General features: G+C 42.3%; 2 protein-coding genes and 1 long non-coding RNA gene across 8 annotated transcripts in view; all 3 read right to left on the reverse strand.

Annotated features, from left to right (window-relative positions):
• Nucleotides 1-4,854: 4,854 nt before the first annotated feature.
• On the reverse strand, nucleotides 4,855-38,732 carry POPDC1 (popeye domain cAMP effector 1). Of its 2 annotated transcripts, none has more exons than XM_084890568.1 (8): nucleotides 38,512-38,732; nucleotides 34,211-34,447; nucleotides 31,581-31,705; nucleotides 28,867-29,054; nucleotides 27,800-27,908; nucleotides 22,687-22,854; nucleotides 21,632-21,773; nucleotides 4,855-7,937 (listed from the first exon to the last, which is right to left on the reverse strand). In XM_084890568.1, the coding sequence occupies exons 2-8, from the start codon at nucleotides 34,434-34,436 to the stop codon at nucleotides 7,813-7,815; spliced, it is 1,083 nt and encodes a 360-aa protein (XP_084746694.1). In that variant the 5' UTR covers nucleotides 34,437-34,447; nucleotides 38,512-38,732; the 3' UTR covers nucleotides 4,855-7,812. The 2 variants fall into 2 exon arrangements, with proteins under 2 accessions (XP_084746694.1, XP_084746693.1); XM_084890567.1 differs by lacking the exon at nucleotides 38,512-38,732 and adding an exon at nucleotides 37,978-38,487.
• Nucleotides 38,733-54,832: 16,100 nt separating this feature from the next.
• The window catches only part of POPDC3 (popeye domain cAMP effector 3), a 26,025-nt gene continuing 8,768 nt past the window's right edge, over nucleotides 54,833-72,089 (reverse strand). For all 4 annotated transcript variants that reach the window (XM_084889561.1, XM_084889558.1, XM_084889559.1 and 1 more), the window contains exons 2-4: nucleotides 63,069-63,791; nucleotides 58,231-58,339; nucleotides 54,833-56,098 (exon numbers count right to left, since the gene is read on the reverse strand). In XM_084889561.1, coding sequence (XP_084745687.1) covers nucleotides 55,817-56,098; nucleotides 58,231-58,339; nucleotides 63,069-63,553 — 876 coding nt within the window. In that variant the 5' untranslated portion in view covers nucleotides 63,554-63,791 and the 3' untranslated portion in view covers nucleotides 54,833-55,816. The remainder of the gene's footprint in view (nucleotides 56,099-58,230; nucleotides 58,340-63,068; nucleotides 63,792-72,089) is intronic.
• The window catches only part of LOC311626008, an 8,547-nt gene continuing 6,524 nt past the window's right edge, over nucleotides 70,067-72,089 (reverse strand). The window contains exon 4 of one of the 2 annotated variants that reach the window (XR_014795609.1): nucleotides 70,067-70,285. This is a non-coding gene — a long non-coding RNA (uncharacterized lncRNA). Of the gene's footprint in view, nucleotides 70,286-71,509 lie in introns of those variants that run through there. The other variant, XR_014795610.1, reaches the window with a different exon arrangement.

Below are 72,089 nucleotides of genomic sequence, written 5' to 3' on the forward strand. Positions count from 1 at the left end.
CCAGAACCTGCTGGAGGAGATTTGACAAGTTCCATTAGAACCCCATCCCAACCAATGTCTACATGTTACAGCGCAAGCCCCACCTCCACCCCCTAACAAAACAAAACAAATCAGCAGTGAAAAGAATTGGGAGCCAAGATCAGATTATTTAAGCGATCCCATTTGGAAGGGCCATAGTCACAACCCACAGTGATTCTTTTTAAATAAAAATTATTTCTTAATGGGACACTGTCCCAATTAAAATTTTTCCTAAGATAGCCTATATAGCATAACAACCTAAACAGCATGTCCTAATGTGGTGCATTGTACAAATGGGTCTTTGGAAGTGTGAAAACTCCTTTTGGTGAAGATGAAAATACACTGCATTTCAGTTGTTATGCAACACCACCAGAGGGCGCTCTCCACTCACTCTCTGAAAAGAATACTTCTCACCGCCTCGGCTACTATTTGAAATGCAGAATATTTCATGTTTGATAAACTTACCTAGGAGATTCTCTGTCTGGAAAAAAATGTGTAATTCTAAGAAATGACTCTATGGGCTCTGATGCAGAAGACAGAGGATGTCAACGTGGAGTTCGTGGTGCCGAAGGCATATCGATATTGGTAACGTGTCTAGGACAAAGTATTTTATCTGAGTATTTCTAGGTCTTCTTGTAATAAGAAACTTCAAACCTGTAAGCACCCTTAGTGCATTAAATACTCATATTGTATTATTATTCCATAAGTTTCTCATTCAGATTTCAAGCTATAAGTAACTCAAGACTCCTAAAATTTTCATGTGAGATTTTATTACTCAAACCTTTGAGGTTGTTCTTCTCACTTAGACAACCCCACACTAACACTGCTCCTGCTGTCTTATGTTTCCCAAAACAGGAAGCAAGGTCAGGAAAGCATTCCTGTACCAGCCGGCAACTATACCCAGATCAGATGGGGTGCCTGCTCAAGTGCAAGTTTCTGACCTTCCTCCAGACTAGGGAGTCTCGGATTTAACACACCTGAATCATCTGGGAGCTTTTAAGAATCCGGGAGCCAAATGAATTGCTGGCTCCAATGTGCTGTGAATCACTGTTACAGGTGTACTGAGTTCCTGGAGCCAGATTTTAACTAGTTCCCAATGTGACTCTTTTATTGAAAACTAGAGGCCTGCATTGAGCATCTGCCCCCTGGTGGTCAGTGTGTGTCCGGGCTGGTCCGTGCACAACCTATAGGTCATTCTATCATTTGGTCGATTTCCATATTAGCCTTTTATTACCAGTATATAGGATCTGAGAACTATGGGCCTAGGGCCAAAAAATAAAGTAAAATAAAATAAAATAAAATAAAATAAAATAAAATAAAATAAACAATTCCTTTTAATTGAAAGGCATTGGACTGTGAATGAGAATATGTGGGTTCTAGTTTTCCTTGTGTTTAATTTTCCCAGCCATAGTCTCCTCATCTGCTAAATAAGGGACAGAGTCAACACGATCTGGGAACTTAGAAATCCAGCCTTTGAGCCTTTCCCCAGCTGTACTGAATCCAACTCAGGGGTGAGGCCCAGTTAGCTGGGTTTTAACGGCCTTCTGGTCATCCCCTGATTGCCACTCAGTTGGGTGAACTCTTGAACTAAACTTTGCCTGCTCTGCTCTGAAATTATACAGGTCTGTCCCTCCAAAATCTCAACCGACGCCATTTCGGAAGGGCTAGAAGGGCTTTTTCAGCAAGCTGGCTGCTCTGAGAAGAACTTTTTGAGAAACCCTTTAAATTGTATAAAAAGAACTACTGAATACTTGGTGATCAAAGGACCTAAAGTAGTTCTGGTATGAACAATGACGATGGTAACATGACTTCAAGCCAACATAGCACTTGTGAAGGACAGCGCACGGATGGGACTGTCCTGGTGGGAAAGACAGACAGAGGGGTCCAACTGGTGAGTCATGGCCTAACCCTCCAAATCATCCTCAACCTCCCACCTCCCTGTTCCCCCCAAAAAAATCATGACTCAGGTGGACACAAAGAGCAGAGATACCACATCAGCCTTTAAGAAGGATGCACAGCCGAAACCAGTTTGGCTTAGTGGATAGAGCGTCAGCCTATGGACCAAAAGGTCCCAGGTTCGATTCTGGTCAAGGGCATGTACCTTGGTTGCGGGCACATCCCCAGTAAGGAATGTGCAAGAGGCAGCTGATCGATGATTCTCTCTCATCGATGTTTCTAACTCTCTATCCCTCTCCCTTCCTCTCTGTAAAGATCAATAAAAAAATATATTTAAAAAAAGAAGGATGCACACTTGGAATTGTGGGCAGGGGAGCTGGGAGAGCCCTCACCTGCTCTCGCCTCATTTTGCAGATGAAACTGGGCCCAGGGAGGTGCTGTGACCTGCCCAAACCCCAGCATTCGTTAGCAATCAAACCACACGGAGAAGGCCAGTCTCTTGAATTTTGGAGAATGTCTCCCTTCCCACACTCCCTAGGTCTAGATGAACTTCCCTCCATCCTTCCTGTGGTCAAGACTGGCCCATCCTGTGTTCCATGCGTGTCCACCCCACCTGCCCAAAGCTACTGGGCAGCCACCATGGGGAGATAAGCAGGGGTATTAGTTGAAAATAAGGGTTGACCACACGTAACAAGCTCTTTCTTCTCTTCACCTTATTAAGATCATCATTTAACCGAACACCAGTGTTGTCCACCAGGAGCCACCTCACAGAGCTGCCCGCAGCCTCCTTCCAGCCTCGTGCTTCCCGGGGCCACCTCCCGACCTCGGGACGGGCTCCTCTGCCCCCTCCAACATGCAGACAGTGCAGCCTGTGGGCTCCCGTGCCTCCAGCCTCCTCTGCTGTGAGCACCAGGGCCCTGGCCACAGCCCTTGCCCAGCCTGTCTCTCAGGTCCTGGCACCGACTCTCTGGCTCTTTACAAGGACTGTGGTTGCCAAAGCCTTAAGGACCCAACTTGGCAGCCAAAGGAAAAGGGGCGAGAACTAACACTCAGCGAGCGCCAGCTGTGTGGGGAAAGGATCTAGAGTGCAGCTGGGGACACGAAGCCACGGGGGCAGGGGGCAGGATGGTTAACAACCTGCTCAAGATCCACGGGGAGAGAGTGTTCAGAAATGCATTTGTCTGACCTCAGAGCCACATGGGGGGGGGGTGGGGAAGCTCTGCCTTTCCCCCCAGGTCCTGCTTTAGGGCTGCTTTGAGCTAGGAGGGTGGTCGAGATGGACAACATAGATAAAAAATCTGTTGGGGGCAACATGTCATTAGCCGCCCTCCCCCCCCCACATCCTATATAATAAAACCCTAATATGCAAATCGACTGAAAGGCAGAACAGCCAGTCATTATGACATACAGTGACCACCAGGGGGCAGATGCTCAACACAGGAGCTGCCCCTTGGTGGTCAGTGCACTCCCACAGGAGGAGCACCACTGGGCCAGAAGCTGGGCTCACCACTGGCGAGCACTGCAACGGTGGCAAAGCCTCTCCCATCTCCACAGCAGCGCTAAGGACCCTTAGCAGAATGTCCGACTGCTGGCTTAGGGGAGCCGGCCTACGCCGGCAGTCGGACACCTCCATTGGGATCCTGACTGTGAGAAGGCATAGGCCAGGCTGAGGGACGCCCCCCCCCCTCCCCAGTGCATTTAGGACAGTCAATGGAAGAAAAGTGCATTCCTTCAAGCACAGAAAGGTGGGTCCCTCCTGCCCACCACAGAATAGCTCCAGGTTGGGGGCGGGGGGGGGGAGGTCCCCTTCCCCCTTCCTGTGACCCCCCCTGTGCTGTGGAATCTTATGAAACTGTATAAGTAAGAAGAATGAAAAGAACATACACATATTTTTTTTAAAGTAAGAAGTTTATTTGATTAAATGACAATATATGAAGATATTTTAAACGATAAGGCTTTATTCAGACAAAATGTAAATTTATTATAAATGTGACTATATAAAGCATTCATAAAATCCTCGCGTACTTTAAAACCAGGTTGCAAGTAAGCATAACAGTACCTGCAACTAGTACTTAAAAGCAAGTTTCTTAAGCGACACTTCCAATTTGTCATCCTGCACGCACAAGGCATCTGGGGCTCTGTGACAACCAAGGCGTGGCTGTCCTCAGTGAGACTGGGTCGTCCCTCGAGCAGAAGAGCAGAACTGAAGCCGAGATTCCACGGCGACCTCAGCTCCCTACACAGCATCCTAGCCTTTCAAACCCTTGGGGCTTGGGACGGAATAGGTGGGAACCGCTAGTCACTCTAGTTGAGGATAATCAGGAAAAGAAGCTGGGAAACCAGGATCGGACACAGGGAGGGGAGGGGACCCGAGGCATGGCTAGGCCAGAGGTTCCTACAGAGCAGGTTTAGAGACGACCGAGGAAATGAAGACAATAAAAACACACAGAACACAAAGCCAGTGGCTCCTCGGAGCTGCAGCCTGGGGTCTGCAGGGAGGAGGGCACCAGGACCCCGAAGGCCAGACCTGACCACGTTGTCCGCTGGGCCACCACACACACACCCGCAGGAGAATCTTCCCCGGAGGGCGGAGTCACGTCCTGAGCCCCAGGAACAGGGCGGGGTGTGCAGGTCACATCCCCCCGACCCCCAAGGTTTTCCCAGCATCCAAGTTACTCTGTTCTCGGGCCAAGACAGAGCCTGGGGATCAGCAGCTGCAAGTTATACAGCCGGAGACGCTTCACACCCGCGGCTGGAGAACCGCGGGAAGAAGGGGAGGTCTCCTGGTGCTGACGCTGCTGGTGGCGAAGGGACTCAGGTGGAACCGAACCGTAGGGGGGCATGGAGAGACCCGGGAAAGCAAAGGATGGCAACCACAAAACAATGAGATAGCACCCGTTATTACAGTTTAAGATACATAAACGTCATCGAGGATCTATCTAGTGTCTGTGCTATTATTTTATAAATACAAATACTTAGGAGGGCTCCAAAGTATTACAAAATGACACATACATTCTGGTGTGAATGTAACACTCCAGATTCATACAGCAGACTTGATGTTACACTTGAACATAGATGTGGGGTGACGTATAGAGTCATTTTTGCAGACCATTTTCTGAACCTTGGTCACACAAGGGAATACCGAAATCAGAGGAAGCATCTTATCAGGTGGCTTTGGCAACGAACGTGTTTTTGGCTCTGCATGTACGCCTCATCCAAAGACGCGCTGTTCGTTTGTATATTAGTGAGTGATTGAGTCCTCCAGAGAGCTTACACCAGAGCGCTTTCCTGTCTCCTTAGCTGCTGCCCGTCTCTGCGGGACGGCCCCTCAGTGGCCTGGCTCCTTCCCCCTCCCACCGCTCACCCCCGCTAGGCACGTGGTGTTCCTTATAGGGCTGTATTTAAAAAGTTTCATGTTTCCCTTTCAGACTAAGTGGCTCTTTAAAATCCCTAATCTTGAGGTCAGTCTTCTTATCCATGACAGGATGCATGTGCACACGCTTTCACAACACACATTTTAGTAAAAGCAGTTAATGACTCCCTGTCACCTGATGTCAGCAGTGTGCTTTTGAAAGGAACCTCCCAACTCGTCCGGGTTGAGCATGAGAGACCCTCCCTGTCCGAGGGGAGAACGTGAGACAAACCTCAAGGGGGCTGGGGTCCGGGATCCCGAGGCCAAGGCTCTGTGTGCCCACAGAACATGAAAGTGCGGCCTCAGTGGAACCTACAACTACTGTCTCCTCAGGGCGGACGTCACATCTAAGGGCTTTGTGGGCTGACCCTGTCACTACTCTTATGCACGTGGGACCTCAGGGGTCTCCTCGGCCTGACCCAACAGGCGAGGGGAACAGTGTTAACACCATCCCCTCACAGCCACACGCGGGAGCTCAGACACAGGCATGTGTAGTTCAACCCAATACATCATCACATCTTAAAGCCACGCTCGGCCGTTCCCCTCTGCTTCATTTCCCCAAAGCAGATCTCTAAGGTAAGGTGACCAGACATCCCGCTTTTGGCAGGACAGTCCTGATTTTTAACAACTTGTCCTGCAGTGTTTTTTTTTTTTTGTTTTGTTTTTGTTTTTTTGTTTTTTTTCCAAAATCGGGACTTTTTTAAAACGACTCGGGACAAATTGTTAAAAATCAGGACTGTTCCACCAAAAGCAGGACGTCTGGTCGCCTTAAGGCGCCGGAGAGAGGTGAGGGGAGCAGAGTGCAGTCAGCCTTTCTGCAGGGATGTGGCTGTGCAAACCCTGGAGGGAGCGGCTGGGAGCTGGAGTCCCAGTCTATGCACGTTCTCTCCGAGAGGACCCGGCATGTAAACATACTCGAGTGAAAGGACTAAAATAATTGGCTTTAATTTTTTTTTAAAAAAAGGACCTAGGAAAATGACAGGGCAGCTTATTTACCTTCTCTAACAGATATTAGTCCTTGGCAAGAGGTGCTCCTTTTGGCTCAACTCATCTGAAAACAGTTCCATTTGGAACTTTCCTTACCCAGTCACTCTAACAGGGCACCGACTCAACGCTGGTTCTAAGGACTGCGCTCGAGAGCCACATGCGGCTCTTTGGCCCCTTGAGTGTGGCTCGTCCGCAAAACACCACATACCCTAATTAAGTTAATAACAATGTACCTACCTATATAGTTTAAGTTAAAAAAAAAACTTGGCTCTCAAAAGAAATTTCAGTCATTGTACTGTTGATGTTTGGCTCTGTTGACTAATGAGTTTGCCGACAAAACAAACACTGATGGGTATGAAGTCACACAGCCGGTCAAGGGACTCCGCCCAAGGGACTCACACCCACCAGACTGACCGTGAGTCAAGCCAGCTCCTTGTTCCGCACCAGCCAAACACCACCATGTCCTAAAATGCGGTTCTGGTGGAAAGGAGAGTGGAATCAAGGCCCTCACGGCAATAGCCAGGCTGGGTGTTCAAGGCACAGCCCGTGGCCAACCTCTGCCCCATGGTCCTCGGTATCTGTTAAAGAGACATTGGCGGCTGGAAGGACAACCTGAAACTTCAGAATCCTGACGGAAGGATGGAGCTGCTCTGTGCCACCGGCTCGGCCACCTGACGCTCCTCTCCTCTCCGCCTCAAGTGAAGTGTTTCCGCCCCAGATGTGTGGGTGCGAAGGCTCCGAGCCCCCGGTGAGTGGCTGAAGGCTGACACGGGGCTCAGAACCACTTCCATCTGTTTATCTTCCCAGCGTTAGGTTTCAGTTCTAATGTATGACTAGCATAATGCAAGGGTAATGTGACCGAAGTCTGATGCTTTGTTCAGTATCAAGCCATCTAACCAACGTCCACGGAAGGCAATCTAGTGGGGTAATGTATCTGGCCTGGTAGAAAAATAAACACCAGTCGAATCACATCTTTGTTTAAAATTTTCCATCTAAAAAGTTGACTGAGCAAAGCCCGAGATTCCCTGCTTTTTAATGCCACTGCAATCTCCATTTCAAACTTGCACTGTGTGATAAAGCTATCGAATAGACAACGCCATCGCCATGACAGAGAAAAAAACGGCCCGTGAGCAAAATGAACCACAGCCTTGAAAAGTAAGTGGGAAGGCATTTGAATGGACAGAACACGAAGGTTTTCAAAGTTAAAAGGAGAGTGTATCTAGAAAATACTGTGAAAATATGTATCTCAAAATAGAACTAGGTTTAGTCAGAAGGCTCAGGAAAGCAACCTCTTAAAAAGCTGACCCATAAAAAAAAAAAAAGAGAGAGCTAAAACAGCCTTCCGACTTTCGACTCTTCCTCACTTTTCTGCCCTCAGACTGTACCGTCCCGATGCCCTAAAGCGGAATAATCTAAAAGCAGTGAGTGATAAAGTGCTGGTATTTTTCAGGAAATCTTCAAGACCATTTCCATCTCGGTAACCTGGCTCTTCTCTCTGATCAAGGCAACTCACGGACTTTAAATGCTTTGGGTGACGCGGGTTCAAAGACTTCGTCATCGTCTTCCGCCCCTTCTTCTATTGGCTTCATCTTGGCCGAGGCCCGCTGGTGTGGGGAGGACACGTCTGTCGGAGACACAAAAAGGAAAGCCACTTAACGGGCAGCCTGTCCTGACGCGGACGAGATGCACCAGTTTCAAACTCCAACCGGAAAACAAAACCCCCTGGGAATCCAACGCTGGTCCCACAAATGGGGTTTCCGTTGTTAACACTGTATTTTCAATCGAGCGTTTCAATGAAACAACCAAGTCGGGATGTGGAACGCATCCCACTGCGTGTGCTTGTACGAGGAGCTTCTCAAACACCCCAGTCCCTAGTGGGTTGCCCTAAAGTCTGTTTAGGAATCAGAATGTCCCTCCATGAATATCAGACATGGTTACCGGAGTCCCTAAAGAGCTGAGTGAACTCCTGATTTCCCTGCAGTATGGTTTTATTCTAAAACTCTTGACCCTCATACCACCTGTAGCCCTTCCTAAAAGAACAGTTCTTGCCACGCTCTGGACTGACATGGAGATGGAGAGCGGGGGACAGCGGGGCGGGAAGAGGGTTCAGGCATGCAGGGGGAAGAGCCAGGTGGAGGAAATACAATCCCAAGTAGCAAGACATCCCAGGGCCTCAGAGGAGGCCGTTTAATCAAGGGAACCAAGCAATGAACGATTCATGCATCCAGTCCCTTGTTCATTCACTCATTTACCAAAGGCACGTCCCAGACAGGGGCACCATGACTGATGCAGAAAAAAAATACTGTCTGGCCGAAACAGATTTGGCTCAGTAAATAGAGTGTCGGTCTGCGGAATGAAAGGTCCCAGGTTCGATTCCGGTCAAGGGCATGTATATTGGTTGTGGGCACATCCCCAGGAGGGGGTGTGCAGGAGGCAGCTGGTTGATGTTTCTCTCTCATCGATGTTTCTAGCTCTCTCTCCCTCTCCCTTCCTCTTTGTAAAAAATCAATAGAAAATATTTTTTAAAATTATTAAAAAAAAATATTGTCTGAAAGTAAGAGAACATATTGTAAATAGGTGCAGAGACTCCGTGAGGCGCCTCATGAGCAGCTCACGTGACATCATAAGCACAGGCTCCCCTCCACACAGTTCCCACATTCGATATCAGGATCCACTGTGTCAGGGTCCCCCTGCCCACCCACCCCTGTGCACATTCTTGCTTCCCCCACGCAGGACGGAGTGGTATTCAGCAGATGCTGAACTCAGGCTGGGTGTAAGGTTGATGATGGAAGAACAATGGGTGAAATCAGACTCTTCACATGTTTGCTGTACAGCAAAGGCAAGGAACAGGGTCTTATAAAGATAGGAATCAGAATGCCTACAAGAAATTTATACTGATCAGCTGTTCAACGTTGACAAGAGTCAGCAGCAGCCAGCAGGGCCGGCCAGCCCGGAGAGCAGGCTGCTGTCAGCGAGGAGGGTCAGGGACCAGCAGGGGGCGCCACGGCACAAGGCCTGCACAGGGCTCAAGACCAGAGGCTCAGGAAACAAGTCCAGGGTCAAGTTGCCGCCCTGCTGCTTCCTGCTGTGTGCCATGTGCTCCGTGACTGTGCCTCTCGGGGCCTCAGCTGCCCTCTCTGTGGAAAGGAGATATTCACAGGACCTGCCTTCTGGGGTTGTTGGGAGGATTAAACAAAAATATGCTTAGCAGGGTGCTGGGCAAATAGACAATATCATTTCTTATTCCAGTGGTTCTCAACCTTTCTAATGCCACAACCCTTTAATACAGTTCCTCATGTTGTGGTGACCCCCAACCATAAAATTATTTTCGTTGCTACTTCATAACTGTAATTTTGCTACTGTTATGAATTGTAATGTAAATATCTGTGTTTTCCGATGGTTTTAGGCGACCCATATGTGGAGATCCGCTGCTGTAGAGCCTAAGACCATCGGAAAACACACATATTTACATGTGCAAGCCCCGGCTCTGGTATATTGTAGTTTATGTGTTTGATGTATACACTCAGAAACCCAGAAACCGTTCACTTTCAAACATTTACAATCAATTAAAATGCTGAGCTTCTGGAATGACAACTACTGACCGATGGTAGAAAAGAAGCTTGTATCAAAGTCCCAAGAACGAACTTCTGTCACAGAGCACACGGACTTTGTGTCCTTTTTTGTGCAGGTGATACCAAGCCCAACCTCCAATTCACAGGCCTGCTAAAGTGGCAATGAGTACTGTCTATGACTTTGGGCAAATTACTTCACTTCTCCGTGCCTTGATTGTCCTGTCAGCAAAATAGGAATAATCATAATATCTACTTCACATGCTGTTTGGATGAGTGTCTTCATATTTGTACAGTTCTTACTCAAATCAGTACGTGGGGTATGGTAACACTTTGTAAGTCAATCAAACCAGTGCATTAATATGGTCTTCAGAGGGCAATAGCCTAAAGTAGGGGTGTCGAACTCAATCAGAGAAGGGGACAAAATCTAAAATCCAGCCTAAATCGTGGGCCGAATGGTTTACTGAACAGTCATAAACTGACAATGTCATAAACTGACAGCGGAGTGCAGTGATGACAGTGCGGTGCGGGCCACATTGCAAGGCCTGGCGGGCTGGATTTGGCCCGCGGGCCTTGTGTTTGACACATGTGGCCTAAAGAGTTGGAAAACTGGTTAAAGCTCATCATTACCCCTAAGGATGGCAAAGAAAGGAAATGGGACTAGTGCTTGAATAGAGGTTTGTATTTCTCCGTCTAAACTGGCCTGAGTGCAGCACAGTTGTCTTTTTTTCTTTGTTTGTTTTCTTTCTACCAGTAGCCATGACTTCCATCATATTTCTATAATCAAGTTATGATTGATTCTCATGAAATATTAACTTAGGCTGAGTATTTGCAATCAGAAAAAAGTCCTCAGAACAAACAAGATAGCATGTCTAAGAGCATTCAGCCAAATCAATAATGTAGAGCATTCAGACATAATTGTATGCTACACATAACAGAAACATGTCCAGTTCATTTTGATTGGGGAAGTGAGACCAATTGATCTCTACTTTTTAAGCTCGTCTATCAAAATGATCTACAGTATCCTGAGGCTGCTGCCTACATCGGGGACAAAATGTTCTGACCCTCCCACTACCTGCCTAACTGCTGCATTTCCCCATGAAGGGAACGTGAAGAGAGGGCTCCAAACAACTGGAAATGACCCAGGGAAAACTTTCCAAGAACCCTCAGTTTCTCTGTGAAAGAACGTATTCCGTTCCCACTCTATTTGCCTGGGAAAGAAAGGGCTGTGGTGGTTACTCTAAAACATTACAAGGCAGTCAGGCCAGAGTCCCCCACAGTCCTGGGCTGGCATTCCGGGGTCTCCAGAGAGGGCCTCCTTCCCTTCTAGTCCATGCCCTGGCAAGCTCACTGACCCCCAATTCCAACCCATCCCTCTCTTCTTCTCCTCGTGCTTTTCTCTCCACCTGGGATGGTCTCTCCACTCCCATCCCTTCCCACCAAATTCCTATCCAGTCCTCAAGGTGAAGTTCAAACCGAACTCCTTCACTTGTAGTCTTCCCTAATTCCTTCTGTGGGGGATTCTATTCTTCTCCAAACAACCACAGCCCTTCCACACCTGCACCACGCTGTGGTCCTAAGGACGGCATCTCTCTCTTCCCGGAAAACGGCATTCCCAAGGGCCGTGACCACAGCCCCTCTCTCCTGCAGCCTCACCGCAGTGCACCCCACACTAGCCAGGTCCCAACTACTTAGTACGTGAAAAACAAACAAACAAACAAACAAACAAACAAACAGACCCTCCTCTGAAACTAGGCCTTCAGAAAGCTGATCCTGAGGATGTGGAAGAAACATAGGGCAATCACAGTTCATCTCCGATGAGTCAAACCCCGCCCCCTGACCCCATGGGGCACAGCAGCATTCAAGCGTCAGCAGGTCTTGGGCCTACAGTAAGCCCTCACTATGGGAAAGGGACTGTTACAGCAGATAGATTCTGTGTCATATTTCAAGGGAAATCACTTTCAAATAATTGGCTGATATGACAGTGCTCACAGCAAAGAGTACCGGCTCGCAGCAAAGGTACCTACAACCAAGTTTTCATCCCATAAGCCATACAAATCTCTGAGCAATGGAAGGGTTCAATGTTGGGAGAAAATAAAAAACAAATCGGACAAAGTCTCTGACTCTGTTGTTTGTCAACACACTTTTCAGAGTAACTCATTCTCCTTGCATCCCTACTCATATTTCTACTTTACACCCAGAAGCTGAACCTGAACAAACATGAAAGCAAACAGCAGGGGAGCCGCCGTGGGCACAAGCCTTTCTCCCTGGGGATGAGCAGGTGGAAACAGCCTGGCGGGAAAGCCAGGTGGCCCCAGTGGCCCCAGGAGAGTGCCTATTTCTCCTGAAGCTCTTTTCTCCTGGAGAGCACTAAAAGCACGTTCATTTCAGGCTCTGCGGCTGGGTGAGAGCCCACAAGTCCCCAGGTCCCAGTCCCCACAACGGTGCCTGTTGCTCTTTCCCCACCGGCAGATGCACCTGAAGCTTCACAACAGAAAGTCGGTCTCCCTGTAACTGCCAGGAGCAGCCCAGCGCCAGCTGGCGGCCTGCGCTTGACAGGAATCACGGTGGCAGAGAGTGCCCACACTCTGTATCAACCGGTAAGCCTGGGCCTCCTGCACCAAGGAGGACGTTCACCTGGCCCCACCTGTCACTGCCACCGCCAGGAGAAAGGCAGGCTTCCAGGAGCAAGAGCAAGGAGCTCACCTGGCCCACAGACGCCGTGCTCTCCAGCCTCAGCAGGACCCTGTGGCTCAGTGGGAAGAAAGCCCATCGCTACGCAGCTAGAAATCATTATTTTGTCCAAGAAAATGTCCAAACCCAATATGGAGTGGAGAGAGAGAGAGAGAGAGAGAGAGAGAGAGAGAGAGAGAGAGAGGGAGAGAGAGAGAGGGAGGGAGGGAGGATACTGTGCTGTAAGGGAATGATCTTCCATTTCACAAGCTGAACATTATTAAATTCTTTCTGCAAGTTTGCCTGCCTTTTTCATTAATTTTAGGCACTGATGCATTATCAGACACTTGCCCAGAAGGCCTTATATCTTACCTAGAGGTGAGAGCATGAGGAGAGGGGAAGAAATTGAGCTTATCTTTCATTAAGTGCTTTTCAAATTACTTTTGCCCCTCTAGGACATTGCTATGAGTTCATGACCTCAGTGTAATATTTTTACTTCTCATTTGTTTCAAATTCGAGAAAGCAAATACGTCCATAGCCATACATTTTCCAGAAGACTGAGGTTCAGCTTCTGTTATACCCACTTTTACAGTTGGGAGACAAAAGTGGTAAACTCTCTCCTTTGGTACTTATCATACTATAAAAGAGATAATTAGCATTAGGGCCCCCCCCCCACTTTTCCAACCCAAAATTAAGAAATCGATATTTTAAACATTTTTGCTGGTTTTCCTCTTAAGGCCTTCTTCTTTTTTGTCATCTTAAGGACTTGTTCTTCCTGTTTTCTCCACTGTCTGATCATACACTCAGTAGGAGGAGTCCTAATTGTCTCTCTGCAGCTCTATTTTCACACTTTTTTGCAAAGCTGATTACATTCAGTTTGAATTTTGAAGAGTAAGATAATCGCATACTGGTATTTATTATATTTTTATTTTTTGACATTTTTATGGGTTCAGAATGCCCCAGTCCCTGTTGCATCTGTACACTCTCCATCTCCACCGACAATTAAGGCATCAGCTGAGGTCAGTAACAATAAGGCTCATGATTGGAGAAAGCCTGTTTGACAAGGTATGGGCAGCCACACCACCCCCTCGACTCTCTCCTTGGCTGACTTACGTGTATAAGATGCCCTTTGATTTTCAGTCTAATGACTTTAGAAAAAAAACAAAAAAAAGGATCTTCTACACGGAAAGATAGGGTAAGTCACAGGGATGTAAGTTACAGCATAAAGAATATAGTCAATAATACTGTAATAACTATACGTGGTGTCAGGGGGGTGCTCCTCTTATCCGGGGATCACCTCCAAAGTTACATAAACGACTAACTCTATGCTGTATATGAAACTAATATAATAGTCAATGTCAACTATACTTGAAAAAGAGAGAGAGAGAACCACAAGAAGCTTTTGATACATGGACCAGGAAGGTCATAGGAACAGTTAAAACCCCGATGTGGAGTAATAAAAGATTGGGTGAGAGAGACTGCCTTTCCCAGAATTCTGTCCTTATTAAGCTTATTTCTGTTGCAGCATGCTTCTCATTGTTAGGCCTTAGAGCCTCTCCTAGCAGGCAAAGTACCAGACATATATGTTGTTCTTTTTTTTTTTTTAAATTTTTAAAAATATATTTTATTGATTTTTTACAGAGAGGAAGAGAGAGGGATACAGAGTTAGAAACATCGATGAGAGAGAATCATCGATTAGCTGCCTCTTGCACACCCCCTACTGGGGATGTGCCCGCAACCAAGGTACATGCCCATGACCGGAATCGAACCTGGGACCCTTCAGTCCGCAGGCCGACGCTCTATCCACTGAGCAAACCATTTTTGGCACATATGTTGTTCTTAAATCCAGAGTGAAGGTCATCTCTGCGCTAGGGAATAAGCAAGCGACGTCAAGTTTGATCTTCAGATAAACCCAGCACCACAATATGAAGTTTGTCCAGAGCCATTTCTCTCTGCTTCAGAAACACTTATGAAAAAGGAGTAACACCTCTGTACACTATTCAATGTAATGCATGATTTCCCCCTCTCCTCTGTTATTTTAATGGCATTTTCTTTATCCCTTTCAAGGTGTTCTTTTTATTATCTTTGACCATCTGGCCAACTGCTTGAGCAAGCAATTACAGCCCGTACAGGGCTTTAGAATTTTAGTTATAGTACACAATTTCTGATGAATGAGGCCGGGGAAGGATTTAATGGCTTCTTTGCTAGAAAGATTATCATCCATTTTCCTGCCTTTCACTACTTATAGTGGAAAATGTTTTTAATTAAAAATTTTTAGTGAGGTCGTAAGACATTTTTAAATAAAAAATTAAGTTTGATTGAAGCTCTCTGAACAATAATGCTAAAGCGCAGGCATGGCCTTTGTACTTCACTTCTGTTCGAGGGACTCAGCACCAGCAAGGAGGCATTCCAGTCAGGGCAAATGGGCAGGTGGAGGAAGTTAGTGGCTCCCAGGAGGAGGTTTTTTTATGGCCCAAAGAGGCATCCCCAGGTCAATTTCTGCTACTCACAGTGGCAGTCAGGGCTCTGAGCTGCACGCCATAGGGCCGAGCAGTCAAGGAATGGTGAAAACCCTGCAGTCCCTTCCTGCCCCAAAGGAAAAGACACAGGGCTGCAGAGACAGCAGAACAGGAAGCTGGTCCCAATGACAGCTGAGCAACAGAGCAGAGAATCACCAGTCCGGGAGAGGGAGCAGGAGGGGAGACCGTGAGAAAGGTCTCAGCCAAAGAGAGTGGGCACTGACGAACTGAGAAAGTGAAGACACAAGATGAGAAAATGAAAGGATTAGGAAAACGAAGGGCAGCTGGAGATACCCGTAAACACAGAGAGCAGTATGAAAAGGCATGATTTAAACAGGAACCAACCACTCGGAGATTTTAGTTGAGAAGTGAAAGGAATGTCACCTAAAATAATAAGAAGCTAGAAGATACTGGGGATATAGTGACAAAGGTGGCCACATAAGCAAAGCAGTAAAAAAACAAAAACAAAAAAACTTTAGGGGAAAAGGAGGGTAAAATATGGAGCAAACGGTGGCATGATTTCTGTGTTGTGCACAAAAGCCAGATCCATGCATCCCTGACATTAGGAACCTTGGCACAGAACAAGAGTCATGACATTGAAATCAAAAAGAGAGAAATGTAGTCACAGCCAATTATTTGGTTTTGAATAAAGCATAATAATGTAAATACTTTTTATTCACTTCGATTTTTCAGAACCACCCATAGGCAAAGGAAGACCTACTTACAGTTACCAAAGCACAGAGTATTAGTGCCACTGAACTGTACACTCAAAAATGGGTAAGATGATAAATTTTATGTTATGTATATTTTATCATATTTTCTAAAAAAATAAAAAAGAAGAGAGAACAGAATGCATATGCCTTCGACCTTAATTGTTTAAAAGTTAAAGAAGTTGCCAAAACCAGCTTGGCTCAGTGAATGGAGCATTGGTCTGTGGACTGAAGGGTCCCAGGTTCGATTCCAATCAAGGGCATGTTCCTTGGTTGCGGGCGCATCCCCAGTAGGAAGTGTGCAGGAGGCAGCTGGTTGATGATTCTCTCTCATCGATGTTTCTAACTATCTCTCTCCTTTCCTCTGTGTAAAAAAATCAATAAGATATATTTTAAAAATAAGTTAAAGAGCCCAGAACAGTATGAAGGTAGAAGGGAGAAAGAATAAGAAAGGGTAGGGATACCGGTACTAATGCTTTCACCTTTAAAAATGCCTCAGAGCAGAAAAGAAATGGGAGTTTATTGTGTCATTTAATGTTACAAAGGTAAACAAAGAATATAATCTAGTGACATCACCATACTGAGCAGAGGGGGAAGGAAGTTAAAAGTGAGCTAAGTTAGGTTAGTGGTTAAATCGATACATAATGACACATTATTGAATACTCTGGACAAACAGTTTCAAAATGACAGCTCCCAGGAGCAATTAGTTTGGAGGGGATCAGATCTTTTCACTAGTGATTTTTCTTAATGTTTGATATCTATGTGCATATATTAACTTGATAAGTTTTTAGATTTTTTTTACTAAAAGATGAAATGTGTATAACTATAAATTCCCTTTGTAGTCATCTTACAGGTGAGAAAATGCTGTGAGCAGACAGGCCATGTAAAGGACTGGGGAGGGCGGGGTTCTGGAGGCAGACAGCACGGCCCCTGCTGGCCGGGGACTAAAGACCCAGAGAGATCAAGGTCATACTCCTCTACCCTAGAAGGGGAAATGCAACACAGGGCACAGGTGGTGGTGAAGATGGAATGAGGACATGTTTGGAAGTGGTCAGCTGCCACAGCAGTGGGTACATATCCCCAAACAAGTTTATTCTCCATATTTACCAATATGGATCGGGGTATTGGTAAGGAAAACAGCAAAGCAAGAGCTTCAGCACTTCTTCGTTTCGGGGCTAGCCCAGGAGCCGTGGCCAGGCCTGTGGCCGGCCCTCAGCTGCACTCCATCTCTGCGGGGGAGGTGCTGCGTGGTGGGCCTGAGGCCTGTGCCTGGCTCTTCCTCCCTGTCCCTGCGCCTGATCACATCTCTCCAGCTGTCCGCATGAAAGCGTGTTATTTGCAAGTTGACAGTTGTTCGAAGGAGGAATCAAATGCAAATGGAGTTGACCAGACTAGTTCATGGAACCAGTCTTGAAACGAAGAATTGGCTGTTTGCATCTTTCCTGGTAAATAAATAGGTAAGAGAGCCGAGAGAAGGTCCTTATGTCAGATACGCTGCTAGTGTTTGTGGCCAAGAATGCTCACCGGATGCAAGCTAACCTGACTGAAAGCATATTTGGGCACCATTTTGACATTAATAACACAAAACACCAGAAAAGGTTTTATTTGTCAGTAAGAGATATCTCTCTAAATATTTCATAGTTGTCTTTTAAAGAATCATAAATGTTAAGTATAATTCTGGGGGGGGGGGGAAATAGATGGTTTAAACCTTTAAAAGTTGGGTTCCATCATCAGGAGTCTACTGCCGATATTGCCTCAGGGTTAAAAAAAACAACAACAAGCAAGCAGCAAGCCAAACAGTAGGTTATTTAAGCCAAATTAACTAAAATAAAGTTCTGCAACTTTAAAGGAAACACAGTATGTCCTCCCGTTGCCACGGCAACGCCTGTGTTCATCACCAGTTATCAGACAAGTGCCAATGACAATCTGTGTGTGTGTGTGTGTGTGTGTGTGTGTGTGTGTGTTACACATTACTTGTGGGAGCAAATCCTATAAGGCAGAGAAGATGACCGGGCACTGAGGAGCACCTTGGTCCAGGAGCAGAGAGAAGCAAGCTCATATCCCCGCGAGGGCATGCAATCCTCTCACAGGTTCTGGGCGCCTTGTCCCTTCTGGCCTTCCTAGGAACACAAGGTTGAAAAGTCTGGCCAAAGCTCCCGTGCTAGTCTATGAAATACCAGTACAGGAAGCATGAAGAGTTAAATTAAGTGGATTCTGAGCTACTGAGTAAACGGGCAGAGACCATCTTTTTCCTGGGCTGCTGTGCCTCCTGCAGAGCTGGCAGGGTCAAATGCAAGAATGGGGTGAAAGTGACCTCTAAACTATAAAGGGCTAGTCAAATGATATATGCATCTTTCTTTTCAACGCACGGAGACAATATGTTTTAACAGCACGGGCTTTTGGAATCAGACACAATACCTAGGTTTGCAATCCAGCACCTCCCCGCACCTCCAAATGAGGCGAATAAACATCTCATAGTTCCCATTTCCTCACCTGGGAAGTGAAACAATACTCACTGTGATAGATCGTGTTACTGACAAAATGCCTGCTTTCCCTCCCTCCTGCAGGAGGATTCAAGATTCCATTCACTACTGGTGGTTCTGGCCAAATGACTTCTCTGATCCAGAGAACGTGAGCGGAAGGGGCGGAGCTGCGAGAGCCATGACATGATCCTGCCCCACTGTCTGCCCTCTGCCATGAGTGGCAGTGACCCCAACAGTGACTGCTCCTCCCACATCCCAGCGTGAGCTGGACTCGGGCCTGGAGCAGCACTCAATGTGCACGTGAGCAAGAAAGCAGCCTCTTCCTCACGGAGACCGGGGACTGCCTGTGAGTGCCTCATCATCTAGCAAACACCAACCCACCTCCCTCTGTGCAGGAGCCCAGTGCCTAGCCCATGTGGTTTTGTACAGAGAGCACCTGAAAAACACTAGCTGCTGCCATCAATTGACGTTTATTCCCTCCTCTCCTTTAGCACCATGAAGGCAGCTACCAGGCTGTTCGTTTGCACGTCAGAAACTCAAATAATAAGAGCTTAGTCACTGGTTTTAGGGACCTACCATTTACTAAGACCCATCACATGCTCAAAATAGGATAAATTTTGTTATTTCAGCCTAGCAGTCCTAGGAGGTTGGTTCTGCACTCTGTTTTACAGGGAATGTAATTTGTAATGGAAAAGTAGGAGGCGTATGGATGGGAATGGCAAATGAAAAACGACAGCCTTCAGCAGTTCTGAGATAACATGTAAGAGACACAGGAGCTAACCAGTTCCTAAGGAATTATGTGATAGAATTAGTAATTCATAATTTGTGTCAGTGTTGTGCTCAAGTCCCAAAGTCTTCCATTAAAACCGCAGGAGGGAAGCCAAGAAATTCAGAACGAGGATATGCTGTGTAATTCTCACACACACACACACACACACACACACACACACTCAAAAATATGATGCATAGGTAGCTGGATGCATTGGTATCAATATGTGAGATCTTGCATAATAAATCTGAGGCTAAATAATTAAATAAACAATGTAAGCAGGTTGCACACATTTCTTTCCTTCCTTCCTTCCTTCCTTCCTTCCTTCCTTCCTTCCTTCCTTCCTTCCTTCCTTCCTTCCTTTTTTTCTTTTTTTCTCATACAGCAAAGTACTAAAGTCTAGTTAGACAAGGGAACGAGGAAATGAGAAGTGAAAATGTGACCCTGCTCTGAAGGGCAGCATACTTCTTCACAGACACTGAAGCCTGAGTTAGCCCTGCAGGAGTGCTTGGATTACACTCATGATTTACTGCAGGGAAGAGGGGAGGATACAGAGCAGGAGTTGTAACCAAATATGACAATACACGTCAGATTAGAAAGGTCATGGGACTTCCCACAAGGCCCGCAGCTAATAATTATTAGAGCAAGAACTAGCTTTGTATGCACCTGTGTGAACCATCCACTCAAGACCAGAAAACAGCTTTCCAGAGGTGAGTATAATACAGATGGTAATCTTGAAAACATGTTTTAATTCTATTTAAACAATATACTGTACATAAACTTCAACCCCTAAAATGTTTTTATCCCCAAAATATTTAGATGATACAATAAAATACTACAGAAAAGAAAGCTGATTTGAAGACCACAAGTGCTCATGCTATATACCACTGGTTCTCGGTGCTTCGTAAGCAAGACTATAGAAACTAAACAAAAGTAAGAACTACAAAAGCAAGCTATTCTACAGGAAAAATAATCCACATATAACATTTAACTATAATTCCCTTTCTGCTGACCTTTCGTAGTAATTAATCACTACACATGTAACTAAGATGGGTCCATTTGAAAATGCTGATTGAGCACCAAACTGTTTCAGGACATCTGACATGCTACCCTGTTTCCCCAAAAATAGGACAGTGTCTTATATTAATTTTTGCTCCCAAAGATGCGCTAGGTGTTATTTTCAGGGGATGTCTTATTTTTCCATGAAGAAGAATACAGTACACATTTATTGTTAAATGAAAATAAAGGAAATTTATTACCTGTATACGGTACAGTAGTACCGTAGTTGTCAACACAAACCAGACAAACTGTGAATCCTACAGTATCAAGAATTTACTCATTTATTTAATGACAATCATGTCATCATCTTCTGGAACATCATCATAACAGTCCAATTCCTGAATTTCCTGGTGAATTTCTTGTGACTCCATTTCTTTCAGAATCAGTGGACCAAATCTCTCATGTTTAGCCTGGGGGGGGCCTTATTTTCGGGGGGATGCCTTATATTTCACTCAGAAGGAAACCTGTAAGTAGGTCTTATTTTCGGAGGATGTCTTATTTTCGGGGAAACACGGTAGTAGGCTGCAGGCCTTGGTTAACCACAGTGATTTTCAAAACGTAACTTTAGAATAAAATACAATCATTTCTAATTTCTTGTTTGTGTTGCTCCTTTAGGTCCACAAAGTATTTCAATGCCTAGACTTTGCTTTGGGAGCTTACACCAATGATGTGGCCTTGCCAATCCTTTGTCCATTTAAACTATAGTTAAAATCCTTAATCCAGTTTATCCAAAGCATCCAACGTTACTCATTTACACAAACACTTAGGCTTGCCGAATGTTTATGTATAGTTACCTAATAGTTACTCTGGATTAACATACATTTGGAAATAGTAATAGTTTTTAGTTTATGCAATGGGAGACATTGTCTTTTTGCTATTTCACATGAATTTGTTCGAAGTTCTTTCACTACCATTCTTGGAATAATGCATAAAATAATTTTCAGCATCTGATTCTTAAAACAATCTAGCTTCTCTCACTTTACTTACTAATCTTCAACATCTGTGTCATCAGTTGTACTTAAAATGTCTTAAAACGGTCTAAACTATGGAGAGATCTTGCAAAACGTACTGCTTGGTGGTGTGTGAATGAGTAACGCACAGGGGTGCTGAGTGGCCTCCTTCATCTTCGGGATTTCCATCACCCGGCCGCACACTGAGATAACCAGCCAGCAGTAAAACACCCAGCAGTTGCTTGCTACTATTTTTAACACATGGCTGGATCTTTCACTAGGATTAAAATCATGAGAACAACAAAGCCAAAAACCCAGCAAACCATAAGGACACTTTCCCATTATTCCAGTGAGCCGGTATTTTAAAAAGCAGGTGCCAAAAGCAGTGGACATGTTCTGAAACAGAAACAAGAGATCTGAATTTGGATTTTAGCTGATATTATTAAAATAATCAGCAAAGATATGATTTTTCATGATGCCTTTAGGCTGCCAACAAGTTATTTTTCTGGTCAGAGTTGTCGTCATTTGTCTATTCCCAGTGCCATCCCTCGGGATCCCGACACGTGTCAGTGCTGGGCTAACTTACGGAGCGAGGACGCGCTGGGGGTGCCCCGGAGGAACTGGTGCAGGCCGTCCTCGCTGTCGCTGGAGCTGGCGATACTGTTCCTCATCTCCAGCATGGAGATCTGTGTGCAGAGGCTGAGCTGGTGCTCCAACTTTTTGGCTTTCTGAAAGCAAAGTTTCAAGATTTCTGACACCCATGGGACTTAGATAGCATTCCCTATCAGTGCATTTACTTTTCCTTGGGGAAAAAAAAAAAAAAAGTCTACCTGGTACAAAGTAAGTGCCCAATGAATGTCAGCTATAATTTTTATTTTCTGGATATTACTATAGATAATACATTTAATATACTCATTAGTCTATTTATTAATCTTAAAAAATAAACAGTATAGACAAGATGACTTAAGAGAGCACAGTGCTATACTCATAGCCCCTTGAAGAACAACAGTGCTTATCATGAAACGATGTTTTCCAAGTTGTCTTCTGTGATCATTTTAATTTCCTTCTATGTAAACGTGGGGGAATGAAGATCAAATTGCAAATTGGTGAAGATCTATATAGCTCTGAAATCCCGAACTAAATTGCTGCAGGCCTCCATCCTGTACCTCTCTAGCCACATGTGGGCTTCCGGGAAAGGAAACTGACCAGGAAGATGTGCAGGACTGGAAGACCCCAGGGTTAAAATGCCAGCTTCCTGCTCACTGGGGTTCATCAGCATTGCTCAGTCTAGAACCTCCCCACTGCCCTGTCGCCCCCCCCCCCCACCTTCGCCCCCCACTCCCTCACACCACTCACTAGGCACCTTCCTCAGACTGTTTCACAGACTCTTTACGAAGAGGATAGCACCTCCTCGCCATCCATGGAGGCCCCTGACATTTAGAGACACTGCACTCCGTAATGGCAAATGTGATCATTACAAAACATGTCCTCACTCTTGAGAAATGAGTCCCAGAAGCATTCCCACTTAACTTAGCATTTGACTAATTGATGGAAGTTCAGGAAACTATATGTTGTATTAAGTGAGGTATACCTCATTGTACATATTTATTTAACAAAATAAACACACCCAGAAAAACTTACTTTATCATTTAAGGTGGGATCATTCAATGAGTAGAGCTTATTTGTAATGTCTTTTCCTATAAGATACCTAAATATTTCATACAGGAAGGGTTCGGATTCCAGGAAGTAAGTTAATCTTTCTCTTGACCAGCATAAATATCTGCAGTTATCATCTGCAACAATGGTGACCTGACAATGAAACACAAAAGAAAAAAAGTACATCTATGTATATGAATTATGACTACAGTAATTTGGGGAAGAGTCAAATAATTTAGTGGATATTATTATAGCAATGATTTACCATATTAGTTAAATTAAAATAAGATCCATACACATAAGCTTCTATAACCATATATAAAATTATGTTTAAAACCAAGCCGTCTTAAGACTAAATAAAAGCAAATTCTCCAAGTTTTATTGTTTCTTGAGGTCTGGGGACAGAAGAATGGCCCCCTTCAATTCTACATCACAGTTGGATGTAGAATTTATAGCTAAATATTTCCTTCATGAAGATTACCACAGAAGTTGAAGAATACACTTCAAGCAAAAAACAAAACAAAAACTGAGGTAAGATTCCCGAGGCCAAGTTACACTAGCTAAGTCTGCAAACACACACTAGAGGATGAGAAAATTGACTCATGAATCAGTTTTAGGGCCTAGGCTGTTACTAACAAATATAACCAACAAGGGACCTTCTCTGGGTCTTTCTGTCATACTATTTACTGAGTGTGACCCTTCAAGACTAGCTCCAATCAATGTAGCCCACTGGGGACACACAGGGATCCTGCAGTTAGATCAGCACTGGGAAACCATACCCTTTCCTTAAGTCTTATGACCCTGAAAAGTGGAAAAGTACTGTAACTGCACTGCAGAGAGTTCAAGTATTCCTTAAATCAATCCTTTCTCCAGAGTGAGGGAAGCTAGTGTCAGGAAGCTCTTCCTCCCAGGCAGGTCCCCTTCCATCAGCTAGTGCACTCACCGCCCTGAATCCTGACACACCTGTCTCTCCTGATCGCTATGACAGGAGGGACAGTGCACCTCCATGTCTGGATGTCTGTGTCCAACACAGAGTGGTGCTCAGTGCATGTTTAACATGTGAAGCAATTAGCAAATGAACATAAATACTGTTGAAGGCAGAAACCATTTTTCTATCTCAACATGAAACCCCAGGCCTATCCAGGTAGGAAATGAATAAAGGCTTGTTTAATTGATATGAAGTAATAGCAGGACCTCACAGCAAATATGTCCACAGGAGCTCTTTCCCCTTTGTTAGTCACAAAATTAAACCTATTTCAAAAGACAGAGGGCTATTTATGTCTACTAAGAGAGACAACGGAAAACTCAGGAGAGAAGCTGAAATCTGATCTTTACAAATCAAAGAGTTTGGCTACTTAATACTCCCAGGGGGGGAAATTGTAATTATTTAATATCTTAAAAGTGGGAATCTCCAAAACCAAATATATTGAAGTTAAGAAATGTGTTAACAGCTATGTGACTCCATAAAATACTAAAATCCATTCATTCTTTCAACATAGATTATTATGCATGTATTTAGTTCCAGACACTGTTCAAGGCAATGAGCTCACAATGATGAACAAGAAAGACAAGTTCTTACCTTGTGAAGCTTGCATGCTAGTGAAGGAAGCTGATAGTAAATAAATGAAATATGACACCCTCAGGTGGCAGTAAGTATTTGACAAATGTAGAACAGGGGAAAGTGGTAGAGAATGACTAGGAATGACAGTCAAATATAATTTAACTTATTTTAAATATGTAGTATAGGCCCGTGTATGGATTCATGCACCAGTGGATTCCCTTGGCCTGGCCTGCAGGGATCAGGCCAAAACTGGCTCTCCAACATCCCAAGGGGTCCCAGATTGCAAGAACACACAGGCCAGGCTCAGGACCCAACCAGTGCACGATCCGGGGCCTGGGAGGGACTGCAGGAAGGCTCCATGGTGTGTCCTGTCATGCCCAGTCCCGATTGGCCAGACCCCAGCAGCAAGCTAACCTAGTGGGTGGAATGTCTGCCCCCTGGTGGTCATTACTCATCATAGCTACCAGTCCAATGGTAGAATGGTCATTGAGGCTTTTATATATAGATTGTACTTTTAAACATTTAAGGTGCATTTTTATCTATCATATAAATGTATCCTCATAACTGCCTTAAAGATAAAACAGGTTACATTCTCCCCTATTTTTCAGATACCAAATGAGAAACAGCAAAAAACATATTCATGAACACATGTTAACTAGTGGTGGAGTGAACACTTCTGACTTTCAGCCTAGGCCTATTTTCCCACCAGTCCAAACCCTACCCAGCATGTCCAATATTCTCCCCCGCACCCCCAACCAATATTCTTCAAGATGGCCAAATATCAATAGAAAGTAATCTGGCCAAGTGGCCATAAGATTGGCTCACAGTCCACTGAAAGTCCCTCAGACAAAGACCAGCTAAGCACATGCCATAAACTTGATATTCTAGTGGAGGAAGCCAATAAGTAAAGATGTATGACCAAAAAAGATAATATTTATAGGATGAGAAGTATAAGGTCAAGAGTATAAGGTCAAGCCAGTCCTTGGGAGTTCTTAGAAACAGTAGGGTATTAGTATGTAAATGCAAGGTGACTGAATAATACGCTATAGCAGCAGGAATAATTAAAGAAAGGTGAGCACCAGGTACTCACAGCGGCCCAGCCAGGCACCTACGTGCTGAAGGAAGGGTTTGACAAGTTGAGGTGCCTTCATTTTACAAAGATGTCATCCGTGACTTTGGAAAATATAATGCATGAACAGTGGGACAAGGAGTTAAAAAGGGGAGTTGGAAATCATCCAAGAGAATAGTATCTGGTGATAGATAAGGCATTTCACTTCTTTCCAACCATTTTAATAACCCCATTTCCATGGAGGCAATGGTGCTTATATGATACTGTAATTTGCTTAGCAATTCCATTTCTTACAGATGGTTAAATAAACTCTTTAAACATGTTTAAATTGTTATTAAATTTAAACTTAATAATAGTATTCGAATAATAAGCTATCACTGCTTATTATTCATATGAATAATAAGTATGAGTGACTTATAAGAGCAGGTATTAAGTCGGAAGTGGCTAGTTAATGATTTCCTGTCCCAATAGTCAAGTAAAACATACTTTAATGAGGGATTTTTCTAAATCAATATTGAAATATTTAAAGCTTCTGTAAAATAAGTCACTTCTTGAGGTGGTCAGGTATCCTCAGCAGAGCCATACTTGAGTTCTTGTGAAGAATTTTACTGAAGAAATAAAAGCAAACATGGCAATGGAAGACACGGAATCATCTCTTCCAGGTAGAGTTCTACTAAAGCATTCACAGCCAGGTTTAGTGTGATTTCCTCAAGGTTCTGGGTCAGCCCCTCATCTTAGACTCCAAGCCACTCTACACCTCACACAGTGAGGAGGCGATACACAAGAACAAGGGTGTCTGAGGGAGTTGTCGAATGGGCTAGAACCAGAAACAGCAGTTTCACAGGAACTTTGGTCTGGAGCAGCCACAAGTTCAGAATCTGTTTCTCAGCTCTACCACTGTGTCTATCATTACGGTTACCCCATGTCCCTGGACAACATTTGCTGCGCAATCTCAAGGGACAGGCAAGCCCACCTGCCTTCCTCTCATCCTACTGTATAACTCATTAGTACCACTGCCAAAGGACAAACCGAAACAAACATGTAAAGGAAGTAGCTCCTTGTTAGAATACTTGTAACTAGCGGTTCAGAGTCAGAGAAAAGTCAGGTTGGCAGGTAAAGAGTACGGAGTGGAATAGTGACCACTGACCATTTCAAGTGTCCTCTGCCATAGGCACAATTAATAAGACACTGGCCATGGGAACATGAGACATTTTTCACTTGGGAACTTGCTTCATTAAGAGGTGATGTACTCCTACACAGATGTGCAACAGCTATTTTTACTCTTGAGAAACTGCAATGGGAACATTTTGTGCACAGTCTCTCCGGAGGGCTCACTCTGATGGAGTCTTGGACCAACTGTACAGGATACAGGTTGGATGATGCTCGAGTAATTGTCATCCATTAATCAGTTAGGAAATGCTACCCCAGACTCTATGCAGAGAATAGCCTACTGGTGTTTGGAAAGGCTGAATGCATATACCCTTCACCCAGCTATGTGGTACCTCTATTTGGGTCATGTTCTGGAGCCTTTATAGCAATTATCAGGAACATTTGTCAACTACCAAATCCCAATTCCAGACCCCAAGAAGAAAGAGAACTGTAACTACTAGTAGGAATTCTTTATTTTGTCAATTATAAATATAATAATTTGAAGTTCAGTAGAAATGATAATGCGTGTTATATCCCAGGCCTCGCAGGGGGCCATTTGCTTCTAGAAATGAAGGAGGTTCAGTTCCCACCTTCTCTCCAAATCCTCTCTTTTCAGGATCCTGTAAGATTGAACTATTGTGTAAAAGCACTTGCTACTAGACACAGAGAAATGGATGCGCTGGACAAAAGTTGGGCTTTGAAAAACACTGTAAGGAGGTCAGAGGAGAGAAGTGGCCCTGTTCTAGTTGTAAAGGAGGTGACTGAAGATAACAATATGAACATAAATCTCATTGCACGGCTGACTCTCGCACACACAAGATGAGAGTGAAACTGAAGGAGCCCGGGTATATAGCACTTGCTCTCTTCTGTAGCTCAAGCTCAGCTGCATGGGAACAGCACTGCAACCAGTCAGTGACCATGTCTAAGACTCTAGTGAGAGCACATCACTTTAACAAGTTACTCAAACCAGTTACTCGGGCAGGGTGGGAGCAGGGCATGGGTGAAACCATTGCAAAAAAGCTAAACTGTATGTCTGTAATATATCCTTTGGACTTTAATGAGACATGAACTAGTTTCAGTCTTCTTGAAAATAATGCTGGATTTTAAAAAATCCTCATCACAAAAAAAGGTACGTAATTATGTAAGGTGATAAATGTGAACTAGACTTGTTGGGGTATTGTTTTGCAATATATACAAATATTGAACCATTATGTTGTACACCTGAAACTAATATAATGTTATATGTCAACTATACCTCAATTTAAAATAAATTAATAAAGTAAATAAATATCCTCAAAAAACTCCATGCCAAAACATACCTGGAATTTTTCACCTTTGTGCATCTGAGTTGATCTAAATTCAGGAGAATCTATAAAGGCACAGGGGTAAATGTTATGCAGAAAATGTCCTCGATAGGAGACCTTCATTCTGATAACAGAAATTAATGTTAATAAATGCATAATATCTCACAAAATAACATGACTATCCTTAAAATCTTCATAATCTTATGGGTTTTAATTTTACGCTAAAGTTTTAAAGACTCCACAGATGACTGACATAATTAAAAGTACTTCCCAAAGATAAGTATTTATTTCAAAGTAAATTTCACCAACAATAAGAGAAAGAAGACAGGTTCTAGCATTGACCCACATAGGTGCCTTCCAAAGGCTACCATCCCTCTTATACCTACAGTGACCATACTCAAACTCATGAACTTTTGAGAGAGAAAGGGTGATATTAATGATTATTCCAGAACGATATACATGAGTCTCTTCCTAGAAGGCTAATATTCTTAGAAGTTATATTTGTGATATTAAAAAAATAATCACCTCTGAAACATGTACAAGTTTCTTGGACTTTAATGTCTAATTTAAACCTACTTCAATTTTGATTCACTAACCTTTAAGTAAAAGGTAAAAAAAAAGATGAACAATGTTCACAACTGAAAATCCTGACACCAGCAAGGTTGAGTGCAGCAAATTTCAGATAACTAACCTGCTGTTCTGGAGTGTTCCAAAATGCAACTGTGAAATGCAAGTTGCCCATCAACAAAGCCTGCCACCGCTTCCTCCATTATTTGACAACTGGGGGCCCAGTGCACAAAATTCGTGCACAGGTAGGGTCCCTAGCAGCTGCTGGATGCTGGCCAGGGCCTCCCTTCCTTAGCTGCCAGCTTCCAGCTGGCGCTTCCCTTCCCCCTCTCCCTTCCCCAGCTGTTGGCTGCCACCTGGGGCCTTCCTTCCTTCCATGCCATCCCCTGGTGGTCAGCACATGTCATAGCGAGTGATCCAACTCCCAAGGGGACACTTCAAATATTAGGCTTTTATATATATAGATATCCCCTTTCATTCACTCTCTACCCAGGGGCCATGAGAAGATCACTTACCTTCCCTTCAGGAGAATACTCAGACGATCGTCGACTGAGGTTTTATCCTCTGCAGCATATGTCTGACCCTTTGTCAAGGTTTGGATCACACAAAACTGTCCAGTTAATCTTCTGAATAAATCTGGAGGCACTCGGAGTGGTTCAAACAATCGCCGGTATACTCCGTTGAGTTCCTTTTCGATCTTGACCTGAAATGCAGCCATGACAGATGCTGTACTAATGCAGCAATGTCAAAACAGTGGCTTCTGTGGTCCAGATACTGTTTTGAGAATAAATTTGTAATGCAGACCCTCACTGTTCCACATTTCAGTCAGTGGAATCTCACACAGTGGGTAAGTGATGATATCGGTTTAGATGCTAAAAGGGCATTTTTGCAGAGAGCATATGGGGAAGATTTGCACTATCGATCACACCTCTCCCCAGCTGCTACAAAGCAACTGTGGAGGTTGTGAATGTTATTACAGCATTCACCTTCCCAATCTTAGCATTTTCTATAAACACAAAACCTTTTCACTTTTAGAACAATACTGTTTCACAGAAATTACACTAACTTTGAGATATTTAGCAAAAAATAAACAAAAATAGGAATCAATGTAAAAACACATTTATGAAAATACATACACTAGGATTTTTATCAACTGTAGTTATCATTCAATGCATTGATACAGGAAAACAATCACCCACAGCTGCAACCATTGCTTCTCATTTATTTATTCTGAAGCAAAGTGAAGAGTGTAAAAAAGGTTTCAGTGTAGCAGTTTTATGCTAAGCTAAAATAAAACCTGTAGAATAGAGAACCCACTGGTGAGCAAGACTGGCTACTGGAGGAAGAGAAAAGCAAAATGACTGACTTGCCTTTGTTGTGAGACAACCAAGGCCCAGGTCACACCCATTTTTGGGCCCAGCATTTGTCTGGGAAAACTGGACTGCATGTCAATGAACTCTGGGGTTCAAGTGATCATCCATCCCAACACTATGAAGCTTATACATCCAGAAGACTACTTGTCCTGATGTTTAATTGCAATGAAGAACCAGCATTTACATTTTTCAGAAAAGTAGGCTTATAGTCCGAGAAAAAAGAAAAGCACAGATACTAAGTGACTTACTCATTGGGAGCTGCCATCACATCAAGTACTTCTGAACCTTATGTTCAAAACTTGGGTTCCAGCAAATTCTTAAACTAAGAAACTGTATCCCCATTATTACTATCATTTCCCTCCTCCTCTCTGGAGTGCTAGTAATGTGTTTAAAATAACAACTTCACATATCTGTCCCACTTCCAGTATGTACACTAGCTGGAGTAGCACAGTAATGAACATATGAACTGAAGTCTACTGACTCATCTTCATAATATGCAAGTCTTATCTCAAGTCCCAATTCCTCCAGGAAGCCCTCTTAATTCTTCTCTTTGAAAGCATTCAGTCATCAAATGTTGTTTTTTTTTTTTGAGCACCTACTATGTGCCAATCATGGTTGACAGGAACAGGGAATACAACAATAAGTGTGGTAGGTAATATTATTATTCCCAACTATGTACTGCCCCACCTCCTATAAGAGGATTATACATCCCCTGACCCCATCCTACCCCCACATTATCAGGCTTGGCTGTGTCACTTGCTATGGCCAATAAAATGTGAACAGAATTGACATATACCCCTTCGGAGCAGAAATTTTAAGAGACACTGGGTCTCTTGTACTTCTCTCTCTGCTATGCGAATGCATGTGCAAGCAGAATCTGCTGCTTCTTCAGAGACACCGAAATGAAGAAGACACAGGAAGAGAGTCACGGCTGACACACAGCTGCCAGAGTCCACATAGAAGGTGGGAGAGAAAAAACCTGTGGCTGGTGTGTATCGCTGAGATGTTCAGGTTGTTTATTATATAGCATAACCTAGAGAAAAGCAATGCACTAGGGAAAACAGGCTGGGCTATCATCTCATGGAATGTCTATTGCATATATCACTTGTAATTCCCCTGGAATTGTCTTGTTTTCTACACACCTCCGGCCTTGAGCATACGCTCAGGGCAAGGGCAAGCACTGTATTTTTTATTTTACTGCGTATTGGGTGTGCTTTGGACAGTTAGTAAACAAGTATGGAGAGAATTCTAGGAGCCTTGCTGTTTTCCAGTTCTATCTACACTTTTTTGTTCTTGGTATAACCAAGGAAACAGAGCAAGATAAGTCAGAATTTAAAAGAAGTTAAAATCCTAGTGTTTTGATGACAACTCGCCAAAAATGGTGATATCCTTAAATGAATATTTTGAGCATAAGGAAAAATATAGTCATTATATTTTAAAATTAGCAAGAAAAACATAGCATAAGGTGTTTGTAAATCGCTAATATATTTATTGAGGTTGCCTATAATTTTGTAAATAGGCAAAGATATTCCCAAGTAACATTTCAGTATCAATACACACACACACAAAAATAATGAAGTTATATGATGAAGAAAAAATAGAGAATACTATCAATTTGTCTCATGTCTACACTGCCCTAATGATTTAAAAAGTTAACAAAACAAAACAAAAAACCCATCTGTAGAACACATTTCATAGTATCCAAATGTTTCACTTTCAGGCATATATAAAGAGTAAGTCTCATCCGGAATGATATTGAAGGGACTAATGATGTTAGATGCTTATTCTCAAGTCTGAACAAAGTGCTCTAAAAGCTTTAAAAATCTCTTCCTTGCTAATTAATTTTTAGTAATTACCGGTCTTTTCTTGAACAAAAGATATGAAAGATGCAACATATTGACACCGAGGAACACTGAGTTCCAGATCACAATATCCAAGGCACAACGGTAGAGTGTGGCCCACATGATGTAAAAGGAGCATCCTGTGGGATAACAAAATTACATGTTAGATGTTTAGGACATCTTTAGCACGAAGCTTAATAAATTATAAAATAAACCAAACATATTCTAGAAATAGCTAAGCCAAACATCATATGTTCTTTTTTTTTTTTTTTTTTTGGTCTGAATGTCAAAAAGAAAAACATGCTTTGCTGCAGACAATTTGTAAAGTTAGAAAATGTTTTTTAGAATCTGATATTTAATACTTCTTTACAGTGTTTATGCATTGTTACCTGATGACAGAACTACCATATATAATTTAAAAACATACTCTGTTACTTATTGCAGCAATTTCCCCATTATATTAGAAGTCTTTGAGTATGTAGGTGGTTTTCTTTTGGCAGGTGAAACTAAAATTATTTTTATTTTTAAGATACATAATTAAAGTATTCAAAATAAATCTATTCTAATTCTAAGTGTTATCAAGACTCATCTATAATAAAAGCATAATATGCTAATTAGACCCAACAGCCTAACGACCTTCCAGACATCCTTCCGGATGAAGCCTTGGCAACAGGGGGCCAGGGCAGAGGGGTTATGGGTGATCAGGCAGGCAGGCGAGTGGTTAGGGGCAATCAGGCAGGCAGGCAGAGGTTAGAAGCCAGTGGTTCTGGATTGCAAGAGGGTGCAGGCCAGGCTAAGGGACCCCCCTTCCCCATGCATGAATTTCATGCACTGGACCTCTGGTTAATTCATATTAGTGTAAGCAACAGTTTGGATTACAGAAAGCTACTGATGGTTTTGTAAGTTTATTATCACTAACCTATGGACAATAAATAAAATAACAAAACAGTGTCCTCTGAATTTTTCCAAGAGGAAAATAATTGCTGGTATTTGGTTAGTCCTTTGGAGTTAGAATTATCTTTATAGAAATATTTATTTTATTTAAATATCATAGCAACCTTTTGAGATAAGGTAGCATATGTAGTTTTTAATGACTATAACTGATTAGACCATCATTTATTCAACCATCTCCCTATTGATGGACAGATGATATTTGTTTGCGGTGTAATTTTTGATAAGTAGCCAAAACATCTTTATATGTAAAAATTGATCTGATTTTGTGACTATTTGCTTAGGGGTAGGTTACCTGATAGTAAATCAAGGAAATGAGCTTCATAGCTTTTGATGACATTGAAGAATTGTTTTCCAGAAGGTTTTTTAAATTTATAATCCTATTAGTTGGGAATGCGAGTATCAAATGTCAATATTATAAAATTTGAAAACCCTTAGTTTGATAGTGAGGAATTTTGTATAATTTGTATAGTTATATTTTGCATTTGCATACTTTCTTGTGAGTTTGACTATTTTACCCATCTGAATATCTTCTAACCATTTGGTGGTTATCTATTCACCTTTGAGAATCTTCCTACTTTTTCTTATCAAGTCTCTTACTTTAAATCAAATATCAATAGCTTCTTTTGATTAAATTTTTGGTGAGATCATCAATATATATCTTTTTATTTAAAATAAAATAACCAATATTATACAAATATATCAATGACACACACATAAAAGCTAACCTCCCATGTTAAAAAAATTATTCATTTGCAATTTTTTTTTCATCAGAATAATATGGGGCATCAAAATAGAATCACTGGTTACAAAAAAAAAATTTAATTGTTTTAGTATTTTGATGTAAATCAATTCAATCTGCTTCTGGAGCCCCTCATAAAGGTTTTATTTAAAACTTTTTTATTTAAAACTATGTATCTAGGTAATTGCTCTTGTTCCTAATGTTGCTTCTGCCCATTACATACATATACATAGTAAGTATATGCCTATTCAAATAATAATATTGAAGACTATCTAGTACTTACTATTGAAAGTCAAGTGTGTACACACGCAGACACACACACTCACAACAACCATAGGAGGAGGTATTACTAGTATTTTAACCCTACTAGATTCATTAAGTATAGAGAGGTTAAATCACTTGCTCCAGTTATACAGTTAGCAAGTGCTGGAACCAGGATTCAAAGCATAAAATCTGGCTCCAAAATCCACAATCTTACACAGGAATAGGTTGTCTGATATCTGGGAAATCAAAAGAACACATGAAAACATCTTTGTGATTATCTAAAATAAGGGTATGGCCGAAACCGGTTGGCTCAGTGGATAGAGCATCGGTCTGTGGACTGAAAGGTCCTGGGTTCAATTCGGTCAAGGGCATGTACTTTGGTTGGGGCACATCCCCAATAGGGAGTGTGCAGGAGGCAGCTGGTCGATGTCTCTCTCTCATCGATGTTTCTAGCTCTCTATCCCTTTTGTTTTCTCTCTGTAAAAAAAATCAATAAAATATATATTTTAAAAAGGGTATAGCTTATAAAAAGGCCTATGGTCTAAGTTACTTGATACCCTGCTAAGTCAATAACAAAGATATGTTTGGTATGCTATCAACCTGACAGGGAATTCTCTAAAGCTCCCAGTGCAAAACTCATTAGGTGACAGTTACAGAAGCTACGTAAAATCTCAGTTAGGTTTCTTACCTATAGCTAACATCCCCCTAAGAAGTATCATATGGAGGTGGAGAGTAGTTGGAATAACCAACCCAATTGCAAAAAAAATATTTGCTACATGAAAAACCAGATGATGTATTTCTCTCCAGTTTTCACAAGCGGTGTCATTGGAAGGCACAGGTATAATACTTTCTAACTTAGGTGTAAAACCAATTGCAGGCGATTCTGCCAATGGGCTGGACTCAGTATAATTCATCTTGAAAATTCCTGTAAAAACAAACAATAGAACAATAATAAAAAAACGGTGGTTGTACTTATCACCCCTAAAGATGTTATACCAAAATTATTTCTGTGAACTAAGGATATATGCACCCCTATGTTCATAGCAGCACAATCTACAATAGCCAGAATTTGGAAACAGCCTAGGTGCCCATCAGCAGATGATTGGATCCAAAAACTATGGTACATCTACACAATGGAATACTATGCTGCCATAAAAAAGAAGGAATTCTCATCATTTGCAGCAACCTGAATGGAATTGGAGAACATCATGCTGAGTGAAATAAGCCAATCAATGAAAGAGAAACACCACATGACCTCACTCATTTATGGATAATAAAGAACATTATAAACTGATGAACCAAAAGATAGATATAGAGACAGTAAAGCAACAAGCAGACTGTCAAATTACAGTGGAGAGGGGAGGAAGATCTGGGGGAGATAATAGATCAACCGAAGGACTTGTATACATGCATATAAGTACAACCAATGGACATAAAACTCTGGGGAGGGAGGATATGTGTGGGAGGGAGGGAGGGGGGCAAAAAAAAAATCAATAAAATATATTTTTAAAAAAGTTATTTCTGTGAACCAAATGTTGGTAAATAGACTTCTCTGGTGCTTGTGAATTGGACAGATTCAGGTCCCAATCCAAGCTCTATTACATACTGAATCCTTATCTGTTAAATGATAATAATAATTCCTCATTTGACTTTATAATTAACATTTGTCTTCACTCCGGCCAGAGCCTTGAGTCATCTCTGCTCTGGCTGGAGCACCACTCCTGTAGCTCCCCCCACCCTCCACCTCATAGCAGGTGTCTGACCCCACATGGCCTCTGCACACCTATGTATGCAAATTAATCAGTTATCTGTGTTGGGTTAATTTGCATACTCACTCCAGATTGGCTGGTGGGCGTAATGGAGGTATCGTCAATTTGCATATTTCTCTTTTATTAGTGTAGATGTATATATATCTGTAATATACATATTTGTATATACACATACATGATGGTTAAGAGATGGTGGAATTAGCTAGTCTGAAAGATAATCACCAATGTGTACAAACTACAGCAATTAAAAAGTTATTTAGTATAGTCTTTCATAATATTTCCAATAGTAAACTAAATCTAAAAACAGGAACAAAAACTGGAATAACTTATTTTTTGAATACTTTGAAAAAAACTAATGCCCTCATTTTTAAATATGAAGGCTTAGGATATTTAGAAGGCTCTATTGTTATGTTGTGAAGTAACTGTATAATACATAGATTCTACATTACCTATATGTACACAATGAATACATTACTATAATTATTTATGTATGCACAGAAAGATATAACATTTACTCCATCTTTCAGTGTTTAATTTAAATCTCTACTTCCTTTCCCATAAAAACCCTAGTTGGTTGCACCTCACAAATTGAAAAGTAGAAAACTTCCATTTTACTTATATGCAGGACGTGAATATACATTGAACTATTTAATATTAAAATATGTGGTGAATACATTTCAAAGAATAAGTATTTTACACAAAGTGGCACTACTTTCTGACCATATTACCTGTCCTCCATCTCTGATATTTAAACAACTCTTTCTATTATTAATTATGCAAATTGGTCCCTGATAAAAACTATGTAGATTTATAGAATAGGTGAATTATTCTATTTCAAGAGAAGAATTCCAAATGGGAACTGAAAATACCTTTAATTTAAAATATGTATTTCTTTCCAAATAAGGTTATGCAATTAACCATATTTTTCCATTCATTTTTTCCCCATCATATTAAAGGTTTTAGATGGGAAAATAATTGGTGCAGGTTGGGCATTTTGAAAATATATTATTAGACAAATGTATAAGAATTCCACATCTCTTAAGATAATTAGAGAACATATACACAAACTCACAAACTGAATGAAATGATCAAGTCATCTAAATAATTCTGAAATAGCTCATAAATACAAGAGAAATAGTTGACTTAGTATTAATTTTCTGCAAAAATTAAAAGAAATGACAAAAATTCAATTACTTTCCAAATGTTTGAACCCATAAAACCAGAAGCCTATTAGGATAGGGGACATCGTTATTTTAGTAACTCTACCTACACAAAGTTTGCTTTCATTGGGAATCAAATCAGTATCAGCTTCATAATTTCTGCAGGAGGGAGAGTGGTATCACTCATAAGCTACTGTCTATGTCGGCTTATGTGTTAGCATTACATAAGCTAACAACTACCATTTCCATTGTGCCTTAGAATGTGCTTTCACTCCCTTTGTCCTATTTGTTCTTCTAACTACCCTATGTTCTCCAGGAGGCAGGGTCAATGACATACTCATCTACATAGAGAATGCCAGAGGTGAAAGCCATATGGGACACAAACAATGAGGAACACAGTTAGAAAGCACTTTTCAGCCTCCCCAAGCCTCAGCAGTAAAGACGGGAGAATGGCTACCCTTCCTGAGGTTGAGTCAGAGTCCTTGAACAGAGGCAGCTGGACTAGACGTCTCAAACCTCTTCAAATTAATGGCCTGTGCCTCGCCTCTAATACACAGTTGTATGATAAGTTAATTAACACACACACCCCTACACACACACATTCACCTCATTATACTTGTATTACCAACTAATTCACTGCAGTACGAAAAGTACCCATGTTTGGTCCAAGAGAAATGACAGGAAAACTACAATCTCCTGACCCAAGAACCAGGGAAATAATAATACAAATTTTTTAAAGTTGAGATCATCTCATAATATATTTTGATGCACTACACCTTATTAGAGATATATATACACACAGTTCATACATTTAAGTATCTATATGTATTTATTATATGGTATGATATTAACATTATATATTATAAATAATTTTACTTATATATTCATTATCTACTATTTGTCTCTATATATTTATCTGTATGTCTATTTTGAAATGCTACCTATTGTCAATAAATATTGATTGGATCTTGGCGATTTCAGCTTCCTTTGATCTGTATTAGTGGATTTAACGGTTTACACTGAACTATCCTTATCCAGAGAATGAATGGGTCTAATGAGGCAGATGAGTATGGTAAACTTTCAGAGTCATTTCGATTAAATTAAGAAAACTTCTTCGTTCCATTAGTTCTAGGAGTCTAATTCCTAAAATTACTGGTTCTAGTAAAGTCCTGTTTATCTATTGGATTTCAAAAAGGTGTTTTGCAAGCTAAATAGCTAAACGGTGAAACTAACCTTAACCCTCCAACAAACTACAAAAATGAAAAAGATAACAATGAGCAAAAGTCGTACTAGTCTACTTATTCAATCCACTCTGTCATTCCAACAGAACCCTTGCACATCTCCCACGGGGCATTATGTCGCTACGAGTCTTTTCACTCCGGAAAACAAGCAATTTCTGTGTGGCCAGCAACTGGCTTCCCAAAGCCCGGCTAAGGAGGGCACGGGGATGGGAATAGGTGGGATGGTAGAGGTGGCGAGGATCTCGGGTTCCCGAGGCATCCACGCTCCCCGGGGCCCCGGCTCACCTGGTTCCTGAAAGAAGGAGGTCAGTGTCCACTGTTCCCCTGGATCCCAGCTCCGGGGCCAGGAGCGATGCGCCCTCAGAGCGCTCTTCCGCACGTGCCCCGCCCGGGCCGCCGCCACCCAGCGCACCGACCGGGTGCAGGACCCGGGGAGGAGCCGGAGTGGGTTCAGGGTCAGGGAACCCCGGGAGACCGGGGGGCAGAGCAGAGGCAGGGCTCCCCAAGGATCTGCCAGGGGCAGAGCGCGGGAACCCGCACCCGATGGGGCCCGGGCACCGGGGGACGCTGGGACTCCCAAACCCGAGTGGACACTGGAGGGTCCTGAGGCCAAGCGCCCAGCCCCGCGGAGGAGAGCGGCTTCCAGGGACCGGGAAGCCCCCGCGGGGGCGCGGCCAGCGAGCAGCAGGCGGGGCGCCGGGGCCGCAAAGTTGCTCCCCGTGGAGCAGGCATCCAACTTTCGCGTCCCGATTTAGCCCGGGAGCGCACGGCTGCAAATAGCCGGGCTGCGGTGCCAGCCGCCCGCCCTCCGCTCCTTACCTGGCGGGTCCCTGGCGCCGAGCCCGGGCGGCGCCGGCCCAAGTCCAGGGCAGCGGGCGGCGGCGCGCGGGGCACAGGGCGCGGCGGCTCGACGGGCGCCCGGACGCCCGAGCCCCGGAGGTGCGGCGGGTGCGGAGGCTCCCGGGTCCCCGCGCCCGCGGCCGCTCGGCTGAACTGGGCGGCGGGCGGCGGCCACGGGGCCCGGGCCGCACCGCGCACGCGCCCGGCGCCCCACGGCGGGCGGAGCCCCCGCCCTCCACCCGCTCCCCGCCACCCGCTCCCCTCCCGGCCCCCCTCCCGGCTCCTCCAACGCCCCGCCGCCGGGCACCGCCGCGATCCCTTTGAAACGCCCGCTCCGCTCTCCCCGTCTCCGCTCCGCCGCTCCGTCCTGCCCTTGTTTGGTCAGGAGCGCGGGTGCGGGCGGCGCCCGGGGACCGGCGGCGGCGGGTGCTCACCCCCCGGGGACATCTCGAGCAGCGGAGTCCCGGGGGAGGAAAGAAAGGAGCAGAAATGAAAAGAAAGGAGAGCGAGCATCTCCATTCCCCCCCCGCAAAGTGGAACGACTACCCCCCACCCCGCGCCTAAGTCCGGTCCGGGACCGGCGCCCTCTGCTCTGCACCGGAGCGCGGAGAGCGCGCTGCTTGAGTCGGAACCGGGCGGCGGAGCTTTGGTTCCCGTGGACTCGGGACACCGCCCTCGGGGCCCGCCCGGGGCCGGACCAAGCCAGTCCTAGAGGGAGAGACTTTGGACGGAGACCCACTGTTTTGTTTTCAAAGGAGAGCATGTGCCCGAAATTTGCATTCCCCTGGCGGTGCAGGGCCCTCGCTTGTAAATGAAGCTCCACCGAATAGGTCCAGTTGGGACCTTAAAATTGGAAAACAAGATGTGAAAGTACGCTCCAATCAATCTTTACAGTATGTAGAGGACAGCCATGTGGGTAAGACATGCAGGGCAAATGAATGAAAAGTTGGCAGGAGGGGGAGGGCTGGAGGACTCAAGAGGAAGGTGAGATGGGCATTTACAGTTTCCACCCAAGTGTCCCGTTATGGGATGGAATTTGTGCCTATTCCTAGAGTCTGGGGTCCCTCACGGGTGCCAAACGTGATCTAAATATACAAAACACTACAGTTACATGATCAACGTCTCACCAGTGAAGGGGCAGCTCAGCATTCCAGGTTATAGGTGATAGTGCTGGACAGACCAGGTGTGAATCCTGCCTCTGCTGCAGCTAGCTGTGACCTTGGGGGAGTCACTTAGCTTTTCTGGCCTCAGTTTCTTCTTCTGTACTATGGGGCTAGTAAATGATGGTGATGATGATGATGATGATAACTTTTAGGATTGTTTTGAGGACTAAATAATTATATATATACATACATATATACACTAAGTGGCCAGATTATTATGACCTCTGAACGCATAATAATCTGGCCACTCAGTGTATATCCTATATAATAAAAGGCTAATATGCAAATTGTCCCCTCAACCAGGAGTTCCACCAGCAGTTTGACCAGCAGGCAGGCTGGCCAACCACCCATGTCCCCTCCCCCTAGCCAGGTTGGCCAGACCCCAACCATGCACAAATTCACGCACCAGGCCTCTAATATATGTATATACACTGAGTGGCCAGATTATTATGCATTCAGAGATCATAATAATCTTGTCACTCAGTACACACACACACACACACACACACACACGGCTTAAAGTGGTATGAGGTACATAGTTCTATGTACATGAATATATTTTATACTTATAAAGCTCCTTCTCTAACATGTTTGAAATTTGCTATAACTATATAAGATTAATTTTCACGGCTAATTCTTCTGTCTGTTTCTTTCTAGATGCTCTGCCAGCCATTTTAGTTGCTACCAATAGACACACTTTAGGATGTGGATGTAATAATAAATGTGCCCAAAGATTTTGCCTGGCTATTCATTGGAGGGTGACATACAATGAGAACATGAAACAACCTAAATTCTAACGGTAGGGGATGAAGTAAATTATAGGACATCCAAACAATCTTGTTATAAGCAGCCGTTTACAATAATTTATAGTAAGATAATAAAGACATGTTAATGTCTATTAATTAGATAAAAGGTCAACAAACGATGTCTCTAAAACCCAGCCTACTGCCCATGTTTGTATAAACTCTGAGCTAAAAGTGTTTACATATTTTTAATGGTTGAAAAAATCAAAAGATGAATAATATTTCATGACATGTGAAAATTATATGAAATTCAAATTCAGGGACGGTAAAGTTTCATTGGAACCACCACCTCATTCATATATAGCTGCCTTTGTCCTACAAAGGCATCACTGAGGGGTTGTAACAGAAACCAAAGGACCCGGCAAAGCCTTAACTATTTATTTGACCCTTCACGGGACAATTTTACTGACCCTGATACAGAGTGCCCGGCACTGTTGTAAGCGATTAAGATCTATGAAGCCATTGAAGCTTCACAATGGGCCCTAGGAAGAAGCAGTTACTGTTTTGATCTCCATTTTATAGATGGGAAACTGGAATAGCAGAGAGGCTGAGTAGCCTGCTCAGGATCACACAGCTGAGCCAGGATGTGAACCAAATAATTTCAAAGCTTGGACTCTCCTTCATGGCACAGTTTCTGCCACCTTCTAACTCTAGCTCTATACTGTCTCCCATGGAAAGATGTTAAACAGAAAAAGCAAGTTACAAGAGTGTGTAGAATATTACAAACCATCCAGGATGGAAATATTCTCAGCACTATTTGAAAACGAATATGATGCAAGGAGGTAACTTGCCCGGAAGGATAGAATGAGAAGGACAAAATGTAGGGCAGCCTGTCTTCTCTGCATGACTCTGGCTAGCACATCTTAGATGGACATAAACTGTTATTTCTGCCTTTATTCCTTGATGGGGCATCCAAGTGTGTTTTTACTATTTGGACAAAAAAATGATGAGATTTCAGAATTCTGATAGAATAAATGTTGTGAGAATAAAACAAGACTTGACTGAGGTGGGGAGAGGGAGGAGAAGGTCACTGAGTTTAAAAGTATGTAGCATTATCTTTCTTATCTATATCTGCCCCTGGTTTATGTCAGTGTAGCCTTTCTTTCATCTGTTACTCCTAATTGCATGGAGACCATAGCTTCTTCTGATAGGGTCTCATGGCAGACAGTTCTGATAAAACATGGACTATTAACCAATGATTTAACTAGATTCTTTCTGTACTAAATTCCTCTCAGTAAATGTTATGTTGCTGTTTTCACTGACCAGTTTGACAGCCAACCTCATTGACTATTCAAATTTTTTCTTTTTAAAAAATAATTAATATACTTTGTGTTATTGGGGCAGTTTCAGGTTTGCAGATTATTAAGCAGTTAGTGTAGAACATTCCCTCTCTCCCCTGCTTACAGTTTCCCTTTGCATTAGTGTGATGCATTTGTCACATTGTTGAACAAATAGTCAATGGATTATTATTAACAAGAGTTTACATTAGGGTTCATCTTTGTGTTGTATAGTACTATGGGTTTAGCCAAATATATAATGTCACCTATCTATACTAATAAAAGGGTAATATGCTAATTAGATCAGGAGACCTTCCAGGAGATCTTCTGGATGACCTTCAGGACAAAGCCATGGTGGTGGTGGCCAAGGTGGAGATGGTTAGGGGTGATCAGGCTGGCAAGGGGGGGCAGTTGAGGGTGATTAGGCCAGCAGGGGGGCAGTTGGGGGCGATCAGGCTGTCAGGGGGGGGGAAGTTTGGGGTGATCAGGCTGGCAGGCAGGTTATTGGTTAGGAGTGAGTGGTCCCGGATTGTGAGAGGGATGTCCAACTGCTGGTTTAGGCCTGATCCCAATTGGATATTCTCTGAGGGGTCCCGGATTGGAGAGGGTGCAGGCTGGGCTGAAGGACACCCCACCACCACCTCCATGCATGAAATTCATGCACTGGGCCTCTAGTAGATAATAAGTGTTTCCCTGAGTTCTCTGAGTTAGTACATGTCAAATCTGAGGACAAGGTCACGGGAACCCTGATTTATAGCCAAGTTGGACATTAAGTGTGAACCTGGGGACCCACTACTTGAGATTGGCTTCTGAAGTAGGGGGGCAGGCTTGTGGAACTGAGTCCTTAGCCTGTGGGATCTGCACTAACTCTGGGTAGTATTGTCAGAATTGAATCGTGGGACACCCACTTGGTGTCTGGAAAGATGGGGAATTGGTTGGTATGGGGAAAACACACATTTGATGTCTGAAGTACTGTGAGCCGAGGAAACAGTTTTCCCTGGTAATGCCATGTAGCCGCCATTACAGTATCATACCAAGTGGTTTCACTGCCCTAAAAACCCCCTGTGCTTTACCTACTTATCCCTGTCCTTCCTCCTCTCCCTAACCCCTGGTAACTACTGCTCTCGTTTATTTATTTATTTTTACTACATCAATAGCTTTGTCTTCTCCAAAATCCCACAAAGTTGGCACCATATAGAATACTGTCTTTTCATAATGGCTTCTTTCAGTCAGCAATAATGCATTTAAGGATACTCCGTGTCTCTTTGTGTCTTGATAGCTCATAATATTTTATAGGATGAATGTACCACAGTTTGTTTATCCATTCACCACTTTTAAAGAAGGTATTGGTTTCTTCCAGATTTGGGCAATTATGAATACAGCTTCTATAAACATTTATGTTCAGGTTTATGTGTGGACTTGTTTTCAACTCATTTGAGTAAATGCCAGAAAGTGCACTGGCTTGATAGTGCGGTCAAACTAGGTTAGCTTCACAGGAAACTGCCAGACTGTCTTCCAAAGTGGCTGGGCCACTTTCCATTCCCACTAGCAACGAATAACCGTTCCTGTTGCTCCACATTCTTGCTAGCATTTGCTGTTATCACTTTTTTGAATGTTAGCCATTTTAGTAAGTGACTTTTGCTTTTTAAACTGACTCAGTTGGTTTGTTTGTTCAAAATAATCAAACAGGTTATTTACAGTTTGGCTAAATTACAAACAGGGAACAAGACTTCAAAGCAGATCTTAATGTGCAAGCTTTCATATTATTGTTGCATCCCAAGGCCCAGAGTCTAAAAAAAAAAAAAAAGGAATGCTTTAAAGAAGGTCTAACTAATTTTTTAAAAATATATTTGTCTTGATTTTTAGAGAGAGAGGGATAGAGAGATAGAAACATTGGTGAAAGAGAAACACCGATTAGCTGCCTCCTTCATGCCCCTTAACTTTGTTTGTTCAAAATAATCAAACAGGTTATTTACAGTTTGGCTAAATTACAAACAGGGATCAGACCCTCAACTCGAGCCATGTGCCCTGACTGAGAATCAAACCAGCAACTTCTTGATTCATAGGTGGGCCCTCAACTGCTGAGCCATACTGGCTGAGCATATCTACCTAGTTTTAATACTAACTTCAGGGAGAAGTGCTTTAAAAAAGTTGAATTACATTTGATTCATGGAGCTCTTACCCAAATGGTTCATTCAACAACTCTTAAGAGAAACAAAACACAACTAAAATTTTAAAAGGCGACCCAGAGCTTTAAGAGGACGGTGAGCTATGAAGGCAACTGAAAAAAAAAAAAAAAAAAAAAAATCCAGGCTTTAGAATTAGTACCTAGGTTTGAACTACAGTTTTACTTTTAATAAGCTCAGTGAGTTCAAATCATTTATCAAACTTTTCTGAGCCTCCATTACTTGTATGCTAAGTTGGGAAAATAATTTGTAGTTGACAAGGTTATTTTAACCTTTAGCGACTATGTCATCTAAAATGCCTGACATCTAGCTTTTGGTAGCTTAATTTGCACATCTGTTCTAGCCCCTTCTGGTGCCCTGCACATGATACACAATCCATAAAAATTGTCAGAACTTCAATCATCAGAATTCCCCAGTCTGATGAAATATTCTATGAATACATATAATAGCTAAGAAGTAGTTTCATCTTCTATGCATTTGCTTGTTTTAAATAGGTGGACTATAATATACACATGACTGTTGTTTCAAAGAAAATTTGCACATCGTAAGACTTGGGCACATGCTAAAATTTCCCGTGGTTTGGGATTTCCCTGGAGAAGCCAGAAATGAGATATTAGCTTCAAAAGCAAACTCATGAAATATGCAGTAGTATAGATTCTAGAAACCGACCACTTGGCAGAGCTAAGTTACAGTAATTCATCATTTTGGGGTTGGCAGAAATGTGTATGTAGTGACTATAATGTCAAAAACTAACAGCCTGCTATTCGCTCTGTCTATTCTTTCTCATACAGCTTTTCTTCTAAGACAGAAGATTGCATTTGTGAATTGTTTTTAAATACTGACAGTAACAAATGAGGGCCATAGGTAAAGCATTTAATAAACTTCCCCAATTTTTTAGGAAGCTACTACTTGAAAGAGGAGAAATTTACTGTAAGTAACTACGTACAGTATAATCTCTGTCTTAAGTGTCAAAGAGAGGATCAGAGAAGCAGCTCTGAATTCACAAGCAATCCCAAAGAAACTGCAGAGCTGGAGGCTGGTTGGGTCCTCAAGATAAACTGGATCCCGGGTCCAGGCAGGTCCCCCTGGAATAGCAGGTTCAAAAGCCTGGCACCGCCGAAACCTGTTTGGCTCAGTGGATAGAGCATCAGCCTGCCGACTGAAAGGTCCCAGGTTCGATTCCGGTCAAGGGCATGTACCTTGGTCGCGGGCACATCCACAGTAGGGGGTGTGCAAGAGGCAACTGATCCATGTCTCTCTCATAGATGTTTCTAACTTTCTATTCCTCTCTCTTCCTCTTTGTAAAAAATCAATAAAATATATATATATATTTTTTAAAAAGCCTGGTACCAACCACTGTGACAACCTGGTTTGTGCTTTGTTTTTTCCATTTCTAGAAACTCACAGACGCTTGAAGCCTGTCTATGAACCCTAAGATAAGCACCTCTACTCTCAGAGGCAAGAAATGCAACTACTCCGAGGATGGTACCTTTAAAGGTATGGTTTTCCAAGTGTGTAAATAACTTATTTATAGGAAATATTTGGTGGTTAGAAAGGAGAAGTTGTTAATGATAAAAAAAAAAAATAACTTTTGTCAATTCTAAATAACGTGTAATCTGATGGTTTACATAATATTTTGATTGAAAGTGAAGCCGTGGGCCTGACCCATGTGGCCCAGTGGTTAAGTGTCAATCCAGGAATCACGAGGTCACTGGTTGATTCCCAGTCTGGGGACATGTCCCGGTTGTGGGCTTGATCCCCACTAGGGGGAGGACGAGGGACAATTGATCAGTGATTCTCTCTCATTATTGATGTTTCCAGCTCCCTCTCCCTTCCTCTCTCTGTAAAAATCAATTTAAGAATTTTTAAAAAACCAAGAAAGTGAAACCATGGAATGACTTTTACTCTCTATCTGGTCAAAGCAGAACTTTCAATCACAGAGTTTCCACTGAGCAATATCATTCTCTTACGTAATTAATTCTCAAAAAGGGGTGTTTTGGGAGGCAAATGTGAAGCCTGATAATAGCCAGCCTGGTAATTAACATCGGGCTAGAAACAAAAACCCAAAGCAACACATTGTAAAGATGGAATAATAAAAAGAACCTGGGAATAATGAGGCTGCCATCCAGCGTTAATTGATGTTAAAAAGCACTCAGAGTTCCCAGGAGAAAAGAATTATTTAAATGCAAATTTTTATTATTAACATTACTTAAATTGTTGTAATGAGTTTATGAAAATAAGACACCTTGCTAGTTTCATGCATATATAAAAAACCTAATGAAATTTATGAGCCACATACCAGCAGTGTTATCTTTTGGCATAAAAAGTGGTAAACAAGAGGAAACATTTTTTTTTTTTTTTTTTTTTTTTTTAGACCAAGATCAAATGTATTTGGGACAATTTTAAACCACACAAAATGATTATGATGATATTGGGTTTGAAAACTACAGAAACCCTCACATACTTTCCTGTGAGAAAAAAAAGGTCGTATTTTGAAGAGATGTGGATTTTATTGTCATTGAGTCTCTTTAGAGCGTGGGAAGAATGGAAGTACCTTGGGTAGCACAGTTTCTGACAGAACACCATGTTGGTTTGCATGCCAAGTACAAAACGATTCTTTGCAGTTTTACTGCATACTACAACTTAGGGACTTCTTAATATTTTTTTTTACACCCACTACACCACTTTAAGTTATCCGAAGAGAAGTGTAATGAATATATTATAAGCTTAGAAAATGGCATCTAAAAGCAACAGAGTGTTCCAATGTGAGTCAGGAAGTCTTGCAGATGATCCCGTATGACTGCTTAATGAATAAATAAAACTTCTAATACTTAGGAAGCTGATGTCGAGTGGGAAAAATTCTAGGAGAAAATATTACTATTAATGACCATTATAAGATGCCATGTGATGAAATCATTAACAATGCTTTGGCATTTATTACTTACATTATTAATGACTTAACTTGTTGGCATGGGTTTTAAAGTGATATTACAGAAATATGATCCCCCAGAACAGTAAGTTTCTATCTATATTATGGCATTTGTCTCTTGCTACCTTTTATATGTCTATGTACAAGTTTTGGTTCTCCCTCTAGGCCATAATTTGTTGGAGGGTAAGCAGTGTGTTCAATTTATCTTTCATATATCCTTAGTACCCAGCATGTGATTCACATATACTTGGGGCTCAGTAAATATTAATTGATGGAATAATCGAGTGTATTTGTTTTCAAGTATAATTCTCAAATAGAATAAAGAGGAAATATTTTTTTTAAATTGTGTTTTACTACTTAAATTATCATGAATGGGAAAATAACAGAAGAAATACATACCAAGAAATACATGTTAATAGAAATTGTGCTAGAATAGTAGAAGTCATCATTTTTTTTCCTTATTACAACTTGCTTATAATATGGTTATATTATCTAATCGAAGGAATAAATAACACCAAAATGACACTTTATATTCTACTAGATTAAAAATCACTTTATTAGAATTATGGTGACCGCTCTACCATAATAGTGACACCCTACCCCCCGGCCCACCCTCACACTCCCAGCACCACCTGCTTCTCCTTCCCCTTCCTGTCTAGCTGATTGATCATGGAACAGAAAAAAAGATGGAAAATAGAAAATTGGAAGGAGTGGGAAGAGATGAGGGTTTAACCCTGAGGGCATTGATTCGTTCATTTAGAAACACTGAGTGGTCCAATGGGTGGGAAATGCTGGGTCAGGATGCACTGTGGGGCAGAGTCCAGAGACCCCACTGTCAGAGGCAAAGGTGGGACCAGGCACACTCTAGAGCCATCAGCTCAGATGCCCAGAGACCAAGTGGTCTAGCAGTATTGCAGGGGACCCAGGGAGGACTCAGAGGTCAGAGAGAGGTCAACACACTTCTGCTGCTCTGCCATGCATCCCCAGAGCAAGGAGAGAAACAGAAAGCCGGAGGGGAGCTGTTTAAAATGGAAAGAAATCACTTTTCAGCTCCAGGATCTCACGTATTTTCTGCTGTTATGGGGCAGAGAGTGTGAAAGCAGGATGAGATCAATGACCGGTTAAAGAAAAGTGTGTGTAGCAGGTGTCTGATCAATCTCTTCTCAATTTATACCAGCCGCCTGTCTTACTCATTTAAAAAAGTAATTTAACAAACAATTGCTACCTACCAGGCACTAGACCAGGGGTGATTTTTGCACAGAAAAATATAATAGAAGTGTGGAGACTGGCTTTAAGTGAGGTCAGAAGAGCTCCCAAACCATACATTTTTTTTGAGAAAAATGAAATACAAAGATCAGTCTAAGCTAAATGAGCTCGCAGATTTTCAGCTCAAAGAATGACCTTGGAACCTGAAAACTAATAACTGTGCATTCTGAGTAAGTGCTGTTCAAACTCACTTCAGCAATATCAGGGAGAAAATTGTGGCTTTGAAAATCATTTAAAGAAATAATGGTCCTGTGTCATGCAGAAAAAATGACATTATTACAGGTGTTATGTTTCATTTCATGATAAAACTGCTGATGGCATTGCATCATTGAAGTCAAATTGAGAGGGGGATTCAGTGTTAAAATTCAGGTGCAGATTTAAGAACAGATGCAATTACTTTCTTTTTACTCAAAAAATGTTTACAAAGCAGCTACTTTTTCAAACAGTGAGTAAGATGCAGACCAGTGCGGGAAGTCCTTTTCTCAGAAAAATAGACACTTTGCTGATGCATTGACTGAACTTTTATCTCAGCTGAACCAATTTATATCCCACAGTAATACCCTGTTCTTCAGAGACCCCTGCTTGTATCACATTAAAAATATGTCTGTCTTGGAGATCTTACTGGCTTCTATTTGAAAAAGCTTCAGTGTACAAAGCTCCACTGTACATAAAACTTTATTCCTTCCTAAAAGAGAGAGATAAACAGCACTACAAGGGGTCCTGAATTAATTTCCTTATCAGTTCCGGAGGTGCCACCCAACGCTTGGTGACCCCCGATAAGGAAGGCTTCTCAGCAAAATTCCTGGGACAATCTCAAATGAGCCATGGGAATATCTGAAAGGAAAAGGGACAGATCCAACCTGTGAAGACCTTAGTTAAACTGCCTCAAGAGGCTTGGACATGCTCTCTCATGATGTAAGCTTATAACCATTTTTAATAGCTACATTTTACTTCACTTGTAAACCACATTTGAGCTCAAGCTAGTTGCTGAGGAAGGAAGTTTCATTTTTTATTTATTTATTTTTTGAACCCATACGGTCATTAACAAACCCAGCAGATGTGCAACTAAGCATTTTGCCTTGAGCTTTCTTTCATTTCAGATTGGGGACATTTTAGTCCTCTTCAAGTCACGGAGGAACACTGTGGTCAGGGGAGCGTGAGAAACCCAAGGACACTGCTTTGGAAGAACTGGCTTAAGTGGAGTGTCACCATTTACTATGATTCAGACTCTCTCATCTTTACCCATAGAATGGAATTATTCCAAGGAACAAGTAAATGAAATCATGTGTAGGCACATACTTTGTAAATGATAAAGCATTAAGTAGGTGCAAGATACTGTCTTGTAATTATATAACTTGGGAGATAATTTTATGTTTCATAAGAATAGTAATCTCATGTTAGATGATAAAACATTTGGCATTGTAGTAACTGGAGCTAAAATCCTATTATAAAATTATCTAAAAACATTTATAAAATTGTGACAACTTTTGGAATCCTATAAATAAAATAAAATTACATTTATTAAGATCATCAGAGTTAGAATTAAATTAGAGTAAAGGCGCTAATAGTGAAATGAGCCAGTCGGGGAAAGACAAATAATATATGGCTTCCCTTATATATGGAATCGAATGAACAGAATGAACTAACAAACAAAATACCATGTTTCCCCGAAAATAAGACATCCTCCAAAAATAAGACCTAATACATGGAAAGATAAGACATCCCCTGAAAATAAGACCCAGCGCAACTTTGGGAGAAAAAATTAATATAAGACACTGTCTTATTTTCGGGGAAACAGGGTAGGAGCAGACACACAGATACAGAGAACAGACTGACAGCTGTCAGAGGGGAAGGGAGTTGAGGGGCTGGGTGAAAAAGGTGAAGGGATTAAGCAATGAAGAAAAATCTCAGAGACACAGGCAGCACTATGGTGATTACTAAAGGGAAAGTGTGTGTGGGGGGGGAGGGGAAGGTAGGCAGAGTAGGGTAAAAAGGGGGATAAATAGTGATGGGAGGAGACTTGACTTAGGGTGGTGAACACAGAATACAATACATAGATGATGTATTTATATAATTGTACACCTGAAACCTATATAATTTTATTAACCAATATCACCCCAATAAATTCAGTAAAAAAAAATGATAAAAACAAAAGAAATAGAATAACAGGAAAAATTATAATTCAAGATATAAATATTCAGTTCTTAAGGGGAAAAGAAAAGTTCCCTGTCAATCTTTAATAGCTAGCAGTTTTTAAAAACTACTCAAATTTAGCATAACAATAAAACTTCAAATTATGTTCAAATCATGCTGATATTATATGCAAGTGTACAACCCAGCATTAAATGATGGTAATATTCATGGTGAGATAACTAAGAGCTAAAACAACTAATATTTCAATCTTGCCACATCTTCTCATTATTATAAGATTTTTGGTCTTGAAGTAACAAAGTTCTATAAAATTAAACCTGTATTTTCTATAAGAAATTGGTCTATACCAGTAGTCAGCAAACTGAGGCTCACGAGCCACCTGTGGCTCTTTGGCCCCTTGAGTGTGGCTCTCCCACAAAATACCACGTGTGGGCACGCATGGGCATTTGAAATTTCGTGGCCCAAGTGCAGAAGTCAGTTTTTGGCTCTCAAAAGAAATTTCAATCATTGTACTTTTGATATTTGGCTCTGTTGACTAATGAGTTTGCCGACCACTGGTCTATATGATACTTATTTGTATTTGATATTTATTTGTATCTTTTATTGTTATGTGTTAAATTTTAGTAGAATGAAGAAAAATAATGGAATTAATTGGGTCCATTGATTTCTCTAGCTTGTGTAAAAACTGTCTTTCACTAAGAAAATTTTAATTTGGGATCACCATTTTTGAAGGTTAATTTCTTCTATAACCTTGTGCAATGTAACAGAACATGAAACCCAGTTGGAAAGTATACTCCAAGGCCACTTATGCCCTTGGTCAAACTAGGAGTCTCAGGTACATAATGTTGTATAATGTGTTGCTCTAAAATAATCCTATATAATGAAAGCATAATATGCAAATTGACATTAGGCTGAACGACCAGTTGATGGGGGGCAGGCTGGCAAGCAGGCATTGCCTGGAGCCAAGGCCTGTGCCAGCGGGCAGAGGGAGGGGATAATGATAGGGAGGGGTGGTAGAGCAGGCCTAAGCCATCAGTCTGACACCCCTTGAGGTCTCCCATTCTGTGAGAGGGCACAGGCCGGGCTGAGGGACACCCCCGAGTGCACAAATTTTCATGCACTGGGCCTCTAGTATAAACTATCTGCCTGGTATGCTTTTCTTATGGCTTTTGACAGTTTAGCTGAGGGATTTCACTTTGTAATGCTCTGCCAAGTCAATTCTGTGCAGTGTAACAACATGACACCCACCCAGAGCTTACCCAGATGAGCAGAGAGCAAATGAATTTCCTTCTGCTCCTGTGTTGAAGAGAGAAAATTCTTTACCCCATAAATGTTCAGAGAGCATCCTATTGTTTTTCATGGTAATCTCAGTACCATGTATTCCTAGGAATGCAGAGTCCCTTCTCAGATTTAGACAAAGGTCAAATCAGGTTCAAAGGACCAGCCCCCTGCGGGGACGTGAAGCCTTCAAATATTCAGGTGAATTTAAGAATGTGCAAGAAGCCCTTGGGAACTTGCCTGTGGAGGTGTTCTTTACCCCTTAGTCTACTTCTTAGTCTCTCCTGACCATGAAATTTAGGACAGAAAAGCACACAGCAATCACCCTAATTACTTCAAGTCCTAGGGACAAGCCTTGGCCTGGGCTGGCTTCATGGGCCTGCAACCCATGTTGCAAAGAGCCTCGAGCTTACAAGAGCCCTGCCCTTGGCTTAATGCTCTATTGTCTTGGCCTTGAATCTTACTACCTTTTGAACAAAGTGCTCCATTTATAATACAGATCTTATGTACAAAGCCATGAAGCATTTTTAAGGCAAGAAAACAACCAGTTCCTCATCTTAATGCATTTTTACACAGAATAAATGAATCAAAGGAATTTAGGTCTGGAAAAAAAATAAGCTGAGATGAAAATGAGCCCAATTTTTAATAGAAATGAAAATTTAAGTCACTGTGATGTTGCACTTGAGGGGTACTTTTCCAAGATCTAAGTATTTTTTCTTTCCATCTGGGTTGATTACTTTGAGATAATGAAATGTGATTGCTAGACATTTCAAACCAAAGATATAGAGTACATACAGAGGTTATTACAGGGTTTTGATTTTTATTTTATTTTATAAAAACTGGGTGCAAACAGATAATACAATAGCATATCTCTACTAATAAAAGGGTAATATGCTAATTAGACTGGATGTCTTCTGGACATCCACCCTGATGTACTTTTGGACAAAGCCACAGTGGCGGGGGCTAAGGCAGAGGTGGTTAGGAACGACCAGGTCAGCAGGGGAGGGCAGTTAGGGGCGACCAAATTGGCAGCAGAGGGCAGTTATTGGCGACCAGGTTGACAGGGAGGACATTTAGGGGTGACCAGGTCAGCAGGCAGAGGCAGTTAGGAGCTATCAGGCAGGCAGGGGCAGAGGCAGTTAGTGGTGACTAGGTTGGTAGGCAGAGGTAGTTAGAGGCCATCAAGTTGGCAGGCAGAGACAGTTAGGGTGGTCAGGCAGGCAGGCAGGTGAGTGCTTAGGAGCCAGTGGTCCTGGATTGTGAGAGGGGACCCAGATTGGAGAGGGTGCAGGCTGGGCTGAGGGATTTCCCCTTTCCCCCCCGCCCCCATGCACGAATTTTGTGTACCTTGCCTCTAAGCTGTTAATATGGAGGAATGGCGCCAGCCCCACACAGAAGTGTGAAAGTTTCACAGCCATCTCTTTACTGCCTCTTCCAGCATGCCTATATCCTGTCATGACTGCTCTCCTCTCTCATCTTAAAAGTGGTTAGATTTCGGGGAAACTTATAAAGTCTTCACTGTCTGCCACACGAATTGAGCCAAAAACCTGCATCCCATTTCTGTGTGGCTTTGTTCTCAGTTGACTTCCATGGTTAGAAAGTGATCTGATAGTTAACCACTATTAAACTATTAGCTGGTACTTAGGGAGCTTTATTTTAATATTTAGTATCACAAAGTCTCAAAGACTCCAAGGAATGAATTTCCTGAGAGCCATTGCAAAGCCCATGACAAGCCAGCGAGTGCATTCTGAAGGCCTTCAAACTGCACCAGGCAGACAGCTGCCCTTGATGGCCATGGTGTCCCGGAGACAGAAAACCCCTTCAGTATTTCCTCTGTTCATGCCAAACCTGCGTAGCTCAGTAGCTCATCCAGACTAATGACTTAGCCCTTGTCACGTTGTATGACTTATGGCAGATGCTAACATACAGAAAAAAGCAATGTACTCTGCATAATCCCAGTACTTCCCCATTGTCCTTGCTGACTGCTTAGGTCACTGAGGAAATAGAAGGCATTATTATGACAGAACTTTTACAAGTTTCTACAACATCTCTCACTTGCCAAGTATTCTGCCTTCTCTCCTTACTAATGATTAATTGTCCATGTTCCTGTTTAAGGTCATGGGGTCCCATCATCACTCAACAATTCCCCCTTTTCTTCTGAATCATTCCCATCAGCATTCCAAGATGCCATTGTTTCTCTTATCTTCAAAACAACAACAAAAACGTTCTCTCTCTTGACCTTATTTCCTGTGCAGGCTGCTGTCCATTTCTATTTCCCTTCACATCAAAACTCCTTGAAAACCTTACTTACACTTGCTCTTTCAAACTCGTTCCTTTCATTTTCCCTACACCTACTTCAGTCAAGTTTTTGTCCCCAATGATTCCACTAAAACTGCTCCCACAGTTCACCGAAGACCTCCATGCTGCTCCACCCAATGGCTTATCCCCAGACCTCCTATCACTTGTCAGCCACATTTCAGACAGTCTACCACTCCCTTCTCCTTGAAACACTTTCTTCACCTGGCTTCCAGGACTCCACACTTCTGATTTTCTTCCTGCCTCACTAGCCTTCTCATGCTTTGTTGGCTTAATAACAGGGGGCCCCAAGGAAAGATCCTTGGACCATTTTCCTTCTGAATCTACATTCACTCCTTTGGATATCTTATGGTTTTACATATCATCTCTATCTGAAATACTCCCAAGCTTTTCTCTCTAGCCCAGATCTTTCTCTTGAACCGTAGACTCATCTATGTACTTCAGGGTCTAGTTGGCATATCACACCTTGACTTATTAGACCCCACCCAGCCACTCTTTGCCTTCTCTCCCTAGCACTGGTTCTGCTCTAGCCAGGTTGGCCTTCTAGCTGCTCCTGCTGAGACCTAACTGCCTTCTCAGGCGCTCCCCTTTCTGCCCAGATTGCTCTTTCCCCGGATACCTGCAGGGATTGTTCCTTTGCCTCTCCCAGGTGTTGTTCAAGCATTACTTTCTCACTCAGGCCTTCCTTGACCACCCTATTAAATTGTATTGTACTTTCCTACCCACCTTCCCTGATTTACCTTTCAATGGCACTCTCTAACTCCAGGGGTTTTTTTGTGTGTGTTTTTTTTTTTGTGTTTTTTTAATTATTACTAATTTTATTATCTGTCTTGCATGCCCAGAAAGTAAAAACTCTGTGAGGAATGGGACCTTTGTTAGTTACTCGATGTATTCCCACTGCCCAGATCAGCACCTGGAACCACGGTAGGTGCTCAATACACATTTATTAAATGTCTGATGATATATCTTTCCCCCAAAGGAAGTAGCTTGCATGTGATGTTAAAAGAACAACTGTTTTCTAAAAAGTGGGATCGGATTTGTGACTGAGGACCGGTCCTTTCTTAAGCTCTTCTTTATCAAGCCGGCTCCCTTATTTGTTCGGTGGGTGGAGCATTCACTCCGAGTTCCTCACGGTCCCATCGAGACACACACACACATGTCCTTTCAGCTGAACGTAGAACATAAAAGTGCTGTGCACCATTTTTACTGTTTGTTCACGGGCGTTCTTTTTTACACAGTAATTACTATGCATTTTTTGTTTTCCATGAAATGCCTCGTTTAAAATGTTATGGTGAAGATTAAGATGATGAATGAAGTGTAGCTACTGAATAGCCCTCACGATGGGAATATTATCGCCTCTCACATTTGTTCTACTGCCTAGGCATATTAAGTAACTTCCCATCTAAAAGAAATAATTGCTGCCTACCACAAGAATGCATCTCGCTTTCACCAGAGGTTGTAGCAAACAGTGAATTCCGGGAACACTCAGATGTTTCCCCATGAACCTCCTCCTGCTGAGAGTACTTACCATCGGCGCTTAAAAAAGCAGCGCTCAACTCCATAGGCCAGACCACAGGCTTGAATCAATTGGAGGAGATATTGGAGAAAGCAGGATTCCATTCTCCCAGTTCTGAAGCAGGAAAGGGCAAACTTCCCATATCCATCTCCCCGCCCGCCCCTCCGCACCCCAGTTTGTTCAAATAAGAAATTCAGAAAAACCATTACAATTTATTCACAATGCAGAAGTTGAGATGAATAAAGCAGCTGGCAATGGCATCTTGCCTCTGAGTTTGATTTATAAAAATATTAGTGATCTCAATTTTCTGTATTTTGCTATTTCATTTGGGGAATGATGAAGACAGTCTTTTTTTTTTTTTTTTTTTTAAATATAATTAAAAAACTTCAGACTTCAATGTCATTTATCACAGTGTTGTCTGATATTTTGAAAATGTCCTAGCAGGGGTGATCTGGGCTTTTCAGGACCTGCAAGTTGATAGAAGTTGGGTAACCGTATATCGTAGTGGTATCTTCCTCCTATGTATACCCTGTCATTCAAGGCATAGAGTTTATCTGCAATGTCACTGCCAATTAAAACTGAAAACAGGCGGGAGATGTAACGGTACTGAGCGAAGAGCAAATATAATTTCTTTCTCCTCCATGTCACATACCGACAATCGGTTTCTGCTGTGAGGGTTACCTAAAAACAATAAAACCATGTATCAACAAAGATTAGGGAGCAAGAAAAGTTCTGTCACATTTTTTGTGCCCCACATTTTAAATGAATGTCCATTCTGTTTTTTGTTTTGTTTTGTTCTTAGGTTAAAAAAGCCCACCAACCCAAAACATATTGTAAAAATAGAAAAAAGAGAACAGAAACTGTATTACTATATATAATTTATAACATGAATAGTCACAATATTGTGCCCATCTCCAATTTATCTGTTTTCTAAGTTCAGATATCTATGTTTTGCTTTTTTATTGAAGCGAGAGCTACTTATACTAAAAATTAATAAAGTCGGCCAATGTTAGAGAAGTATCTCCAGTCAGTCCTGAAGACTGTAGACATTTAACCCTAAACCAGTTTCAATAGTACAAAGCAGTATTTATTTACCTCTCCTGCATATGCATATGGATTTGTATTTTTAGACGCACATGTATGTTACCTGTATTAATCACAGGAAAACAGTATATACCGAACTATAATAGACAAGAGGCCCGGTGCATGAAATTCGTGCACGGGGTGGGGTCCCTCAGACGATCCTGCACCCTTTCCAATCTGAGACCCCTCCCAGGATGTCTGACTGCCCGTTTAGTTGGACATCCCTCTGACAATCCAGGACTGCTGGCTTCCAACTGCTCACCTGCCTGCCTGCCTGCCTGATAGCCCCTAACCGCTTCTGCCTGCCAGCCTGATCACTCCCTAACCACTGCCCTGCCAGCCTGATTGATGTCTCATTGCTTCCCTGCCAGCCTGTTTAACCCCAACTTCCCTCCTCTGCTGGTCTGGCCACCCCTGACTGCCCTCCCCTGCAGGGTTGATCGCCTTCAACTGCCTTCCCTTGCAGACCTGGTGCCTCCCAACTGCCCTCCCCTGCTGGCCATCTTGTGGTGGCCATCTTGTGACCACATGGGGGCAGAATCTTTGACCACATGGGGGCTATCTTGATCTTTTGTGTTGGAGTGATGGTCAATCTGCATATTACTCTTTTATCAGATAGGATAGAGGCCTGGTGTATTGGTGAGCCAGCTGGTTTGCCCTGAAGGGTGTCCTGGATCAGGGTGGGGGTTCCCTTGGGGCATGGGTCGACCTGGGAGCGGGGCCTGTGGTGGTTTGCAGGCCAGCCACACACAAGCAGAGGCCCTGGTATCTGGAATTTATTTATCTTCTACAATTGAAACTTTGTAGCCTGGAGCAGAGCCAAACCCCCTGCTCACTCTGTGGCTGCTGCCATTTCTGTTTGGTTTTATGTATTTTTTATAATTGAAACTTTGTAGGCTGGAGTGGAGGTTAGGTCAGCCAGGGGAGGTGAGAAGCTTTGCTTCCTCCATTGCTGGGGGCAACCCTAGTCTGTTCTTTCCAGCTCTGTGGCTGCTTCCATTATTCTTGGGATTTACCTTCTATAATTGAAACTTTGTAACCTTGAGTGGAGGCCTAGGCCAGCCAGGGTGTGTGGAAAGCTTGGCTTCTCCTATTGAAACCGAGTCTCTCAAATGCTCTCTGTGGCTGCAGCCATCTTGGTTGGGGTTAATTTGCATACTTGCTATGATTGGCTGGTGGGTGTGGCTTGAGCAGAGTGATGGTTAATTTGCATATTGCTCTTTTATTAGGTAGGATAGAACCTCCTGAACTGATTATCTTTCAAAACTCCCAGACCTGGCAGCAGAGCAGGGACAGGAAGTTTAGATCTTTGTTGCTAGAAACAACTGCAATCCATCAGCATCTTAAATTTCAAAAATAACTTACTTTGTAATAAGGGCAGATCTTTTTTTGTTCTTGGTGTTTTTCTAAATGGTCACAGTGGCAGTGTGTAGTGTACTGTCAAGTCTCAAATAATTTTTCATTCCCATTTATGCAGTTCAGCAAAGAAAAAGGTAAGAGTAATTCTCACAGACTCCTTTCTGTCATATGGAATACTCATTCTTCTCCTCATTGCTGGACCCCTATAAAGTGACATTAATCGTCCAGAGTCAAACAGCTTTAGAAAGTCATGCATGCTGCATAGTACAATCCAAAGTGACGTATACATTATTCCTCTGCCACCTGCTGTTGTGTTTGTTTATCTGTGTGTGGAGAGGCCGTGTTCACTGCGTGCGTTCGTTATCTCTTACCTGAAAAGTGCCTTCCTCGGTGGGTCTCAGTGAGTCCCATTCAGGAGAATCCAGGAACTGGAAGGGGAAAATGTAATGCAGAAATTCGCCATCAACTGTCACTCTGATCCTACCCAGACACAAAGAACAGCATTTATGAGGAAGGAGAAAGCCAGCACATAATTGGGGTGAGGGGCGGGTTCAGGTCTCTGAGGACCTTTTTGGCTCTTAAAATTTTGAAGGGCAAAGATTAAACTCCTGCATTACAATAGGTGGCAAATCTCCTGTAAGATTCATGTACTGATGTTCCTCACACAGTTAGGGTTCTGGAATATTGAGCAAAATTCATCAAACAACTCATCAAGCTGTACATTTATGATATGTGTGCATATTACAATTCCATAAAAAGTTTCAGTGCACTCAGTCAGATTTTAAATGAAATAGAACGCTGAAGAACATAAAGGGGTACCTCTGAAAATTAAATACTTAACCTTTTAAAAAAAACATAATCATATTGTTTCCTCTTCCAAACTTCCTGTTTTCTAACTCTTAAACAATATGAGCTAGAAATATGCAGACCCACTTACATGTCATTTTTTCCAATAAATACTGTTAAATGTATTTTTTCTTTTTTGTAGCTTTCTTAATAGCATTTTTCTTTTCTCTAGCTTACTTTTTGGTAAGAATACAATATATAATACATATAATATGCAAAATATGTGTTAACTGACTGTTTAGGACTCAAGGGTGGGGAACTTTTTTTCTGCCAAGGACCATTTGGATATTTATATCATCATTCATGGGCCATACAAAATTATCAACTTAAAAATTAATCTTCTATTTGGTCAAGCATTTATTTTATTTATTTTTTAAAATATATTTTATTGTTTTTTTTTTTGTTTTGTTTTTTGTTTTTTTTTTACAGAGAGGAAGAGAGAGGGATAGAAAGTTAGAAACATTGATGAGAGAGAATCATTGATCAGCGGCCTCTTGCACCCCCCCTACTGGGGATTTGCCCACAACCAAGGTGCATGCCCATGACCGGAATCAAACCCAGGACCTTTCAGTCCACAGGCTGACGCTCTATCCACTGAGCCAAACCAGTTTCGGCCTATTTGGCCAAACATTTAATTAATTCACCCCTAATGCCTTGGCAGGGCCAGACCAAATGATTTCGAGGGCCTTATATGGCCTGCGGGCTGGACGTTCCCCATCTCTGGTTTAAGAGATGAGTAAGGCTTCTGGCCAAACAGTAGGCTATTAGTAATGTTTCATGGGAATCAAAAGTTATATGTGGATTTTGACTCTGTTGGGATCAGCAGAGTCAAATATTTCTTCCAATTGATTCTCTATCCCTGTGTTGTACAAAGGTCAACAGTGTGTTTGTGTGTCTGTGTGTGTCTGTGTCTGTGTCTGTATATGTATATGTATATGTACATCTATATGTACATGTATATGTAGATGTATATATATATATATATACTAAAGCCCCAGTGCACAAAATTCATGCACAGATAGAGTCCCTAGGCCTGGTTGGTGATTCAGGGCCTATCAGGGCCTTCCTCCCCCCAGATGCTGGCTGGGGTCTTCCTTTGTTCTGCACTGCCCCCTAGTGGTCAGTGCATATCATAGTGAGCGGTGAATTCTGGTTGGCCTAACTCCTGAGGGGACAATTTGCATATTAGCTTTTTATTATATAGGATTGTATAGGATATGTGTATATATACATATATGTGTATATAATGAGGCATGCCCACCTCATTTTTAGCAATTGCTAGAAATTACTGAAAGAGTTGATCATTATAAAACTAATTATTCTAAAATTCAATGATCTCTATTACTTAAAAGAATGCCCTATGAGAGTCTATTTAAAATACTTTGCATGAGGTTGGTACAATATCCGCAAATCAATAAACGTGATACATCACATAAACAAGTTGAAAGATAAAAATCATATAGTCATATCAATTGATGCAGAAAAAGCATTTGATAAAATCCAACACCCTTTCCTGATAAAAACTCTTAACAAGGTGGGAGTACCTCAACGTAATAAAAGCTATATATGATAAACCCACAGCCAACATCATACTCAATGGGCAAAAACTAAAACCATTCCCTCTAAGAACAGGAACAAGACAGGGATGCCCACTATCGCCACTCCTCTTTGACATAGTACTGGAAGTACTAGCCATTGCAATTAGACAAGAGGAGGAAATAAAAGGCATCCAAATTGGAAAAGAAGAAGTAAAGTTATCCTTATTTGCAGACGACATGATATTGTATATAAAAAACCCAAAAGACTCCATTAAAAAACTAATTGGCTTAATAAATGAATTTGGCAATGTATCAGGATACAAAATTAACACCAAGAAATCTATGGCATTTCTATACACCAACAGCGAATTTATAGAAACAGACTAAAAAAGCAATTCCATTTACCATCGCACCAAAAAAATTAAGATACCTAGGAATAAACTTAACTAAGGAAGTAAAGGACCTATACGCGGAAAACTACACGACACTGAAAAAAGAAATAGAGGAAGATGTAAACAGATGGAAGAACATACCATGTTCATGGATTGGTAGAATCAACATCATCAAAATGTCCATACTTCCTAAAGCAATCTATAAGTTCAATGCACTCCCCATTAAAATACCAACGGCATATTTCACTGACCTAGAAAGAACTCTCCAAAAGTTCATTTGGAACAATAAAAGACCCCGAATAGCCACAGCAATCCTGAGAAAGAAGAGTAAAGTAGGAGGTATCTCAATACCAGACTTCAAACTGTATTACAAAGCCACTGTTCTCAAAACAGCCTGATACTGGCACAAAAACAGACATATAGATCAATGGAATCGAACCGAGAACCCAGATATCAACCCAAATCACTATGCTCAATTAATATTTGACAGAGGAGGCACTAATATACAATGGAGTCAAGACAGTCTCTTCAATAAATGGTGTTGGGAAAATTGGACAGATACATGCAAAAGAATGAAACTAGATCACCAACTTACACCATACACAAAAATAAACTCAAAATGGATACAGGACTTAAACATCAGACGGGAAACCATAAAAATACTAGAAGCATCCACAGGCAACAAAATCTCAGACGTATGCCAAAAGAACTTCTTCACTGATACTACCCCTAGTGCAATGGAAGCTAAAGAGAAAATAAACAAATGGGACTACATCAAAATAAAAAGCTTTTTTACAGCAAAAGAAACCATCAACAAAACAACAAGAAAGCCCACTGTGTGGGAGAACATATTTGCAAATGTTACCACTGATAAAGGTTTAATCTCCAACATCTACAAACAGCTTATACAACTAAATAAAAGGAAGATGAATGATCCAATTAAAAAATGGGCAATGGACCTAAATAGAATATTTTCAAAAGAAGACAGAAGGAAGGCCAAAAAGCACATGAAAACATGCTCAAAGTCACTAATTATCCGAGAGATGCAAATCAAAACAACAATGCGGTACCATCTCACACCTGTCAGAATGGCCAACATCAACAAATCAACAAACGACAAGTGTTGGCGAGGTTGCGGAGAAAAAGGAACCCTCGCGCACTGCTGGTGGGAATGTAGACTGGTGCAACCACTGTGGAGAACAGTGTGGAGTTTCCTCAAAAAACTGAAAATGGAACTCCCATTTGACCCAGTAATCCCACTTCTAGGAATTTATCCCAAGAAACTAGAAACACCAATCAGAAAGGATATATGCACCCCTATGTTCATAGCAGCACAATCTACAATAGCCAGAATTTGGAAACAGCCGAAGTGTCCGTCAGCAGATGATTGGATCCAAAAACTATGGTACATCTACACAATGGAATACTATGCTGCCATAAAAAAGAAGGATTTCTCATCATTTGCAGCATCCTGGATGGAATTGGAGAACATCATGCTGAGTGAAATAAGCCAATCAATGAAAGAGAAACACCACATGACCTCACTCATTTATGGATAATAAAGAACATTATAAACTGATGAACCATAAGATAGATATAGAGACAGTATATCAACAAGTAGACTCTCAAATTACAGCGGGGAGGGGAGGAAGATCTGGGGGAGATAATAGATCAACCGAAGGACTTGTATACATGCATATAAGTGCAACCAATGGACACAAAACTCTGGGGAGGGAGGGGATGTGTGGGAGGGAGGGAGGGGGTCAAAAAAAATCAATAAAATATATTTAAATAAATAAATAAATAAATAAAATAAAATAAAATAAAATAAAATACTTTGCATGGCGCCAAAGCTGGTTTGGCTCAGTGGTAGAGCGTCGGTCTGCAGACTGAAAGGTCCCAGGTTCGATTCCAGTCAAGGGCATGTACATTGGTTGCGGACACATCCCCAGTGGGGGGTGTGCAAGAGACAGCTGATTGATGTTTCTCTCTCATCGATGTTTCTAACTCTCTATCCCTCTCCCTACCTTTCTGTAACAAATCAATAAAATATATTAAAAAATAAAATAAAATAAAATAAATACTTTGCATGGCAACAGAAGTATTGTATTAATTCAGTACTCGTCTTGACTTTCAGTAATGATCTTGGAAATGAAATACATAGCATATCCGGATAACTCAATTCATACATTTGATTTCTAAGAAGAATGATTGAGGCTTTAGATTGTTTCTTGCTCCAGGTAAATAATACCATGTACTCTAAATGCTATAGCCTATGGCCATGACTCATGTGTCAGGGCTTTCTCATGCCTCCGGGTGTGAAATGCCACCCAGGACTATGCTGTGCGGAGATAGGAAATAGAGCAGAAAGGAAGACAAGCTATAATAGTAATGACTGTAGAAGAAAGACATTCAAACACCAAGAGTACAAACCTTCCTGAAACCAGCAGAGAGAGCCTGTCAATGGAGGTTTTCCCCTGCATGGCATAGCAGTGCTCCTTCTCCAAAGTGACCACTTCGGAGCTCAGAGCAATCGTTCTGAAGACGGGCACAGGGGTCCCCAGAGGCTGGAAGATGGAGCTGTACATCAGCTGGAATTCTCGGGCGAAGGTTATGCTGCGCACTTGATACGCAATGTGGACAAACTGCATGAAGCAGATGATGAAGAGCACAAAATGCCAGGAGAAGATGTCGGCGGCACAGATATCTACCCAAGCCCAGACGGCAGTGCAGAGGAAACCCAGCCCCAGCAAACTGAAGACATAAAGGAGTCCGAAGAAGCCACTGCCGCCCATAAAACCTACTACAAATAAAATACTGGCGAGATGATAGATGGCTCCCTCGGCCTCTTGCTTCCAGCCTGTGCAGATGGGGTGTTCATCTATTAGGTTCTTCCATACAGTGGAATTTCTCTCCATGGCTGTACTTTCCCGTTGATGTGAGATGATATCGAGATGAGCAATTAAGTCCTTTGCTTTTCCATCATCTGAGTTTCGCTAAATCCTCACAGAACCGGAGAAAGCCTGGTCACTGGAGCTGTGGTGATGGAAGGGTTTGGTGTGTAGGGATCCTGAAAAACGAAGAATCCCATGCTGGCTTCGCTAAGTGTATCTGGGCTCCTGATGTAGATCTAGACCACGAATACTGTGTGGTTTCCTATGTAAGAAGAAGAAAAAAAAGGATCTAGTTAAACAAGGAGAACTGAGACACGTATTTAATAAATCACCAATATTATCACCAATAAATCACCAATATTATCCAAGATGAGCTCCTATTTTCCCTAAAGTTGGAGTATTTTAAGCACCAGTGCTGTCAAGTGTTAAATTTCTAGGAGATGCAAATTAGTTTTTAGAGTTATGCTTATTAATAATAAAAAATTATCAACAGACACTTTGGTATTTGATAGGATTAGCTAACTACAGATTCTTCAAGGGCGCTAAGTGCTGTAGTCAGCCAGTTTCCGTAGCAGGAGTTCCGTGTACCACGGAATCACTTGGGAAAGTGACTGAAAGTGCAGATTCATAGGCTGTTTCCAAGACATGCTGACTCAGGATCTTCTCTGGAGGGAGGGCTACAAAGCTGGTATTTAGAACAAGCTTCCTACATGATTCTGATGCCTCAGTGCCTGGCCCTCGATGGCCCACCCTCCGAGAGACTCTGTGTGACAATGTTATTCACGCCTTAAAGATGAAGAATTTGAGGCTCAGAGAGGCTAAGCAATTTATCCCAGACCACACAGAGGTCGGTTACAGAGCAGAACATCAGCACTCGAGCCTGTATGCCGGATCCCACCCTGTGGCCTCCTCCAAAAGATGGTTTAAATTAGGCACTTTAAGGAGCCCTAATAAATACACAAACCACCATCTGGTAATTGAAGTCACATATTAAGAGCTGTAAAATGTGCAATGACTTAGATCAAAATTATTTGAGAAATATATATATGCTCAGTTTTTTTGTTTTTTTTTTTTTACTTTACTGTATTAGAGGTTATTTCAGAGTAAAGGTTGCCTCCCTATAACTAAATAAACATGACAGTTCCTGCTACTGGCATATTTATTTACCAGATGGCCAAAATGTTACCGACTTGTTCCCCTACACATACATTCTCTACCCTTTCAGCCATATGGCAAAAATGCTAATATGTAAAAATGCTAATATGAGTCACATATTTAAACCACGATGACTGAGCTGTAGGATATGTATCCTTTATCACCAGGTTTCCTAACAATAAATGGCTTTGATGGGAAGCATTCGTTAGATTGGTGCTTTAAAGTCATAATTAACATTCAACACCCTTGAACTTGTGTGCTATATTTAGGGTTATTTTTGAGACGGATTATTCCCAGAACACCTGTTAGTAAAGTGTCAGGTATCACAGATTTTGTTTCATAGAAGAAATGTGCACACGCGGTGAAAATGACTTGGCTGAAGTTTGGGAACAGGAAGAGGACTAGACATGGAAGGAAAGACGCTGCTTTATTGAAGTTCCGATTTGCCATCTTGGATAGGGATTCTTTTGCCAGCAAGAGAAGGCTTTAAGAATGCTTACCGGTGAATCGTTAAAATAAGCAAAATAATAATAACAATAATGAGACCCATAACGTACAGCGATATTTTTGTTTCGACTCAACTTGGCTTTCCAATGCATTCCAAACATTCTGCATCCTCCTACGGATCACCTCCCCCAACCCTCCCCCCCCAACACTCTGAGATTCAAGGGAGACCAGCACCCTGAACATGTTCGATTTCTCCTCTTTTACATAAAACACAAAACTATCTACTAGTGGATATTCAAAGAAAAAAAATTTTTTTTTTTTTAATACAGGGAGGTGTGAGAACTGTGAAATACCAAACTGCAAATGTCAGTCTCCTGCTGGTTTGCTTTTAGCAGTAGGGTATTTCCACTTAATCACTTCCTCGGGATGCCCCACAGCCACCACTGCCAGTCCTAAAGAGCACTGCTCATGGTGCTCTGAGCTTTGGTTTGAGCTTCCTTAAAACTTTATAGTCCCTAACAAAATGTTCCAGTGATTCTAGTGGGGAAAGGCCACGTAAACCGTTTGTGGCAGTTCAGAAGGGAGCTTATGGACATCTCGTCCCCTTAAAATGTGGACTTGGGGGATGCACTGGGCCACGTATATCCCAGGAGCGTGACCCTCTATGATTGTAAGAGGAACTGTGCTTCGGGTCGTTTTCAGTTGGCTTCGGTTTCAATAAGCTGCTACCAAGCCACCTTCTATCCTCGATACTGTATCCCTGCCCTGATTACATTACTCCACACCCAGCCTTTCTCCACTCGGTGTGTTTTTGTTTAGTCACCAAAACAGATGCACTTTATTAGAAGAGGAAGGACTGACAGGGGCAGGTGCTGCGCTTGAGTGTTCCTTTGCCGTGTGCCAGCAAGTGCTGCATGAACGCCGAACATGATTCACCAGCCAGCTGCTAAAGGCTTGCGGGCCTTCAGTCATGTTTCTGGGTAAGTAAACGCTGGAATGCTAACATGGCACCATGGGTACAATAGGCAACAAAACCTATCTTCCCTACCAGAGAGGTTAGCACACGGAGATGCAAATGATGGAGACAAACTTAAATGCAAATGAACGCAGTCGTACCAAGTACCCTCCCCCCTCCCTCTTTTCTTTTTAAAATTTAAGCCCCTGAGTAGTTATATAAAGGAAGGTATGACATGTGACACAAACTTGGTGGCAAACTAATGAAGACTAGCTGGGAAATTGCATTGACCTGTTCAGAACGCGTACATTCATTATCTCGTGGCATCACGCTGACTGTCACGAGGGAGGCAGGATCTAAATCATCGCGCCAGCTCACAAATGAGAAATGCCGGGCACAGGGCTGGTAAAGTCGCTTGCTTCAGGTGAAAGAGGCAGTAAGTCACCACCGCGGGTGGGTGTGCAAGTCGCCCTCCGCTCAGCTTCTTGCCTCTCCAGCAGCCGCTGCTATCTTTCAAGGGCATCGACCTGATGTATTAATGTGCTGGGAGACCTCAGTGGGATATTCTGCCAGGACTGGTTTGCTGGGAAAATAATAATCCCAACAGTGCATATTTAAGACCTGCTATAGCCGCGTGTACTGCTCTATCCATAATGCTTAGACTGCTACAAGGGACAAAGAAATAGGCAGCCACTCATGGAATGACTGCTTTATTACTATTCAACATCGACTAATTTCCTCTCGTAGATTCTGGAATTCTTAAGGGACAAAGAGAAATGTTTTCATAATTCTAACTCCTGGCACTCAATGATGGTTCACTGAGTGCAGAGCAATGACTTTTAACCTTTTTTTCCATCTCATGGCACACATAAAGTAATTGCTAAAATTCTGCAGCATACTAATATATATATATAATTTTTTTATTTTATTTATTTATTTTGCCAATCCAACAAAAAATAGGTATAATTTTAATTCATTCACACCGGATGGCTATCATTGTGTTGGGTGTTGTCATTTTTTAATTTGACAATCTAAGGGAAAAGAGGTCAGCGCCCTAACTAAATAGTCAAGTATTGCATGTTTTAAAAATTCTGGGGCCACACTGGGTTGAAAATCGTTGGTGTAAGGAGCAAACACTCTGCCTTCTGGATTCCAAGTCTCCATCCAATTTAATGGATGGTCTAACTTCTGTCACCAAAGGGAACAGATGTGGGGAAGATCCCAACATCCAAGATAGTTCAGAACAAAGACATTATGGAATTGAGACATCACTTATTTAAAACTAGAGGCCCGGTGCACGAAAGTCATGCACTCAGGGGTGGTCCCTCAGCCTGGCCTGTGCCCTCTCATAGTCGGGGACCCCTCGGGGGATGTTGAACTGACAGCTTAGTACCTTTCAGCCTAAGCCAGCATTGTCACAGTTAGACATCCTTAGTGCCGCTGCAGAGGCAGGAGAAGCTACTGCCACTGCTGCTGCACTCACCAGCCGGGAGCCCAGTTTCTGGCTGAGCAGTGCTCCCCCTGTGGGAGCACACTGACCACCAGGGGGAAGATCCTGCATTGAGCGTCTGCCCCCTGGTGGTCAGTGTGTGTCATAGCCACCAGTTGTTCTGCTGTTCATTTGATTTGCATATTAGCCTTTTATTATATAGGATGTCTGGCATAACTCCAAATCCACAGGGGAAATCCTTTTGTCTTCTTACAACCTTGAGCTCCTTAAAGAAAGCAATTGAATTACTGATCTGATTAAAAACAACTTTGGCCCTTTCTGGTGTGGCTCAGTTGTTTGGGTATTGCCCCTGCACCAAAAGGCTGTGGTTCGATTCCCAGTCAGGGCACATCAATGTCTCTTTTTCTCTTGCTCTCTTCCTCTCTCTCTCTCAAATCAATAATAATAATAAAAATATCTCTGGCTGAAGATTTTTTTAAAAATGACCCTTCCCTGGCTCCACCCCAGAACTACTGAGCCAGGAAGATGAATCTCTAAGAAGCTCCCAGTTTATCCCTCACACACTCATGTTTGAGAGGCGTTGTTTTGTGTTGTTCTTGAATGGCCTCTGAATTATCGCTGCTTGTTTTCAGGGCCTCAGTTTTGTCCGTTCCTGTTGACCGCTAGCCTGTCTTCCTCGGCTGATTACTTGGTGCATTGCTCTTTGATCCCTACTTGTCCTTCTGTGGCTGTAGTACTGGTATTAGCATACCATTCTGTTATGTAGTTGGTCCATTTCGCATTACTACTTAACAGAATGGATCTAGTCTTAGCTGTGCCCCTAAATAACGATGAGATTTTTTTTTTTTTTTTTACTTTTTCTAGACATGTTTCCTCATTGATAAGATGAAAAAGCTGGACAAAGTAATATGAGATCCTTTTAGTTCTAAAATAACATGACTCTATGTGGAATATAAGATTGATTACTCCAAATGTGTGTCAAAGTATAGAATGAAGTGGCAAAACTGAATTAAGACTGCAGGTCTTAACAGTAGGTTGATGTTTGGGGCCCAAATCTAGAGGTGTTTCAATGAATTACTAATTACTTAAGGCCTGTGTTGGGGGCACCGACACTGGCATTTTCTCCATAAATGTATTAGGGATTTTGATGTGCAATCAAAAGAACTACTGAACTAAAGACAGGAAAGGGTTCAGGGTCAAGAGACATCAGAACATTCTGTAGGCTCTGAGTTTTGTTTGTTTATTTGTATAGAGAGAGGAAGGGAGAGAGAGAGGAGGAGAGAGAAACATCAATGCGAGAGAAACAATTGGTTGCCTATTAAATGCACCTCTACTAGGGAAGGAACCTGCAACCTAGGTATGTGCCCTGACAGGGAATCGAACCCACAGCCTTTTGGTGTATAGGATAACGCTTCAACCAACTGATCCATACAGCCAGAGAAAGACCCTGAGTTTTTAACGCCTTTATTATGTATTTGTAGGTTTCCATCATATTTTGTATTACATTACAAAATGTACTAGAGGCCCAGTGCACAAATTTGTGCACTTTGAAAGGAACTGTAGGCTTCAAGGCTGTGGTGGGCACAGGGGCAGGTCTCAGCCCATCCTCTGCATTCCCCTCATCCCCCAGTCTCCTGTCTGCCGACAGCCCTGATTCCGCTGCTATTGCTCCCATGCACTAACAGCACCAGCCCTGCTCATACCCGCTGACAGCATGGAGCGATTGGGGCCGAAGCCAGCAGTGGGTGTGAGCAGTGGCTCTGGCACCAGCTATGGGTGCGAGCAGGGCCGGCGCTGGCAGTGGGTGTGAGCACCGGCTCCAGCTGCGGTACCAGTGGGGCTGTTGCCTTCAGTGGAGGCAACAATCGTCCCTCAGGAGCAGGGGGAGATGGAGAAGCTCTGAGGGGCAGTTAGGGTCAGCAGCCACCACTTGCAAGTGGCAGCTCCAGCGCTGGCAGCAGGTGTGAGTGCCTGGTGGAACTGTGTTGTGTGGGAGCAAAGAATTTTCAGTAGCCACTAGAGACTTGCCCGATGATAGTGACTGGCACCCAGCCTTGGTCTGGTGCCCCTGCTCACGTGCTCCACCATTCTACCACAGCTCATACCCACCATGTTCTGTGCTCTGCCACCTGCTGCCGACGTCCACCATGTTCCATGCTCACTCCCTTGTGGTCAGCACACATCATAGCTACCAGTTTTTCAGTTGTCCTGCCATTTGGTCTATTTGCATATTAGGGTTTTATATATATATACTAGAGGCTGAAGCACAAAATTCATGCAAGGGGCTCTACCTTTGCAGCCGTGGTGGCTTGCCTCAGCCCTCACAGCCCCAGCTTCACCTGGAAGGTCGACTGAAAAGATGTCCGGAAGGTCATTTGGCTGTCGGGTCTAATTAGCATATTGCATTTTTATTATTATAGAATATACATATATATGTTATATTTACATTATATTATATATACTTAAACAGTATATCATAATATGTTTATTCTCTCATATTTATATTTAAAAATAAATTAACATAGTATGTGTATTTTTAAGATATAAACTTTATTGATTGGCATGTGTGTGGATATACAGGATAGAGCAAAAGTAGTTTTACAGCCAAAACTGGTTTGGCTCAGTGGTAGAGCATCCGTCTGTGGACTGAAAGGTCCCAGGTTCGATTTCGGTCAAGGGCATGTACATTGGTTGTGGGCACATCCCCGGTAGGGGGTATGCAAGAGGCAGCTGGTCGATGTTTCTCTCTCTGTAAAAAATCAATAAAATATATATTTTTAAAAAGTAGTTTTACAGTCGTGAGTATGTAAAACACAGTTTATTCTTATATTATTATTTATTGGTTATTGTATTATTTTCCATATGAACAACTTAAATCTACTTTCCCCCCACCCTGTATATACTTGGAATTCCCCTCTCTAAAACAGAGTGAGTCTTCAATAAATGTTTACTGGCTGATAAGGCTACCATTGCTCAGGCAGAAAAGTAGTGTTTGGGATAGTTTTGGAACAAGCAGGTTAATAAGCCAGGAAGCCCAAATGAGAGATGTCCTATACCTGAATCAATGGGTCAGGTACTGGGCTAAAAATAAATAAAAGTACTTATTAGACTCTGAGGAAGAAGTGTCTCTACTGACAGAGGAACAGAGAAGGGTTGGTGAGTTTGGGGAATGGTAAGAGATCCCAAAGAAAGAAATCAGAAGAAAGAGGGACTCAGCTTTAGCTATGTTTAATCTGATGCCCTTGGGTCTTGAATTCACAACAAAAAATGATAAGCTGGAAGGGCACATATTTAATAGTTACGCAGGACAACAATGACTAAAGACTGGAGTTGGCAAGATTATTGAGAAAGTGTGTACAGAGAAAACTGAGAATCATGGCCTTTGATAAAACTCTAGAACTGTGCTGTGCTGTCCAACACGGTAGCCATTAGCCACATGTGGCTGTCAAGAACCTGAAATGTGGCTGGTCTGAGCTGAGATGTGTTGTACACAATGGCTTTTGAAGACTTTATACAAAGATAAAGAATATGTCATTAATAATTTTTATATTGATTAGATGTTGAAACGATAATGTTTTGGGAAATATTGGGTTAAAGAAAATATTGAAGTTAATTTTTCCCATTACTTCTTATTATTAATGTTCCTACTAGAAAATTTAAAAGTGCATATGGGACTCGCATTATATTTCTCTTGGACAGTGCTGGTCTGGAATCTTTCAAGTAACAGAGAGAGGAAATGAAGACTTGGCATGATGCTGTGCAGACAGTGCATATGTATTATGTATAAGTGTATAAATATGGAAGAATTATCTAAGATTAAGAACAGAGTTGATAGGAATGTAAATGATATTGGCTACAATATTCATTTGTTACAGTCAGTAGATGTTATCCAAAGCATAGATGTCACCATCTGTGTCTGCCTACGTAGATGGCCAACCCTACTATAGCTCTTGGCTTTTATCCTACTTTATTTATTTATTTATTTATTTATTTAATCCTCACCCAGATATTTTCCCATTGATTTTTAGATAGAGTGGAAGAGAGAGGGAAAGACAGAGAGAAACATCAATGTGAGTGAAACACATCCATTGATTGCCTCCTGCACACTCCCTGAACAGGGCTCGGGCTGGGGCGGTATGTGTCCTTGACTGGAAATGAACCCAAGACCTTTCGGTCCACTGGCCGATGCTCTATCCACTGAGTCAAACCGGTTAGGGTGCTTTTACCCGTGTTTCCCCGAAAATAAGACATCCTCCGAAAATAAGACCTAGCGCATGGAAAGATTATACATCCCCTGAAAATAAGACCTAGCGCAACTCTGGGAGAAAAAATTAATATAAGACACTGTCTTATTTTTGGGGAAACAGGGTAGTACTTTATCTTTCTGCCTTAGAATTCCATTTTCCCAAGCAATTATATGAGATGGTTTCACTTTCTCATTTCATTTTTTGATGATACCTTTTGGAAATCCTAGACAGACAATCTCCTAAATTTTGTACCAGAGATTGGACTGTGGCCTTCTGGATTCCATAGGGTCCACACCAGCCTTTGTT

The sequence above is a fragment of the Pipistrellus hanaki genome (genome assembly GCF_964339955.1).
Source record: "Pipistrellus hanaki genome assembly, chromosome: 7".
NCBI classification, from domain to species: Eukaryota; Metazoa; Chordata; class Mammalia; order Chiroptera; family Vespertilionidae; genus Pipistrellus; species Pipistrellus hanaki.

What these genes read in the sequence shown, in the direction of transcription:
- POPDC1 (XM_084890568.1), bottom strand. Translation starts at nt 34,436, where the DNA reads ATGAATTATACTGAGTCCAGCCCATTGGCAGAATCGCCTGCAATTGGT. An exon ending in ACAAAGGTGAAAAATTCCAG is followed by an intron (nt 22,855 to 27,799) that starts GTATGTTTTGGC and finishes TTTCATTGTCAG; the next exon opens with GTCACCATTGTTGCAGATGA. An exon ending in ATCCCACCTTAAATGATAAA is followed by an intron (nt 21,774 to 22,686) that starts GTAAGTTTTTCT and finishes CTTTGCTTTCAG; the next exon opens with AAAGCCAAAAAGTTGGAGCA.